The sequence below is a fragment of the Mus musculus genome, chromosome 9 (assembly GCF_000001635.26).
Source record: "Mus musculus strain C57BL/6J chromosome 9, GRCm38.p6 C57BL/6J".
Classification (NCBI taxonomy): Eukaryota; Metazoa; Chordata; class Mammalia; order Rodentia; family Muridae; genus Mus; species Mus musculus.
Window position 1 is genome coordinate 78,288,734 of NC_000075.6, and position 69,726 is coordinate 78,358,459.

Consider the following 69,726-nt stretch of genomic DNA (forward strand, 5'->3'; position numbering starts at 1 on the left):
ATTGATGACTTACAGTCGGCAGCCGAATTCCCAACAATTGTTCAGTCGCAGCTGTGAATGGAAGTCCAAGGATCTAGCAGTTACTCAGTCTCACGCAGCAAGCAGGCAAAGGAGCAAGAGCAAGAGCTAGACTCCCTTCTTCCAATGTCCTTATATTGTCTCCAGCAAAAGGTGTAGCCCAGATTAAAGGTGTGTTCCACCACACCTTTAATCCCAGATGAAAGGCATAGCCCAGATTTAAGGTGTGTTCCTTAACTCGGAGATTCAATCTTCTGGAATCCATAGCCACTATGGCTCAAGATCTTCAAACCAGGATCCAGATAAGGATCTCCAAGCCTCCAGATAAGGGTCACTGGTGAGCCTTCCAATTCCGAATTGTAGTTCATTCCAAATATTGTCAAGTTGACAACCAGGAATAGCCACTACAGTGGATAAGAGCCATGTCTGAACTTGGCAGGAAGGATCAGTAATTCTCATTAGCTTGGAAATGACATTGCTAATGGTGACAAAGCAACTTTCCCACAGGAGTAACTGCAGGGACTCACAGGCTGCACTGAGACCTAGAGCAGGCTGGACAGAATGTGACTGGTCATCCAGATAAAGTTAAGTGTGAGCTGTGTCCCTCCTTTCTGCCCTCTGGCTCTTGAGTTTTTTAATCAAAGCAGGACAAAGATTAAGATAGATATCATGCTATGGCAGGATTTTAATATTAACATGCTTCACCAGAGAAAACAAGGAGGGAGCAGTGTGACCTGTTGTGTCCAACTTAGCCTTGAATTTGAGACAATGCGTTAATTCTGCAATTTAGGGCTACTTAACAAGCCATCCCTGAAACCCAATAGTTCAATGTCACATTGCTACATAGCAGAGGGTTCCCAGGGTTCACTCTGTGGTATTATTTCTGCTCCTAGTGCAGTTTTTCCTCCTTCTTTTCCTCCCTTCTTAATCAAGATGTCTCTTTCAGGTTACTCACAGGATCATGGAGAGGAGAGGTGACTTAGAGGCCCATAAACATGACACCAAGAACTTCATGAATGGAGCCAGATCTTCAGGGAAAGGTGGTGGCTTGTCAGCCCCTCCCGATGATTTGGCACCTTTCTAGTCTATCACGAAACTCTGGAATCTTGGACTCTGTGTGTGTCTGTGGGAGGGGCTGTTCCCTATTTGTCCCCACACCCTGGGTAAGAATTTACCTTACTAAAGTATCGTGCACACTCCTCTGGAGCTGGACTGGGAGCTGAGTGGAGAAGAAGCCAGGACTCTCACTAGGTCAGTGTTCTCTCTTATAACCTGTGGAACCTGTTCCCAGGTCTGCAACACTGCAAACTAGTTTTTCAGTGTTTTATTTAGTTAGCATGCACTGATTGCATAAGATAATTGGATTTATTATGTAATCCTCACCCATGTATATAATAGGCTCTGCTCATATTCAATGTCCATTACGATTGATTTACCTGCATTTGGTTCTGGTTCATATGCATTTCTTTGAGACTGAACATCCAGTACCCACCTATTGCTCCTCCACTATTCCTTCTTTTGGTTCTCCCTCCCTCCCGGTCCCTTCCTCCCTCCATCTCTCCCTCCTCCAGTCTCCCGTCCTCCTCTTCTGTCCTTTCTTTTTTCCTTCTGTTCCTTCCTCCTCTCCTTCTCCTCTTTTTTCCCCCTCTACTTCTGTCTGTCCCCTCCTTCCTGCCCCTCCTTCAGTGTCACTGAGCCAAAGGGTGGGGTTTAATGGATTTGCAGGGGAATCTAAGGGCATGGGATTTAGGATAGTGAGGAGTGGGTCTGTCCTGCCCTCTCGGGCAAAATGAAGATCAACAATGTTCTTCTCCTGAACTGCATCCCCAAACCCACAGAGAACTTGCAGATTCCTCTCTCTTAAGAAGTGAACTGATAAGAAGGACACATGCTCCACTATGTTCATAGCAGCCTTATTTATAATAGCCAGAAGCTGGAAAGAACCTAGATGCCCCTCAACAGAGGAATGGATACAGAAAATGTGGTACATCTACACAATGGAGTACTACTCAGCTATTAAAAAGAATGAATTTATGAAATTCCTAGCCAAATGGATGGACCTGGAGGGCATCATCCTGAGTGAGGTAACACGTTCACAAAGAAACTCACACAATATGTACTCACTGATAAGTGGATATTAGCCCCAAACCTAGGATACCCAAGATATAAGATATAATTTGCTAAACACATGAAACTCAAGAAGAATGAAGACTGAAGTGTGGACACTATGCCCCTCCTTAGATTTGGGAACAAAACACCCATGGAAGGAGTTACAGAGACAAAAGTTTGGAGCTGAGATGAAAGGATGGACCATATAGAGACTGCCATATCCAGGGATCCACCCCATAATCAGCATCCAAACGCTGACACCATTGCATACACTAGCAAGATTTTATTGAAAGGACCCAGATGTAGCTGTCTCTTGTGAGACTATGCCGGGGCCTAGCAAACACAGAAGTGGATGCTCACAGTCAGCTAATGGATGGATCATAGGGCTCCCAATGGAGGAGCTAGAGAAAGTAGCCAAGGAGCTAAAGGGATCTGCAACCCTATAGGTGGAACAACATTATGAACTAACCAGTACCCCGGAGCTCTTGACTCTAGCTGCATATATATCAAAAGATGGCCTAGTCGGCCATCACTGGAAAGAGAGGCCCATTGGACTTGCAAACTTTATATGCCCCAGTACAGGGGAACCCCAGGGCCAAAAAGGGGGAGTGGGTGGGCAGGGGAGTGGGGGTGGGTGGATATGGGGGACTTTTGGTATAGCATTGGAAATGTAAATGAGCTAAATACCTAATAAAAAATGGAAAAAAAAAAAAAGAAGTGAAATTAACCACAGACTGTCCCGGGTCCCCTCTGAAACCACGTTCCCAGCTCGGTTTTCTAGGTCATTTGTGTCTGTCATGCGGATTCCCATTGACTTGATCATTCTGTTGAACAGAGTAGCAGGTTTTATACTTAGGATTTCTACTCAGCAGTTACGTGGCCAATCCTGTGCTGAGGTTCAAGGCAGTCACAAACATGGAGAAGGCTCTAGGACTCTTGGGTAGCATGCAGCTCTAACTCTGGGATGTTAGAGAGAGCCACACAGCTCAGCATGGATGTCATGTATAAGGCACTCATCACCAAGAAGGTTGCAAGGCAGTAGCCTGACCAATGTTGTGCACTGACTGCAGTGTGGGGAGGATGGAGCAAAGGACTTCCCTGAGAGCCTCAGCGTCTCAGAGTCCCTGGGATGTCCTCCAGACTGAGCTGTCCAGGGCAAACTAGCACTTGCTCATGGGGAAAAACAAAGAAAACCAGAAAGACAAAAAGAACAGAGCTTCATAATGTGCTGCAGGCAGCTGTTAGGCGACCATGAGGAGCAGCTGCAATCTGAGGGTAGGAAGGCTGACATCTGTGCTGAGGCTGGGTGATGCTGGCCCAGGAGGCAGAGGCCACATGAGCAGAGCAGTCAGGGACTTCTCAGTCTGGAAGGCTTCTCCCTCCAGCCCGGGCTTTAACGGCTGCAGAGATGATGGTGCTCAGCTTGAATTCCAAGAGCAGAGCTTGCTGTTCAGTTAGGAGTCTGTAGGTCTGGGGTCTGGATAGGGTTCTAGCCCATGCAGAGCAAAGCCCAAACGAAGTCATTACCCTGTTCCCTTCCAGCCTTTATCATCCTCTGGCCTTGTAAACTGCTCAGTGCAGGCGATTATAAAGCTCCTACTGCACTCCTTCAAAATAGAAATAAACATTTGTATATAAACCAGAAAGAGGGCATAAAAAGGAGGGAGAACATCGTAAGTTTATCTGAGCTGGCACAGTTAACTCTTTTATGTATAAAGAATCCAGCCACACAGGCGTTGGCACATAAATAGAGTGAGAGGAAAAATACACTCAGGCTAAAACTGTCACCAGACAGAGCCTGCACAGCGCGCGCTGGTCCTGGGCATCAGCCTGCATTGACCATTCCCAAGCTACAGGCGAGGAGCTGATGGTGGGTCAGGCACTGACACGTCGTGGCTCCTGGTGGAACTTTCCCTCTGACTTCTTGTTTTTGCATCTCAAAGAGTTTAGATACTTTATTGCCTAAAAATGTTAAATGTTGTGACCAAAAGGTAGTTTTATGTCACAACTCTTTTTTTTTTTTTTTTTTTTTTTTTTTTTTTTTTTTTTGCGAGACAGGGTTTCTCTGTGTAGCCCTGGCTGTCTTAGAACTCACTCTGTAGACCAGGCTGGCCTCGAACTCAGAAATCCACCTGCCTCTGCCTCCTAAGTGCTGGGATTAAAGGCATGCACCACCACTGCCTGGCTAAGTCACAACTATTTTAAAAACAACAACAACAAAACAACCAAAAAAAAAAAAATAGAATCCTTTTTAAAAGACAGACCCTGAAGTTTTCTATCCTGTGACAAGGTAAAGACTCTACCCCTGGCCTGTGATGTTGACTTATAGTCACTGAGCAGCAGGGACCCAGCATGTCTGCCCACTGTGCAGGATATCAGATGTATCCACCAGGGTTTCCTCCTCAGGGGGCTGGATGACATTATCCCCTCTTCTTGCAAGAGTGACAGCACCGCACCAATGAACTTTGTGATTCACCGAGGTTCAATGAGCGCCTGCCCTTGACGTGGTGCACACCGAAGGTGGTTACTTCCCCTGGGATGTGAAGCTGACACATCAGCTACTCTCCTCGAAACACGGTCCAGCCACACAGTGGGAAACAGAAGCAGCAGGAGATGACCCTTCTCCTGCAGTGAGAATTGGGCATTGGCACAGCCAGGGTGACATAGAGCCAACGGAAGCTTCTGAACCAAGTGGTCCAGGAGCCAAAGAACCAGGGAGTTTCTGTGCCTCATCCCCTCCGGGATGGCTCTGCATCCAAGGCTCAACAGGCTCCCAGGTTTGGTTTGGTTTCTTTCTTTTTTTTAAAGATTTATTTACTTATTATATATAAGTAGTACACTGTAGCTGTTCTCAGACACAGACAAGAGAGCATCAGATGTCATTATGGATGGTTGTGAGCCACCATGTGTTTGCTGGGATTTGAATTCAGGACCTCAGGAAGAGCAGTCAGTACTCTTAACCGCTGAGCCATCTCCTCCAGCCTGGCTCCCAGCTTTTTAGTCACTGTAGGCTCCAGGCAACTCTGCTTCTGACCTCAAGGTGAAGGCCTATGGGCAGCTGAGACTGGTTTGGTGCAGCTGCAGGTTGATGGTTACCAATGGGTGAAAGATTAAGTTACAAAGCTCTCCTGTCTTTGTCAGGGTTTCTATTCCTGCACAAACCAAGAAGCAAGTTGGGGAGGAAAGGATTTACTCAGCTTACACTTCCACATTGCCTTTCATCACCAAAAAAAGTCCGGACCGGAACTCAAACAGGTCAGGAAGCAGGAGCTGATGCAGAGGCCATGGAGGGATGTTGCTTACTGGCTTGCTTCCCCAGGCTTGCTCAGCTTTCTTTCTTTTTCTTTTTCTTTTTCTTTTTCTTTTTCTTTTTCTTTTTCTTTTTCTTTTTCTTTTTCTTTTTCTTTTTCTTTTTCTTTTTCTTTTTCTTTTTCTTTTTCTTTTTCTTTTTCTTCTTCTCTTCCTTTCTTTCTGTCTGTCTGTCTTTCTTTCTTTCTTTCTTTCTTTCTTTCTTTTGTGCTTTTGTGTGTGTGCTTCAAGACTGGGTTTCTCTGTGTAGCCCTGGCTGTCCTGGAACTCACCCTGTAGACCAGGCTGGCCTTGAACTCAGAAATCTGCCCGCCTTTCTTATAGAACCCAAGAATACCAGCCCAGGGATGGCAGTGCTCACAATGGGCCCTTCCACCTTGATCACTGAAAAAATGCTGCACAGCTGGATCTCATGGAGTCATTTCCTCAAGGGAGGCCCTTTCTCTGATAACTCCAGCTTGTGTCAAGTTGACATACAAAACCAGCCAGTACATCTCCCTCAGCTCCCTGCAAGCCAGCCATGGAGGAGGCAGACTGCCCTTCTCCAGTGTGCCTTACTAAACACATCCACCCCACAGGCTCCTGGGCTGACCTCTCTGCCTTTTCACCCCTAGACCGTGAACCACAGTTGCTGCAATGGCCGGGAAGCCCGTGCTTCACCACTTCAATGCCCGGGGCAGAATGGAGTGCATCAGGTGGCTCCTGGCTGCAGCAGGGGTGGAGGTAGGTTGTGCAGGGTTCTGCAGCTGGACCTCAGAGCCAGTTTAAAAAACTTCTCTAAGCTGAGAGACTCCATGCCAGGAGAAGCTCGGGAAGTTTGCCTTTAATGGTTAACTGTCTAGTACTAAAAAGGGGATGGATCGACTGGACATAGTGAAATTTTACTGTGCTTTCTAGGAAAAAGTCATTCACAATTAAAAGACATTTTCAGGAGAAAAAAATCAAATAATGAATCGCTTACTTGAGATTAATCAAATTACATAATAAAATATGGAAACAGAAACTTGAATACTGGTTATTAGGTGACACTAATTGATTATTACAGATTTATGGTATGACCTTGTGACTTTAGGAAAGCCACTGTTCATTCAAAAAGACTCCATATGTTTGGAGTATATAAGTTATGTGAGGTGTTTGTGCTGCCGACCTGTGACAGCACAGGACTGTGTGACATTACAGTCGGTATCAGAGAAGATGGGCACAGAGATGAGCAGGGTGGCCTGCAGCTGGGGTATTGGAGCTGGGGACTGACAGATGGACATTCTTGTATCTTGTAGTTTTACAGTAGAGAACCTGAAGTTTCCATGATAAAGATGGTTTAAAGGGGCCGGGACTGAAGTGATGGGGGTTAAAATCCCACACTGTTCTTGCAGAGGACGGGTACAGGCTGCTCACAAACACCTGTCACTCTAACCCCAGAGGGTTCCATGCCTTTGACCATCATGGGCAATTGAGCAGACATGTGCATGCACACACACACAAACACACACACAAACACACACACACACACCTTTCCACATATAGTATAAAAACATTAAAAGGGATAAACAGGGATAAACTATATCAGAAAACTAAATAGAGGTTTTTTGTTTTTGTTTTTGTTTTTTTGGGTTTTTTTTTGTTGTTGTTTTGTTTTGTTTTGTTTTTGTTTTTGTTTTTGTTTTTGAGACAGGGTTTCTCTGTGTAGCCCTGGCTGTCCAGGAACTCACTTTGTAGACCAGGCTGGCCTTGAACTCAGAAATCTGCCTGCCTCTGCCTCCTGAGTGCTGGGAATAAAGGCGTGTGCCACCACACCCGGCTTCTACAGTTAAATTTAAAACCCCCAGCACAAATGAGAGGTCCAACAGAAAGGTTGTAACAAACGACCTGTTGAAACTGAGCAACACTCAGTAATCAGTTTCCCATGACTATCAAATAGCAGGCACAGGGCTGTCGGGAGAGTATAAGTGGTGAATAAGAGAGAGCTCACATCCTCAGGCAGCCTCCACGTCTGTGAGCTTCAGCTTTCAGTGTGAGTGGCCCAGGTGAGGAGAGGGCAGCAGCATTCAGCAGCTACATGCTTTCCTTTCAAGCTTTTGAGCAGAAAATGCAGGTAGGCTTTAGTGCTTCCCTCTAGCGGCGACTCTGGGGAAAACACCTCCCAGGTCACACCAGGGAGGCTCAGCAGATAGGGATGCCTGGGGATAAAGTGGTGGACACTGCTGGCTGGAGATCAGGTCCTCAGATAGCAGCAGAATGGGAGGCTTAAAGGATGAAGTGGCATCCCAGAAAGGCCGCTGGTGTCCTCCCGCAGAATCATAGCCAAGTGTTTACCTCAGCTGTGGAATCGCACCTTCTCCATTCCTAAAAGATAAGGGCTTCCTTTGGATCCTTTCTGAATGAAGGAGAACATAGGACAGAGACACTTCAGAGCTGTCCCCGGGGTGAATGCTTTAAATAAACACATAATGGGCTCCAGAGTCCATATGACAGCATTGTGGCTGGGGGATATGTGCTAAGCCACTGGGGTGCTGAGTTCAGCACAAGAGGAAGGCAGGGATGGGGCCATCTGCACAGAAGCCTTCCTCTTCTGAGTCCCATAGTGACTGGGAAGGCAGTGGGTGGGGCTGTTAGAGAGCAGGCTCAAACCTTGCAGATGCCATGTGCCTGAAGGACAGCCATTGGCATCACTCTCACCGTCGACCTCACCCCCACCAGCCCATCACAATTCAGCCCCCATCTGTGATGACTGCTGTGTGATCCCTGTACTTCTCTGAAGGCTGTGCAAATTGCTGATGCTTCTATTTACGTTGCCTATCAACCCGATCCTGTCAGGTTGTGGAACCATCAGCAATCTCACTAGGCAAGTTTGAAGCTGATTTTCAACCTTGAAAAGCTAAAAAATTCTTTACAGTCTGAAGGAAAATGAGTGGTTTAGTTTACTTAAGAAGGCTGGAGATTAAACATGGCTTCAGGTCCCATTAACATATATAACGGCCATGGTGGGTTGTCACTGGGTATGTGCACACAAAAGCATTTAATACTCATACATAAAACACATACATATATGAAAAACACAACAATGGCCCGGAGAAATAAGCAACTTTACCAAAGGGCTGGTGTAGTGGCTTAGCAGTTTACATTTCTTTTTTTTTTTGAGAGAGGGTTTCTCTGTATAGCCCTGGCTGTCCTGGAACTCACTTTGTAGACCAGGCTGGCCTCAAACTCAGAAATCTGCCTGCCTCTGCCTCCCAAGTCCTAGGATTAAAGGCGTGTGCCACCACACAGAGCTTAGAGTTCTTACTGAACATGCAGGAAATCTTCTGTGGTTTTCAGCACCCAGATAAGACAGCTAATAACTGCCTGTTACTCCAGCCTCAAGGGACTCTCTACACCTGGCCTCCATGATCTTGACCTCCAGGAGGAATGTATTCATATGTACAAAACACACACACAAACACACACACACACAAACACACACACAAACACACACACACACACACACACGTTTGAATGCATGTACAATTAAAATTAGTAAAACTAAATCCTAAAGAAACAAAACCCAAGTGGTCCATGCCAAACACCATGATGGAGATCTGGAAATTTCTATCCTCTTCTCAGGGGAATTAGCAGGCTTTCCTGAGTGCCAAAACCTTAACAAAGTCTCAGTGCTTGCCTGCCAGGGAGATCTCTCTCTTCTTAGGACCTAAGCATGGCCATCATGAGTTCTAGAGGAAGAACGAGCCAAGAATGAGCAGCTTGATTGTGCTCAATGCCCATCTGCTGAACAATCTATTCTGAATTTCCAAGTGGCCATGAATAGACTCCTTTGTATCTCCTGGAGGTTTTCAGTTCTGCAGATGAAGTACCCAACAGGGACCACTGAAGTTCAAAGGTCTACAGTAACACAGAAGGAGCTAATGAGCATGCTTTTATTTTCCTACTTTCAGTTTGAAGAGAAGTTTATACAGAGTCCGGAAGATTTGGAAAAGCTAAAAAAAGGTAACACAGAGTATCTGTGTGATATCAGTGAGGTGCCTCGGTAAAGGCCTGTCTGAAGGTGATGTTGGTGGGTGGTGGGTGGGAGTAGTTAGAATGGCAGAGTGGTCTGATGTACCTGGTGGGGCTCCCTGAGTGACGTGGAACAGTGGGAATAGGGGCATGGTCAAGTGTCTCCAAGGATTTGTCTGGTGACTTGGGAATGTTTTCTCATGATTTCCTCATCAGCTAGTTCACTCAGGTTCACTCATTTATTCTGTGTTTTACACACTCTGCCCACCAACCACAAACATGTGACCAGAGATTAAATCATGGGTGGAGAAACAGCTGGGAGGGTTTTTTTCTCAAACATTTTTATTATAGCCTCTGATGGGTTACTATCCTCTGGCAGATGCTGGCTAGAGGACCAGAAGGTGACTCACTACATAAGAAATACCCTAATGCCATGAACATAATGAGACTTTCAGACTCCCTACTTAGCTGTGTTTGCATGGTATCCTTTGGCTGTCCCTCCTCACCTCCTTAATTCACCCAAGGATGTGAACATACAATCATGCATGAGAGATATAATATATACGTGGATAGGAAATTAAGGTGAGTGAGAGATGCTCAAAAAAGGATGAGATGGGTGAGAGAGAGAGGAAGCAGGGGCTAAAATAAACGAGATTCCACTTGAAAGACAGCTGCTCCTTACCTATCCTCTGCATGTTGAGAAACTTCAATACTTTTCTGCTCCCAAGAAGTGAGTCTGGGACACTCCACAGATGTTTTCCCTTTTTCTTTTCACAGATGGGAATTTGATGTTTGACCAAGTGCCCATGGTGGAGATTGATGGGATGAAGCTGGTGCAGACCAGAGCCATTCTCAACTACATCGCCACCAAATATGACCTCTATGGGAAGGACATGAAGGAGAGAGCCCTGTATGACGTATTTCTTGTTATTACCCCATGGGAAACAAGGGAAGCATTTGGGTTCCTCCTTAAGTGAGCAAGAGAGTGGCAGGGTTTGTGTCTATGGTGGTTCTGGGCATAAACACTTAGGCCAAGTATGGCAGAGGGTGGAGGGGAGGGAAGAGCAGATGGGGTGGGATCAGCAGAGTGAGACTACAGCAGGGGATGATGCTCAAAGCACAGCCCAGGGACTCAGCTGCAAACATGGGGGTTGGCACAGCTCCTGAGCTTGGTGGAATCATGACTCAGGCACTCAAGCTTCAGGGACTGCACCTCAGCCAACAGCTCAGGACAAAGGACATGGGAATGGAGATTAGAGGAGGGCCCTCGGAAAGGAGGGGCAGAAGGAACTGCTACCTACATCCAGGAAGGAATACTGCAGAGCAAGAACCTGAATGCCAGCCAGTTCTGTGGATTGGTCAACTCACTGAGCCTTAGAGAGGCTGGTTCCTGAAAACCAGGGTCACCTGAAGCTTTTAACTCAGGACGAAAGCAGCCAGGCTGGTGGCAGCATCCACACTGGGACCCACTCTACTGTGGCAGAATCCTTCACTCATAAACCACGTGTGGGAGTGTCTCAGTTGCTCCCAGAACTAGAAGTGATATTAGCCAGCAACACTAATGGGGAAGACATGTCCATGGGAAATAGAGACTTGGCTTTAACAGTGCATGTATAGAAATATTCATAGCAGCACTATTTGAAATTTTCTACTAGAGAATCAGTCAAGACATTCAGTAATGGATGAAGGAGGAGCCCAGGTTCCAATTTAGCCATGAAAATAGATGGTGCAGTGAGGGAAGCAGGAAAGGATAAAGAGCAAGCATTGTATTCTGTAAAGGAAGCAGATACTAGGGCCACATGTTCTATGGTTGATTTCATGGGCAGTGCTCCTGTACTCAGCATGGATAAGAAGGAAGTGGAGGGGAAAGGGGATCAACCTCTTCTAACATTGCAGTATGCTGACGTTGTTAGACTGCCACAGACGTACTGAAATGCAGAATAACATCTTTCAAGGAGCCAAAAATGCTATAGTGTGAAAATGTGATGCCTCACCTCTCCAAAAAGAACTGTACAACATACAGTTTAGAACAAGGGAAAACATATGTCTGGTGATATGCTCTGGATTGACAGAATAAAGAAATAGACAAATTGCCACGTGGCCGTGGAGTGCCCACTTTAATCCAAGCCAAGCACTCAGGAGGCAGAGGCAGGCAGAGCTCTATGAGTTCAAGGCCAGCCTGATCTCTAGAGTGAGTTCCCGTACAGCCAGGGCTACAGAGTAAAACCGTGCTGAAACAAAACAAAACAAAACAAACAACCAAAAAAACAAACAAATCTAAAACCAAAAGAAAACCACGAAAACTTTGATAAGCATATTTATTTGGGGTTGGCTTATAGCTTCAGAGGTTAGTCCATTATCATCAAGGCAGAAACATGGAGGCATCCAGGCAGGCATGGTGCAGAAGAAGCTGAGAGTTCTACATCTTCATCTGAAGGCTGCTAGTCAAAGACTGGCTTCTAGGCAGCTAGAAAGAGAGTTTGAAAGCCCATGACACACCTACTCCAACCAAGGCAACACTTCCTAATTGCCACTCCCTGGACCAAGCATATACAAACCATCACATTCCACTCGGCCCCATAAATACATGAGTCTTTGGGGGAACATAACCTACACATAACATAATAAAATGGACATTTAGTCTAACTTCTATAGTGTATAGCTGTCTCAAAAATGTTAAAAGTCCAAAGTTCAAAGTCGCTTCTGAGATTCATCCCACTGTAATCCCCAAAGAAAGACAGGAAACTCTGCATCTCCAAGGTGGTCTTTAGATCTCCAATTCCTTTTTCATCTTTGTTGTCTGCAACAAACTTCTTTCTCCTGTGCTGATTCCAGTCCCTGTTAGCAGCTTTCCTCAGCAGATATCCCATGGCTCTGGCATCTCAAACATCTTGGGGTCTCTAAGGCAACTTAAACTTCACATGTTTGTGTTTCATAATCTGGGATCTACACTTGATCTTCTGGGCTCCTCCAAAGGGCTTGGGTCACTTCTCCAGCTCTGCCCTCTGTAGCACTCTAGGCTCTGGTTGACACCACTGTTGCTGCTCTTGGTGATCATCCCATGGTACTGGCATCTCCAATACGCTGGAGTCTTCCATCGCAACTAGGCTTCAACAGTAGTCTCTTGTCGGCTCTCTTCAAGGTGCCAGGACCCCTTCAGTTCTGGGCTTTCAACTGATATCTAGGCTGCACCTTCACCGGTGGCCTTCTAAGGCCTCTCACAGTGCCATGCTTCAGCTGCCTTCAAAACCAGTACCACCTACACATTATGAAGTCCAACTGCAGCATGAGGTACAACGCCGGCTAGCTCTAGAACACAGCTTCTTTGTGCTGTCAGAAAACACTTGCTAGAGGCTCTCACCTCAGTAATGCTGGTCTCTTCTTTTTTTGTTTTCTTTTTTTTTATACCACTCTCCCTTGTGTGTGTGTTTTAAGATTTGTTTTATTTATTATATGTAAGTACAGTGTAGCTGTCTTCAGACACTCCAGAATAGGACAACAGATCTCGTTACGGATGGTTGTGAGCCACCATGTGGTTGCTGGGAATTGAACTCAGGACCTTTGGAAGAGCAGTCAGTGCTCTTAACCGCTGAGCCATCTCTCTAGCCCAGCTGGTCTCTTCTTAATCAGCACTAATTAATTACCTCCAGCTAACCAGCATCAACTGGTCAAGTAGTCTCTTCCTCTTGACTACAAAGCCAGATACATGTAGTTGAAGCTGTGAAAGTTCTGCTGTTTGCTGGGGCTGGAACATGGCCCCTTGTTCAATGACATCATCACCAGCTTTCTGTTTCCTAATATTCACTGCCTAGCTTGGCTGTTCAGGAACTTGCTCTGGAGATTGACGAAGATAAGTCTTGACAAATGTTAACAAGCCTAGGATCTGTCAGCAGCATGTGGAGGTCATACAGATGTGCTTCCTGAGAAATGGATGGACAACTTCTAACACTGACCAAAAATGACTCCAGGCTGTGCAGCACAATGGGAGATGAACAGAGACGCTTGTGTTGAGCTTACAGGGAATGCAGCTTGTTAGTTCTGAGAATCTCAGCATGCTTGTTGAACAAACAATGTCAGGGAGAGGCGGGTACATAGGTAGGCAGACAGACAGACAGACGGGGCTAGCACAAGCCTGTTGTAGAGTTGATGGTTATCTTCTAAGATGCCATCAATTATGACTGCATCTCTAGCTGGGCCTGGGATTGATTATTTTTTGTGCTTGTGTTAGGACATATGTGTATAACAAAATTTAAACAAAACAAAACAACACTGGGAGGAGTGCAGGGAGGAGGGGTAACAGTGGTCTGGATATAATGTATAAGAGAAGAATATTTTAAAATTCTAAAAGTGTATCAGAACCAGCAGGATGTTCACGGGGGAAGTTAATATATCTGTCCAATGGAAGAGATAATGACCCACTACAGACAAATAGTTTTGCAAGCACCCTTTGTGGTAAATTTTTCAGCTTTTCACATTCAAATGTAAAATAGGAGATTCTTGACAATTTGGAAACTTTTGTCTTTTAGGATTGACATGTATTCAGAAGGTATTTTAGATCTGACTGAAATGATTGGGCAATTGTTAATATGTCCCCCAGACCAAAAAGAAGCCAAGACTGCCTTGGCAAAAGACAGGACCAAAAACCGTTACTTGCCTGCCTTTGAAAAGGTAAGTAGGCTCTTTGAAGTCTGGGGACACTGAGTTTCAGGGACAAGAGAAAGGCAGAGGCTGGGAGACAAAGGCTACTGCTACACTGGCCTTCACTTCCTTGAGCCTGCTGTGTAGTTCTTACCCCACAGGTCACTGTGCAAAAATGGCCTGGAAGGAGCAATGGATGCTCATGCCAGTCTAGCATCCATCATTCAACAGGCTTCTTGGCCACAACAATCACTGGGCCTGTGGAAGGATGAGCCACCACAGAGAAGGACCTGGGTCCTACAGAACACACTGGGCTTCCCTTCCACAGAGAACTGCAGTGAACAACAGATGGGAAAACATTCTGTTGATTTACAAAGGGAGGCCTGAGAGCAGCTGCCTGTCAGGAGGATATGATAGCATGACAAAGACAGAGGGGAAATATCTGAGCAGGGAGAGAGATGGAGGGTGGAGAGGAGGAGGCTGCTGAAGAGATGTTAAGGAAAACTGGCCTATGGGACTTGGGGTCTCATCTTAAGATAAATGCCACACCCACTCAGTAAATGAAGGTCAATGCCCATGTAGTACCTCTCATGGTTAGGGCTTCTCTTTGGAGACAAACCAAGAATACTTCAGAAGGTGTTAAACTTCTGCCAAGTAAAAGATAAAAGCTAAAACTATGGTCCTAGAAGAGGGCATCTTACAAATTCCTTAGGGTCCTGGTTTTCTGCTCTAGCGGAGGTGGGACCTGGGAGAATGGCGTCCATGAAGGAGGTGAACTAAAGTCTCATGCAATAGACAACTTTATTCAGAGCATCAGACTGATGAGTCCCATGAGCAACATGTACACTCACAAGAGCAAACTGCATGTGCTGGCCAAGTTGCAAGTGACAAAAACATGTTTTTCCATATAGACGTATAAATACATAAAAATAGCCAGTTGTAATGAAAAATCTGAGCTGAACTCACTCCCATTCACTACAGCTGGGAGGGGCAGAGAAGCTTAATCCAAGATTACTTCCATGTTTGGAAGGAACTGAGGTCACAGGACTCCTGTCTTGGTTTCTTAGAGTTTTTCACACAAGCACTCAGAAATCTCCTCCCATGATTTTGTCTGAGTTCCAACAGAACCTGACTTGAAAACCCATTTTATAAAGAATCGCCTTATTTTTCATTCATCACTGAAGGTTCGCTCACTGCTGCCTCTGCTCTGTGGAAGCAGGGAGGGCTTTAGGTGCCATCGGGTCCTCACAGTTCCCTGAAGCCTGTGGTGCTGACAGTCAAGGGTCTGTCTCATAGGACACACTATCCAGTCATCACAGCTGAAATCATCTCTGTGAGATTCATGACCTCCATGTACACCGTGAGCCATGTTCTGATGGACACTTGATGCTTGCTTTTGGTTTTGAATGGGGTAATTATAATTATTTTCTCTGTATATATGCACAATGTAAAAGCATTTCAATGGATCTTTATTTGAAGCTGAGTAGAGGCAGGGTAGCTTTGAAAGTCTTGGGGAGAGTGAGGGCCCCAGCCCAACTCTTTGCGTTCATAACCAGTCTCCTTTCATTTTGCAGGTGTTGAAGGGCCATGGACAAGACTACCTTGTGGGCAACAGGCTGACCAGGGTGGACGTCCACCTGCTGGAACTTCTCCTCTATGTTGAAGAGTTTGATGCCAGCCTTCTGACTCCTTTCCCTCTGCTGAAGGTGAGACTACCTCAGAGAGGCAGCCACACATGTCACCTCTGACAATATAACAGTGGGCGTGGCGGCTGAAGTCCTACCCTCGGGCCTCCAAACTGAGCTACTAGACCCTTGGGTTGAGTCTTAAAAATAATCTTTTTATGTGTGGAGATTTGAGGATGGTATCCCAGGAAAAATATGTTGCCCTTTGTAATGAAAAATGGGCATAGCCGGAAGCTCTCTCCTTGGACTCCTGTTCCTGGCAGAAGGCTTCTGGCCTCTCTTTTATCTACAATCCTGTGTTTTTTATCTTTGCTCACTCAAATCTGAGCAGGCCTCTGTCATGTGATCCCCTTCCCTCAGCTCTGTCTCCTGCTCTCTGTAGCCTGCTTTCTTCTCCAGTCCCCCTCAAGCTGTCCCCAGCCCCACCTCCATCACCCCATCTCTGTCTCCCAATGTGAAAACTGGCTGAGTTGCTTCTGGTTAGACTTGGACATTCCTGTCTCCATTTGCAAATCAGTTTTTCATGTCTTCCTTTCTCTTTCCTTCTCTCTCATTCCCACCTGAGAGACAGTGCCACGGAGGCAAATCTACAGGGCGAGTCTAGAGGAGATGGTAACTGGATGTCAAAGGAGCTCTGAAGACATATGATGCTGAGCTCTGCTTCAGGCTCATGGTTTTTTCATGCATCTCATGCTGACACTGGAGCTGTTGCAAGGATGCAGTTGATGGTGTTCTGGTTGGGGGGGGGCTCAAATCCCTGGGTTGTGCACATGCCTACTACCAATGGTCAAGTTGTGGTTTCTGAATCACAGGCCTTCAAGAGCAGAATCAGCAGCCTCCCCAATGTGAAGAAGTTCCTACATCCTGGCAGCCAGAGAAAGCCTCCCTTGGATGCAAAACAAATTGAAGAAGCAAGGAAGATTTTCAAGTTTTAGTGTGGCTACATTGATGGAGCCACAGATACTGGCCTCTAATGGTTTGCAATTATAAAATACAATTGTTGATTTGGCTATTGTGCAATAATAAAAAATTAACAAATGGTATATGCTCCTCATAAGTTCTAAGTATGAGCTCAGATTGCTAGCATCGCATACAAAGAGGAAGGCAAACAAGAATCACTTCACAGGAAACAAAGCTTATAAAGCATGAGGAGAAAGTAAAAAATAACACACACACACACACACATACACACACACATATACACACATACACACACATACACACATATACACACATACACACACACATACACACATATACACACACATACACACATGCACACACACATACATACACACATACACATACACACACACATGCACAAACACACACACACATGCACACACATACACACATACACACACACACGCACACACACACACACACACACACACACACGGAAAAGATATGGTGTAACGAACATCAATGTAGAATAAACCAAAAAGTTTAAACCAAAATTAATTTACAAGATGAGGAAAAGAAAGGAAAAAGGGGAAAAAATAAAATGGGAAAAACTTTAAGATAAAAGGGGCTAAGTTGGAGGAAGCAGGCATTAAGCAGCTGGTGAAAGAAGTTTTAAAAAAGGAAAAACAATGAGGCAACGAGGAAACAAAATTAAATATTTAAAGGGAAGGAGGATCTGGAGGCCTGGCCCAGATGGAAAGAGCATTGGTTGCTCTTGCAGAGGACCCAGGTTAGTTCCCTAGCATCTACAGAACTGTATGTATCACACCTATCACTTACTCACCTTTGTGGGACTGAATGTCCTTGTCTGACCTCTACAGTCACTAGATACCTATTATACAAGCGCGCGCGCACACACACACGCGCGCGCACACACACACACACACACACACACACACACACACTTAGGTAAAACCTCTCAACACAAAGTAAAAAAAAATTAAATATTGAATGCAAAAAGTAAAATATACAGGAAAATATACATCCAGGCAAAATAACAATAATAGAAAATGTCTTTGAAATGATCTCTCTGCAGCTACATATGAGCACATGCTATTAATTCCAGCACTTGGGAGAGAGAGCTACATGGATCTCTGTGAATTTGAGGCTAGCCTGGTCTATGTAATGAGTTTCTGAACAACCAGAGCTACAGAATAAATAGATTTGCCCTGTCTCAAATCAAGGAAAGAAAAGGAAAAAAAAAAAAAACCAAGAAAATCAAAATTCTGTCCTTGTCCCAGTGGAATCCTCTGACTTTGTCCTGTGCAACATCAAACTTCTGGACCCAGGCCTGCCCTGCATATCTTTTTGTTTTTGTTTCTTTTTGGTTTTTGGTTTTGTTTGTTTGTTTGTTTGTTTGTTTGTTTGTTTGTTTGTTTGAGACAGGGTTTCTCTGTGTAGCCCTGGCTGTCCTGGAACTCACTTTGTAGACCAGGCTGGCCTTGAACTCAGAAATCCACCTGCCTCTGCCTCCAGAGTGCTGGGATTAAAGGCGTGTGCCACCACGCCCAGCTTACCCTGCATATCTTATGTTGAGGTCTAGCCTAGTGAGAATTCCTAATCCTACTCTCTAATACCCTGTGCCCCTTCCTCAGGTCTAGCCTGGGCTCAACATCCTTGCCCTGGTATATTCTGACGAGTTCAACTTACATAGTTATCAACCTCCAGCTCAGAGCAGGGCCCATATCTTACACAGAAGTCCAGCCCCTCCCCCACCTGGGGGAGGCAGAGAGGTCCTTGTGCTCACAGAAGGCACAAGGAATCAGGAAGGCTGTTCCTTCACAAAGAGGGATGTGTCACCTGTTTTCAAACTAGAAGGCTAATGGTGAACATAGTTAATAGCCTGGAGATTTTGAGCTATCTGTGTAGCCAAGACCACACTGGATGTTCCACCAGACCCTAAGTAGGAGCCTATCAGTCTATGGAAAGTTCACAATGGAAAGACCTTACAAAGAGTTTGGGTGTCTTATTTTTTCAATGTCTTTTTTTGTTTTTTTTTTTTTGGAGACAGGGTTTCTCTGTATAGCCCTGGCTGTCCTGGAACTCACTTTGTAGATCAGGCTGGCCTCAAACTCAGAAATCCACCTGCCTCTGCCTCCCAAGTGCTGGGATTAAAGGCATGTGCCACCAGTAATGTCTTTTTCTTTTCTTTTTTTTTTTAGAAAAAGATTTATTTGTTATTTATATGAGTACATAGTAGCTGTCTTCAGACACTCCAAAAGAGGGCATCAGATCCCATTACAGATGGCTGTGAGCCACCATGTGGTTGCTGAGAATTGAACACAGGATCTCTGGAAGAGCAGTCAGTATTCTTAACTGATGAGCCATCTATTTCTCCACCCCCTTGTTTCCAAGTCTTTTTTGGTTTTTTTTGTTTTGTTTTGTTTTTTGTTTTTAAGACAGGGTTTCTCTGTATAGCCCTGGCTGTCCTGGAACTCATTTTGTAGACCAAGCTGGCCTCAAACTCAGAAATCTGCCTCCCTCTGCATCCTGTTTCCAAGTCTTAAGCTTTATTGTGCACATGGGACTGAGCTAATGATCACCAGGAAAAATTTCACCAAATTCTGCTGTGCTCAAATATGACTAAAGTAAACTACTTAGGCTCAGACGACTTTTCTGCCTTTATGTTTGTTTGTTTCTATGTCTTGTAATAATGGTTAAAGAAAGGAGGCTGTGAATTTGGGAGAGATGTCAGGGGGGATGGACATTGACAGGTTAGGAGGGAGGAAGCAGAGTAGAGAATGGTGTAATTATATTTTAATTCAATTTTTAAGGAAAAAAGTCACACCAAATATCAATGAAGATGTCACAGATGACTCAGTGGGTAAAGGCACCGTCTGCCATGACTAAGCAACAAAATTTAACTCCCTGACTCCACACAGTGAAAGCAGAAACTAAAGTAAGTTGTCCTGTGACCTTTATACATGCACTGTGACACACATACATATGTACACATTTATATTTAAATAAGTATAAAATACGGCCTGTGACGATGTGAGGGAAGAGGAACACTTAGTGACTGCTGGTGGTGTGTAAACTTGAACACTTGACACTGTGAAAAGCAGTGTAGCTGTTCCTCCAAACACAGAAAATAATAGGACCACGGAACCCAGCTCAACCATACCTGGGCGTCTACCCAAGGACTCCAGGTCCACAACCACAGAGATAGCTGCATCTCCGTGATTCACAGTGGCAGGGATGGAACCAGCCTGGATAACGATCTACGGTGTGCACGCACAGAGGGATTTTATGCAATAATAAAGAAAACAGGAAATTATGGCACCTTTGTGAAAATAGAAGGAACTGGAAATCGTTGCATTAGGTGAAATAAGCCAGACTCAGGGTGCCTTCGCTTTCCTCTCACATAAAGAAACTGTGCCCATGTGTGTATCAGTGTGTGTATAGGTGTGTGTATGCATGTGAGTGTATATGTGAGTGTAAGTGTGTATGAGTGTGTGTGTGTGTGTGTGCCCATTCCTGCTTATGAGAGTGTGTGTTGTGTGTGTGCATGCATGTGTGTATGTGAGTCTGAGTGTATGTGAGCGTGTGAATGTAAGTGTGAGAGTATGTGAGTGTGTGTGTTCTTTTGTTCATGTTTGTAGATGATAGGGCAGGATTCTGAGAACAGTAAGAGATTGGGGGACAGAGAGGGACTATGTAATGTAATGTAATGTAATGTATGTATGTATGTAAAGGCAGGGCTTCCCATAGCTGAAGAGGAGAGAGTGATGGGTGACAGGGTGCATGTATAATGTATGCATGCTACACACTTGTGCTTGAAGTCATCCTGATGAAACCCACTACCTTCCTGTGATAACCTAAAGACTTGTAATAGGTTGCATGTGTGATTTAAAACGTAATAAAGAAATACTAAATTGTGACATTAAAAGTTTGCACCTGACTTTAATAAAAATTATCACCTATTTTGTGTTCACTATGGTAAAAGCAAGATTGAAAGAGTGAGCTTCGTTTTGCCACTCCGTGATAGCTGGCAACGGAGAAGGGAGAAGGCATATAGTATCTGCTACATCTGAAGACCAAGGAAATGGTCAGAGAACCAGTGGCATGGCGGTTGTTTAGAATGTTGAAAATCAGAAAGGCAAGCTCCCAAATGCTACCAAAACCACTCTGAAAACTTCTAGCTACTTAACTTTTTATTTTTGAGATTATAACATAATTATACCATTTCTCCCTTCCTGCTCATCACTCCAAATTCTCCAGTACACACCTGCTTGTTCTCTATCTCTCTCTTTTATAAGATAGACTTATTTATTTATTTAATGTATATGAGTACACTGTTGATATCTTCAGATACACCAGAAGAGGAGGGCATCAGATCCCATTACAGATGGCTGTGAGCCAACATGCGGTTGCTTGGATTTGAACTCAGGACCTCTGAAAGAGCAGTCAGTGCTCTTAACTGCTGATCATCTCTCCAGCCCCTTATCTTTCTAATTCTTAGACTTTTCTCACAAACCTGTGGCAGCATATGTGTATGAGTAAACAGGTCTATATCTAGCTACTGTTCACAACTACTTTATCATTTTGGCTTGTATTTGAAAGCAGGATCCTCCAATGTAGCCCAGGCTGGCTGAGAGTTCAAGGTCTTCTTGCCTTTTCCCTCTACGTGTGGGGATTGTAGCCATGAGATAAGATTTTACCCTTTAAGAGAGTGTAATCTCTTCATGATATAAATTTTACTTGAAGTGAAATTAGTAAGCCTTTGTCTCAGACATAAAAATCCAGTCATTGGCCAGAGATTTGTGGAGCACACCTTTAACCCCAGCACTCGGGAGGCAGGGGCAGAAGGATCTCTGAGTATGAGGCCAGCCTGGTCTACAGAGCAAGGTCTAGGAGAGCCAATGCTACCCAGAGAAAGCCTGTCTGGAAAAACCAAAGAAAAAGAAAGTGAACAAGGCAGCCACTGTGGTGCCTACACATAGTGCCACCTGGAGAGCCTAGAGACAAAAGTGTAAACTCCATGCCAGGGTGCTTTGCACTCAGAAGCCTATACCAACCTAGTACCAAATATGTGTGTGTGTGTGTGTATGTGTTCATGTGTGTGTGTGTTCGTGTGTGTGTGTGTGTGTATGTGTGTGTTCATGTGTGTGTGTGTGTTCGTGTGTGTGTGTGTGTGTATGTGTTCATGTGTGTGTGTGTGTGTGTATGTGTTCATGTGTGTGTGTGTGTTCGTGTGTGTGTGTGTGTATGTGTGTGTTCATGTGTGTGTGTGTGTGTGTTCGTGTGTGTGTGTGTGTTCGTGTGTGTGTGTGTGTATGTGTTCATGTGTGTGTGTGTGTGTATGTGTGTGTTCGCGTGAGTGTGTGTGTTCGCGTGTGTGTGTTCGTGTGTGTGTGTGTGTGTGTTTGTGTGTGTGTGTGTGTGCGTGTGTGTGTGTATATATATATATATATATATATATATATATATATATGTATGAAACTAGATGAGATCTATAATTACTAGGCACGATTTACTCTTGAATTGCTGATTTCCACACTAAGTACCTCCAGACCACCTAGGGATGGCAGAGGATATTTGAACACATTCACTCGCTACCTTCAGTCATTTGTCCTCTGGCCTCAGCACCTGCCAAGACCGCTTGCTCCACCTGGGCTCAGGATGTCACCCACCCTGATGTCACTGGGGCTTGAGGGCATCAGTTCTATCCATTTGCACCTGGTCTGTCAGAGTTCACATCCCACTGCCGCTCTCTCAGAAGCATTATTCCCTCAGCCCTCTCAGCCTCCCACCCTCTCTTTCCAGCCCCAGCCCCAACTCAAACAACAACAACAAAAAAACAAACAAACAGAACAAACAAAAAAAACCAAACATGCCTAGGTCTTTCTACCCAGGACAAGTAGTTCTACTTAGTGATGGGGAAAATACAGACGAGTTCCACAAGTATCTTCATCTAAATTCTTCCCTCACTCACCCAGCTGCTAAAAGGCTCAGGCTGAAACTTCACCACTCCTGCCAGAGCCAGCAGTGAGCCTTATGACACACACCCCACATGTGGTTGTTCTCAAGGTTACCCTGCTGCCAGTGGCTCCTTTCCCCTCCCCCAGCTACCTCCATGACCCTCTGCTCTGACACAGGCCCAGGTAAGGGCCTGGTCTCCCACAGTGGGCACGAGGGACTGACTCCTCCAGAAAACACTCACATATACCCCTGAACTCCATGAGGAGCCCAAGGACTCTATGAAGATCTGTTTTATCTCATCATCTTACCTGATAAAGAATATTTGGGGGCTGGAGAGATGGACAGCGATTAAGAGCACTGACTGCTCTTCTGAAGGTCCTGAGTTCAAATCCCAGCAACCATATGGTGGCTCACAACCATCCGTAACAAGATCTGGCACCCTCTTCTGGAGTGTCTGAAGACAGCTACAGTGTACTTAAAGCATACAATAAATAAATAAATCTTTAAAAACAAAAACAAACAAAAAAAGAATATTTGTGTTCTTACAAAGGCAAAACTAAAAATTGATTTGAGAAACCAAACAAATAAGCCAACAGACCAGATTCTCCTTGTGTAAGTCAAACACATGGTCCTTTCTTCTGCCTGAAACTTTTATTTATTATAAAACCGTTAAAACCCCACTTAAAAGCTGGACATGGCAATAATAAAAATCACAGTATAGTTAAGAACACTGGTAAAACCCCCCTCCCCACCTGTCCTGGCACAAAAAGATCTGGAACTTGGCATCATGGTCAAGCCGGCTTCTCCACAGGCAAGGCTGTTCCAAGGTTAACATTATGGCAAAGGACATCTGAACAACGGGTCCTGGACAGGCGTCCTCTTAAATGAAGTACCTCCGGTTCCACCACACAGGGCTTTGCAGGCCTCTGGCCCAGGCTCTGGCTAAAGAGAAAGCGGCTGGTCAGGTACATGCTTGCAGAGGTGAGTTTCCAGGAATGATTCTGGACTTGGGCCTGTATCAGAGTTTTCTGGAGGGCTTATTTAAACACTGGCTGCTATGCCTTGCCTCTCCAGTTTCTGCTTGTGGTAATGGGGAGGGTACCTGGGTAGGTAAACATTTTTAACCAGTTCCCGGTTGACCTTGAGGCTTCTGGCCCTCAGGCTCACAGCTGAAATGCACAATCGGTGAGCCCAAGTGATGGACCAGGGATCCATTGGATAGAATCCGTTCCTCTAGAGAGGCGCTACCTAGGCACTCAACGCCACACCTGGAAAGCAGAAGCAGACTAGATCCTCGCCATCTGAGTCAACCACACAGTCAGCTTTCCCAGCTGCATCGTGCTGGTCTTCCTCGGAAGCCAGAACCCACACCTTGGAGTAGTTAGATCGGGTGGTAGTTTTCAGAACTCTCTGCCCTGGGCCTTAGGCAGTGCAACTAACTAGGGGGAACACAAGTGGTAGGAAAAGCCACTTTTTCAGATCCACCCCCCAACAAGGGAATAAAATACCCTGTACCAAGGTACATGAAGCCGTTTACCTCGATTTCGCTTGGTCCGGAGATTGCAAGCTAGCGACACAATCACAAACATTGCAAACATTGCAAAAAATTTGAATCCAATAATGTACACGACTGTGTCATTTAAACCCTCATCAAATTCAATACAAAGGTAGTGATGCAAATTTTCCTTCAATAGTTCAAGAATCGAATCTGGGAATGGAAAAGGATGTTTAGTCAGCAGCAGCAGCAGCAGCAATAATCCCCAGGAAGAGAACAATTAAGATACTAGAGACAATCTTAAGACTTAAAGAAAAAAGGGGACTTGTGTGGGATCCACCTAGACAGAGCTGATGGCTCCTCTATCTTTCTAAGAGATGCTGCATTAAGGAAATTCTGGGACTTTGGTAGCAATTGCCAGACCATGTTTGGCCAGCTTACTCTCAAAGGGTCTAAGTTCTCACCATGCTGACCACGCAATCCTTTGTAGACCCACGATTCCAGGTGCACTTTCGTAAATACCAGAGTGTCCATGAAAGATGAAAGGTGAGTGTAGATCTCAAATAAGGGCCCATAACATTTGAAGTTAAGACATCACCACCCTTCCCTGCAAAAGATCTTCAGATTGGCTACACCTTCTTCTAAATGCTGCCTTCTGTCTGCTTTCCTGTCTCTCCACCCCCAAGCCCCACCCCCAAGGCACACTATGGTTCCAGGCTCACTGGCCTATTGGTCAGGGCTCCATTTCTTCTTTCAAACATTTGCACACATTCCTGCCGGCTCAGATCTGTACAATTACTCAAGGCTCCAAAGCTTGCACATTGGCAGGGATTTTCTGCCAACGAACTAGCCAAATATGGCTCTCTCTGACCAAGGGCAGCACAAGTAGGAGTCAGGGGAGGCTGCTAGCTATGAGGCCCACACAACCTCTGAGGATTTTCTTATCCGCAAAGAGCCCATAGCTTCATAACTGCCCATCTCCTCTTCCAATATGCCCTGTCTTGCAGCCTCAACACTACCTAACCTCCAGGGTCTAGCATTGTAGACTCCAGGTACAGACTTCAGGTTCACTCAAGGCATTTAGCTACTTAGTGGCTGAAATCAAGACTGCCTACGAGGAACCCAATGCCCCAAACCCTGAGGTAAAGGAATCTGAACTTGGGGCCAAAGTCTGAGTAGAGATGAGAATGCAGGATTCTCTCTACTTGGGGATTCTAAATTCCCTAAAACAGCAGACACCTGGAGGGAGCCAGCCTGCTTGCTCACAGGTGGATATTCCCGTGGCCTCTTTCTCTTAGCCCAGAACATTCAGTCAGACCTCTTTCTGTTCCCAGCTTGTTCCTGTCTTGTGTCTTCCTACTCATTGCTACCCTAGTCTCTCTTGTGTCACTGACCACACCTGCTTATGGTTGGTAGACTTTCAGAGCAGGATAGGGTCTACAAGGGATGGAAAGGCATACAGAAACCTGATGCTTTCAAATCACCCTACCTTGTAGGCTGTTCTGGGCTTTTCAACCTCACTAGCATGCCTAAGGGAGTAAATACATTGGAATCCATGTCTGTATTATGCTCCAGAGCCTGAGATATAAATGCTGTGGGATATTGCAGTCCCTAACACAGGACTGTGGATTGTGACACCATCAGGAAAGACTGAGTTGAGTTCTGCCAGGATTCTTCAGAGCTGGAAGCAATCAGGGAGGTAGTTCACAGAATCCTGTCTTGGGCACAGTCCTGGCTTGACCAATTACAAGTGTGATCTTGGGTATTTATTTTAATAAACGTGTCTTTGAGATAAGAAATGAAAATAAGAATTAGGATGAGCAAGGAAACTCACATGTTGGAGGGTTGCAGGGCATGAGTACGCCTGGATTCATTTGCCTGTAGGTATCTGAGCAGTCAAGGCTTCCTCTTTGCCCCAGGCAAACTCTATCCAGTAAGGATGGAGACAGGTGGCTACAGCCCCTCTCTAGTCTTAATGCTTTGCTTTTATTGTAATTGTTAATTAGTTAATAGGGGGCGTAAGTGTGTGTGTGTGTGTGTGTGTGTGTGTGTATGTGTGTGTGTGTGGTGTCCATGCTTGTGCATTGCAACCTAGTGAGCAGCATTCCTTCATGGTCACTACTTCAATTCCTGACTCAAGTGTCCTGAGTTGGCTTTTCTTAGAGATGGGCTGTGATTGGGACATGTAATTCATATAATCCCTTCTTCCATAACTTGTCATGATGTTCCTCCACAGCAATAAAAAAACAAACAGAGACAGAAGTCTCTGTCACACTGTCTAAACACACTGGCCCTTGCATCCTTGAAGAATCTGCTGCTCAAAGCCCATGCTTGTGAGTTGGCACAAGCAACTCACACACATGCAGAAGCCCCTAACATGGGGCAGACATCCTCTAGTGAGGCCTCGAGAGCAGGAGACTGCAGCAGTTTACCTGGATGCAGTTAACAGGTGGCCTGGATGGACATATTGATGGATGAAGTCAGGCCGAGGAGCCAGTGTCACCATTCCTGTCCTCCTTTCCATCAATCTCAATCCAGAACCTGCCTACTGATACTGCCATCCCCACAAAGGAGGCTGCCTGGGCCACACGCAGTCACTACTGTGGTGGCCAGCACCCCTCAGAGTCTGTGGGTAAAGATCTGTGTAGAACACAGAAAGCCACAGGTAAGCCTTGGAGACTGAGCAGGGAGTGGCAGCCACATGGCCAGGGTCCAGGGTCAGTTACTGTCCCACTGAGAATTATTCCAGAGTCCTAGAGCAGCTCGTGGACCTCATAAATACCATTAAACCACAGCCACCAAACCTTGATTTTCCACAGAAGAGCCAGTTGAGGGAGCAACACTGCTCTTTCCACACTGCCAAAAGTTCCCCCAGGTGGAAATTTTTTACTGTTGTCCTACCCAGCCTCAGCAAAGGCAAAGGTTGGGACTGGAACCTGGGTATGACAATATCTATTGGCCTGTAAGAAGTGACAACTTGTAGGACAAGCACTCCCCCACTCTTTTTTCATTCCTGATGGGCCACATGACCAACCTCCTAGGATTAGTGACAAGCCTGTCACCAGAGGTGAAGGCCAGTGTCTCAGGTTGAGGTGGAAGAGGACAGAACTTGTGGTAGGACACAGGAAGACATCTGGAGGCTATGAGAGTATGCCAGACCCTACCCCTCACATACTGATGGGAAACTTTGGAAGTCACATTGCTTGGTACCAGGTGGACACTCTCTGTCCTCACTTGTTGTAGAGGCCCAGTGATCACACAGTTGGGCTGTAAGCCCTTGTTAGCTCACAGGGTCCCTTGTAGAGCATTCTCTTCCTCTTTGGCTATTTAAACCACATGCCTAGAAACATAGTTCCCTGCCAGGAAGAGGTACAGATACTTCCGTTGTGTTCCAAACTAAGTATTTGTGGCTTAACACTGGGCCTCTTGTTGTCCCCAAACCCAAATCCCTCGGGGGGTCCAACAACCCTGGGAAAGCACCTCTTAGGCTGAGGTGTCATGGTAAGCTCATATGGTCTCCTTGAAGGATCTCCCATCTAACTCCCCACTGCCTGGATACCAAGGCCTTCAAAGTTGGCATTTCACCCTGAAAACAAATTTGTACTAGGCAAGGCCTCTACCACTGAGTTATGCCTCCTGTCCTACAACTGTACTTTAAAAGACATATTGTTGGGTAACAATGTGTTTGCTTGAATATGGTTGGAGATAGGGAATGGCTTTATTGGGAGGTGTGGCCTTGTTAGAGGAAGTGTGTTACTGAGGAGGTGGGCTTTGAGGTCCTATGTTTAAGCTGCACCCAGTCCTCTTCTGTCTGCCTCTGGATCATGACCCTGAACTCTCAGCTCTTCCAGCACCATGCCTGCCTGGACACTGCCATGCTTCCTACTATGATGATAATGGACTGAACCTCTGAACCTGCAAGCCAACCCCAATTAAATGTACTTTGTAAGAGTTGTCTTGGTCATGATGTCCCTTCCCAACAGTGGAAACCCTAAGACAATTTCCTCAGTATTGAAACATCTCTTCTGTATTAGTCAGGATGTTATGATTGATTATGTGTGTGTGTGTGTGTGTTTGTGAGTGTGTGTGTGTGTTCAAAGATATTTAAGAGACTGGCTCACAGGATGTGGTCTGGGTATTCCAGCAGTGATTGACTTATGCTCAGAGGCAAGAATCCAGTACAAGTTCAGTCCCTAAATCTGAGTATCTTAACAATACCAGTCTGTCACTGGGAGCCTTGAGAATTCCTAGGAAGCTATTTGTCTCAGTTTGTGTTGAAATCCCACAATTATTAAGTTGGTATTAATAACAGTGAAGGGATGCCACAGCAACAGAGCAGGTGAACTTGCCAACATGAGTGAGGTAAAGCAGGCAAAGAAGCAAAGTTTCCTTCTTCAGTGTCCTTCTGTCCAGGCTGATACCAACAGGTGTCACCGACATCTAGGGTGGGCCTTCCCTCACAGAATCTTATCAAGAAGGGGCTGGAGAGATGGCTTTCCTGTTAAGATCGAGGGATACTTTCACAAAGGATGCAGATTTGATTCCCAGCACCCATGTCGGCTCACAATCTGTGGGTCCAGTTCCAAGGGATCCGACACCCTATTCTGGCCTTTATAGGTACCAGACACACACATGAAAGGCACACATATGAATGCAGAACACTCATACATGTACAAGTAAATATTAAGAAGAAAAGAGAAAGCCCCTGACAGAGTGCCCAGCAGTTGTGTTTTAGTTGACCCCAGGTGCAGCCAAGCTGACAGCCAAGACTAAGCATGGAGGCCACCTGGAGGAGGGAGGGGCTCCCTACTCAGGGAGCTGAGGAATTTCACAAGGCTCCTCAGTTTCTCAAGGGGTCTTGGGTTTGGTTTGTTCAAACTGCAGTTGCTGGGGAGGAGGGGTCCATGGTGGCTCTGAGTGCCAGTCAGAGTAGAGAGCTCTGCAGATGCAGTTCCCCAGCCTGCTGGTGGGTCTTTCTAGTAGCTGAGACCCTGCTTAGGAGCTGTCATGTCATGCTTCCATTAGAAACTCCCACAAACACAAACATCAGTTCAACAACTAGTTACAGGGATTTATTTATTTATTTATTTATTTATTTATTTATTTTCGTCCTCAATGCCCAAGCTGGGGTGAGAGTCAAGTGGCAAGCACATTTCATAAAAATTTAAATATATGATTACTAGCTATGCATGAACTGTTCTCCCTCCACGTCCCTGCTGATTTTTACTGGAATACTTTGGCTCTTTCATGAATGAAAGCATATTGTTTTCTGCTTTCCCCTTGCAAGTATTTGTTTATATTTTTAAATTAGTACCAAATATGACGTGATGACATTTCTACAGCTCTACATCCTGGACTTCATTCTTCCTGTTCATCGTGGCTTATGAAGACCCCGGAAGAGGCTGACATGCAGCCTCCCTCCATTCCTCAGGAGATAAGGCTTTGTCAGACTTGCTGGCAGGACTCCCTGTGGGTTCTCCAGCCCCTAACTCAGCACTCCCACATCTGTGTGGCCCTCCTGAGGGCTGCCTTCAAAAGGCAGAAGGGAAGGGTACAAGTGGTTTAGTCCAGATACCAATGACAGGCAGTATGCAGAGGTCCACACTGCAGTGGTTTCATCAGCCAAGCTGGGTTGTCCTCTTCTATCTGAAACTGTTCCGGGATTCTCTGTAAGCCTGGTTTGATGGACATGAACTCTTTTTTTTTTTTTTTGGTTTTTCGAGACAGGGTTTCTCTGTGTAGCCCTGGCTGTCCTGGAACTCACTCTGTAGACCAGGCTGGCCTTGAACTCAGAAATCCGCCTGCCTCTGCCTCCCGAGTGTTGGGATTAAAGGCGTGCACCACCACGCCCGGCTTGAACTCTATTTTTAAAAAACATTTATTGTATTATTCTTTGAGAACTTCATACATGAGTACTGTATTTATGTTATCTTCTCTCATTCTCTCCCCTCCCCCAACTCCTTCCATGCCCCACAGCTCTCTCTCAAATTCATGACCTCTTCCTGTTTAATTGCACACAAATCCCTTTAAGCCTCTTTATATTATGGAAATTTTTTCTTTCTCTTTAAACTATGGCAGATAATTTAGCTGGGTAAAGTATTATTCTGGGTAGGTATCTTCTGTCTTTTAGGAGTTGGAGGACACCGTTTCAAGCTCATTCAGTTTTCAAGGTTCCCGCTGGGAAGTCAGTGCTACTCTGCTGGGTTTGCCCTGAAATGTGCATTGATGACTTTTTTCTTGCAGCTTTCAATACCCTCTGTTCTCATCTGTTTGGTGGTTAACTGTAATATTCAATCAGGGTTTCCTTTCTGTTTCTGTCTATTTGGTGTTCTGCATACCTCTTGCACCTGCATTGGCATGTTGTTCCTTTGCTTGGGGAAATTTTCTTCTATGACCTTGTTTGAAGATCTGGTCTAAGCCATTGACCTTGGATGATTCTTCTTCTTCTTCTTTTCTATGCCTATAATTTAAAGATTTGACCTTTTCATGGTATCCCAAAGTTCCTGGGTTGTGTGTGTGTTTATCAGTTTCTTTCACTGAATTGTCAAATTCCTCTACTTCATCTTCAGGTCCTCATATTCTATTTTCTTCTTGGACCATTCTTCTGTTAACACTTTCTCCTGAGTTTTTTAATTTTTCTATGTCTTGGAATTTTTCAATCCCATTTCCATTTCAGTTTAGTTATCTTCTGTATTTCTATCTCCTTATTAATTTCAATTTTTAAGTCCTGAATTACCTTCAAATTTTGACTCAGTCATTTAAATGTATTTTGTTGGAGTCTACTTTTTAAAAAGGATTGAGTGGTTGTGTTCTGCCTGCATATATGCCTGCAAGCCAGAAGAGGGCACCAGATCCCTTTACAGATGGTTGTGAGCCACCATGTGGTTTCTGGGAATTGAACTCAGGACTTCTGGAAGAGCACCCCGTGCTCTTAACCACTGAGCCATTTCTCCAGACCTGTTGGAATCTACTTTAAGAGTTTATTTCTGTCTCTTTATGTTCATTTGGATGTTGACTTATGTCCTCTCTGAACTTCTTAAATTCTTTGAACATATTTCTAATTTCTCTTTGAAATTCTGTTTCCTAAACTTCATCGAAATAATTCCCATTGGGGAACATCTCTACAAACCTGGTGGTCTTTACTACAACAGTACTAGTGTTGCTTAATTTTTTGTGGCTTTTTGATGGGACCTGGGCATATGGGTTTACTTTGTTGGTTGTGTTTTGGCTATGAGATTCAAGCCTGACTATATATGGATTGGAAGTATGGTTCTGCTTTTGCTGTTGCCCAGGTTTATTTAATTTCGGGTGAAGTGGAGGTAAACAGGTCATTTCTTTACATAGTCGGTGTTGGTTACTGAAGAGACTGGTGGATCTCAATTCAGTGGTAACCAGTGTGACATGGGAATCTTGGTAGTAATGTGAGATTGCATGAGTTGGCCACACAGAAAAGAGGATAAAACAGCCTTGTTGAAAAAGCAGCAAATTGGGCTCTCAGTGATGCCTGCGCAGGGAAGGAGGAGCAGCATGGAAGAAAGAGACTGAGTCAAACTCACCAAGAGAGCCCAGGAATGTATCTTTCATGAAGGAGATAAATGGAGGGCACAGGGAGGTGGTTCAGGGTCCTTAACGCTGATCATAATAGCAAGATGCTGCTGCTCTGCCCTGGGCCTGAAGGGGCAGAGATAGATGAGGGTCCCAGGTTGGAGTGAGCTGATGCTACTCATGCCTGGGCATGGACCACAGGGGTGTTGTGGGATGAAGAAACTGAACCACACACACCAAAGGAGATCATGAATCAGGCTTCAGCCTGGGCTGAAGGGGCAGCATGGAGAGGCAACTCAGGTAAGGGTCTTTCTTGGATCAGACTGGGCAAGACAATTCAAGCATATAGCTCCCACCTGGGCCTGAACATTACACTAGAGGAATAGCCCAGCCGGGTGCAAAGGGTGAGATTCTGGGTCAGAATCTGAAGGAAAGTGTGAAGAATTAATTCCTGCTTGAGCCTGGTCTACCTAGAGGAGCTATTGAAGGAGGGAGGGAACTTACTGTGAGTTACCAAGACAGCCCTTAGATAATGGACCTTCAAAGATGGACAGGCAGTGCTGCTTAGAATCCAAGATTGGATTATCAGGATAACGACAGACTGAGAGGCTTCCTCCTGGGCCCGAGCCTGGAGGAGCAACCTTGTTGGATGCCTTGGGGTGGGTGGGGTTACTGTTCAGGCTAGTTGCTTTGTTGCTTTTCCTTGAAGGGATTTTAGTTTGCCCTCCTCTTTAGATGCAACACCAGGAATCCCAGATCACACTTCACATACGAGTTACATATAGTATTTTTTCATGTTTATTATTTCACAATCCCCAGGATCAACACTTGCTTCTCATTTTTGCAAAGCATCAGAGAATGCAATACTAGGAGCTGGTCAATGCAGCTTCACTAAACCTTGAAAGCCTTCCTTGCTTCTTTGATTTGTTTAGCATCCATGGGAGGCTTTCTCTGGCTTCCAGGCTGTAGGAACTTCTTCACATTTAGAAGGCTGCTGATTCTGCTCTTGAAGGCCTGTGATCCAGAAAACACAATTTGACCATTAGTGGTACTCATGTGCACAACCCAGGGATTTGAGCCCCTCACCCTCCCCCCCCAGAACACCATCAACTGCATCCTTGCAACAGCTCCAGTGTACGCAGGAGAAGCATGAAAAACCATGAGCCAGAGGCAGAGCTCAGCATCATATGTCTTCAGAGCTCCTTTGACATCCAGTTACCATCTCCTCTAGACACGCCCTGTAGATCTGCCTCTGTGGCGATGTCTCTCAGGTGTGAATGAGAGAGAAGAAAAGAAAAAGGAAGACATGAAAAACTGATGTGCAAATGGAGACAGGAATGTCCAAGGCTAACCAGAAGCATCTCAGCCAGTTTTCACACTGGGAGACAGAGATGGGGTGATGGGGGTGGGACTGGGGACAGCATGAGGGGGACTGGAGAAAAAAGCAGGCTACAGAGAGCAGGAGACAGAGCTGAGGGAAGGGGATCACATGACAGAGGCCTGCTTAGACACTGAGTGAGCAAAGACAGGACACAAAAACAAACAATTGTAGATTAGAGGCCAGAAGCCTCCTGCCAGGAACAGTGGTCCAAGGAGAGAGCTTTGGGGCCATGCATCTTTCTCATTACAAAGGGCAACATATTCTTCCTGGGATACCATCCTCAAATCTCCACATGTAAAAAGATTATTTTTAAGCCTCAATCTGAGGGTCTAATAGCTCAGTTTGGAGGCCAGAGGGTAGGGACCTCGGACACACGGGCCCACCGTTGTATTGTCAGAGGCATGTGTGTGGTTGCCTCTCTGAGGTGGTCTCACCTTCAGCAGAGGGAAAGGGGTCAGAAGGCTGGCATCAAGCTCTTCAACATAGAGGAGAAGTTCCAGCAGGTGGACGTCCACCCTGGTCAGCCTGTTGCCCACAAGGTAGTCTTGTCCTTGGCTCTTCAACACCTGCAAAATGAAAGTAGCCCCCAGGAGGGCCACACAGATGTGGGAGTGCTGAGTTAGGGGCTGGAGAACCCACAAGGAGTCCTGCCAGCAAGTCTGACAAAGCCTTATCTCCTAAGGAATGGAGGGAGGCTGCATGTCAGTCTCTCCCGGGGTCTTCATAAGCCACGATGAACAGGAAGAATGAAGTCCAGGATGTAGAGCTGTAGAAATGTCATCACGTCATATTTGGTACTAATTTAAAAATATAAATTAATGCTTGCAAGGGGAAAGCAGAAAACAATATGCTTTCATTCATGAAAGAGCCAAAGTATTCCAGTAAAAATCAGCAGGGACGTGGAGGGAGAACAGTTCATGCATAGCTAGTAATCATATATTTAAATTTTTATGGAATGTGCTTGCCACTTGACTCTCACCCCAGCTTGGGCATTGAGGACGAAAATAAATAAATAAATAAATAAATAAATCCCTGTAACTAGTTGTTGAACTGATGTTTGTGTTTGTGGGAGTTTCTAATGGAAGCATGACATGACAGCTCCTAAGCAGGGTCTCAGCTACTAGAAAGACCCACCAGCAGGCTGGGGAACTGCAATCTGCAGAGCTCTCTACTCTGACTGGCACTCAGAGCCACCATGGACCCCTCCTCCCCAGCAACTGCAGCTTGAACAAACCAAACCCAAGACCCCTTGAGAAACTGAGGAGCCTTGTGAAATTCCTCAGCTCCCTGAGTAGGGAGCCCCTCCCTCCTCCAGGTGGCCTCCATGCTTAGTCTTGGCTGTCAGCTTGGCTGCACCTGGGGTCAACTAAAACACAACTGCTGGGCACTCTGTCAGGGGCTTTCTCTTTTCTTCTTAATATTTACTTGTACATGTGTGAGTGTTCTGCATTCATATGTGTGCCTTTCATGTGTGTGTCTGGTACCTATAGAGGCCAGAATAGGGTGTCGGATCCCTTGGAACTGGACCCACAGATTGTGAGCCGACATGGGTGCTGGGAATCAAATCTGCATCCTTTGTGAAAGTATCCCTCGATCTTAACAGGAAAGCCATCTTTCCAGCCCCTTCTTGATAAGATTCTGTGAGGGAAGGCCCACCCTAGATGTAGGTGACACCTGTTGGTATCAGCCTGGACAGAAGGACACTGAAGAAGGAAACTTTGCTTCTTTGCCTGCTTTACCTCACTCATGTTGGCAAGTTCACCTGCTCTGTTGCTGTGGCATCCCTTCACTGTTATTAATACCAACTTAATAATTGTGGGATTTCGGGGCTGGAGAGATGGCTCAGAGGGTAAGAGCACTGACTGCTCTTCCAAAGGTCATGAGTTCAAATCCCAGCAACCACATGGTGGCTCACAACCATCCTTAATAAGATCTGATGCCCTCTTCTGGTGTGTCTGAAGACAGCTACAGTGTACTTAGATATAATAATAAAATAAATCTTTAAAAAAAAAAAATAATTGTGGGATTTCAACACAAACTGAGACAAATAGCTTCCTAGGAATTCTCAAGGCTCCCAGTGACAGACTGGTATTGTTAAGATACTCAGATTTAGGGACTGAACTTGTACTGGATTCTTGCCTCTGAGCATGAGTCAATCACTGCTGGAATACCCAGACCACATCCTGTGAGCCAGTCTCTTAAATATCTTTGAACACACACTCACAAACACACACACACACACACACACACACACAATCAATCAGTCAATCAATCAATCAATCATAACATCCTGACTAATACAGAAGAGATGTTTCAATACTGAGGAAATTGTCTTAGGATTTCCACTGTTGGGAAGGGACATCATGACCAAGACAACTCTTACAAAGTACATTTAATTGGGGTTGGCTTGCAGGTTCAGAGGTTCAGTCCATTATCATCATAGTAGGAAGCATGGCAGTGTCCAGGCAGGCATGGTGCTGGAAGAGCTGAGAGTTCAGGGTCATGATCCAAAGGCAGCAAGAGGATTGGGAACAGCTTAAACATTTGAACATCCTGATTAATACTGAAGAGATGTTTCAATACTGAGAAAATTGTCTTAGGGTTTCCACTGCTGGGAAGAGACACCATGACCAAGACAACTCTTTTTTTTTTTTTTTTTTTTTTTAGATTTATTTCATTTTATGTATATGAGTACACCGTAGCTGTCTTCAGACACCAGAAGAGGGCATCAGGTCCCATTACAGATGGTTGTGAGCCACCATGTGGTTGCTGGGAATTGAACTAAGGACCTGTGGAAGAGCAGTCAGTGCTCTTAACTGCTGAGCCATCTTTCCAGAACAGAAAACTCTTACAAAGGGCATTTAATTGGGGTTGGCTTACTGGTTCAGAGTTCAGTCCATTATCATCATATTAGGAAGCATGGCAGTGTCCAGGCAGGCATGGTGCTGGAAGAGCTGAGAGTTCTGATCCAAAGGCAGCCTTGAGAGGACTGAGTGGAGCTTAAACTTAGGACCTCAAAGCCCACTTCCACAGTAACACACTTCCTCTAACAAGGCCATACCTCCCAATAATGCCATTCCCTATGGCCAAGCATATTCAAACTATTATAATACAGCAGTATGTCTTTTAAAGTACTGTTGTAGGACAGGCTCAGTGGTAGAGGCCTTGCTTGGCACAAATTTGTATTCATGGTGAAATGCCAACTTTTAAAGGCCTTGGTAGCCAGGCAGTGGGCAGTTAGATGGGAGATCCTTCAAAGAGGACTTATAAGCCTACCATGACACCTCAGCCTAAGAGGTGCTTTCCCAGGGTTGTTGGACTCCCGAGGGATTTGGGACTGGGGAAAACAAGAGGTCCAGGGTCAAGCCACAAATACTTAGTTTGGAACACAATGGTAGTATCTGTACCTCTTCCTGGCAGGGAACTGTGTTGCTAGGTATGTGGTTTAAATAGCCAAAGAGGAAGAGAATGCTCTACAAGGGTCCCTGTGAGATAACAAGTGTTTACAGCTCAACTGTGTGATCGCTGGACCTCTACAACAAGTGAGGACAGAGTGTGCTACACGGCACCAAGCAATGTGACTTCCAAAGTTTCCCACCAGTATGTGAGGGGTAGGGTCTGGCATACTCTCATAGCCTCCAGATGTCTTCCTGTGTCCTTACCACCAGCTCTGTCCTCTTACACTACAACCTGGGATATTGGCCTTCACCTCTGGTGACAGGCTTGTCACTAATCCTAGGAGGCTGGTCATGTGGCCCATCAGGAATGAAAAAGAGTGGGGGAGTGCTTGTCCTACAGGTTGACACTTGTTACAGGCCAATAGATATTGTCATACCCAGGTTCCAATCCCAACCTTTGCCTTTGCTGAGGCTGGGTAGGACAACATGAGATGAAAGGATGGACCTCGTAGAGACTGCCATATCCAGGGATCCACCCCATAATCAGCATCCAAACGCTGACACCATTGCATACACTAGCAAGATTTTATTGAAAGGACCCAGATGTAGCTGTCTCTTGTGAGACTATGCCGGGGCCTAGCAAACACAGAAGTGGATGCTCACAGTCAGCTAATGGATGGATCATAGGGCTCCCAATGGAGGAGCTAGAGAAAGTAGCCAAGGAGCTAAAGGGATCTGCAACCCTATAGGTGGAACAACATTATGAAATAACCAGTACCCCGGAGCTCTTGACTCTAGCTGCATATATATCAAAAGATGGCCTAGTCGGCCATCACTGGAAAGAGAGGCCCATTGGACTTGCAAACTTTATATGCCCCAGTACAGGGGAACACCAGGGCCAAAAAGGGGGAGTGGGTGGGCAGGGGAGTGGGGGTGGGTGGATATGGGGGACTTTTGGTATAGCATTGGAAATGTAAATGAGCTAAATACCTAATAAAAAATGGAAAAAAATGTAAATGAAATAAATACCTAATAAAAAAGGAAAAAATGGAAAAAAAAATAATTTCTACCTGGGGGAACTCTTGGCAGTGTGGAAAGAGCAGTGTTGCTCCCTCAACTGGCTCTGCTGTGGAACCTCAAGGTTTGGTGGCTGTGGTATAGTGGCATTTATGAGGTCCACAACCTGCTTTAGGACTCTGGAATAATCCTCAGTGGGACAATAACTGACGCTGGACCCTGGCCATGTGGCTGCCCCATCCTTGCTCAGTGTCCAAGGCTTACCTGTGGCTTTCTGTGCTCTACAATGATCTTTACCCTCAGACTCTGAGGGGTACTGGCCACCCCAGTAATGAAAGTTATGGAAGAAAGGATCATGAATTATATGTCCTGCTCACAGTCCATCTTTAAGGACAGCCAAGGCAGGATACTTGAGGCAGGAATTAAAGCAGAGATCATAAAGGATTTCTGCTTACTAGGTTGCAATGCACACCACACACACACACACACACACACACACACACACACCTATTAACTCATTAACAATTACAACAAAAGCAAAGCATTAAGACAGAGTGACTGTAGCCACCTGTCTCCATCCTTACTGGCTAGAGTTTGCCTGGGCCAAAGAGGAAGCTTGTCTGCTGAGACACCTACAAGCAAAAGAATCCAGGAGCACACATGCCTCGCAACCCTCCAACACTTGAGCTTCCTTGCTCTCCCTAAATCTTATTTTCATTTTCTATCTCAAAAACCCATGTTTATTAAGGCAAGTGTCTAAGATCACACATGTAATTAGTCAAACTAGACCTGTGCCCAAGAGAGGATTCTGCCAACTACCTCCCTGATTGCTTCCAGCTCTGAAGAATCCTGTCAGAACTCAACTCAGTCTTTCCTGATGGTGTCAGGATCCACAGTCCTGTGTCAGGGACTGCAATATCCCCCAGTGTTTGTATCTCAGATTCTTGAGCACAATACAGACAGTCACAGGCATGCCAATGTATTTACTCCCTTAGGCATGCTAGTGAGGTTGGGAAGCCCAGAACAGCCTATAAGGTAAGGTGATTTGAAAGCATCAGGTTTCTGTCTGGCTTCCCATCCCTTGTAGACCCTATCTTGCTCTGAAAGTCTACCAACCATAAGCAGGTGTGGTCAGTGACACAAGAGAGACTAGGGTAGCAATGAGTAGGAAGACACAAGACAGGAACAAGCTGGGAACAGAAAGAGGTCTGACTGAGTGTTCTGGGCTAAGAGAAAGAGGCCACGGGAATATCCACCTGTGAGCAAGCAGGCTGGCTCCCTCCAGGTGTCTGCTGTTTTAGGGAATTTAGAATCCCCAAGTAGAGAGAATCCTGCATTCTCATCTCTACTCAGACTTTGGCCCCAAGTTCAGGCTCCTTTACCTCAGGGTTTGGGGCATTGGGTTCCTCCTAGGCAGTCTTGATTTCAGCCACTAAGTAGCTAAATGCCTGGAGTGAACCTGAAGTCTGTACCTGGAGTCTACAATGCTAGACCCTGGAGGTTAGGTAGTGTTGAGGCTGCAAGACAGGGCATATTGGAAGAGGAGATGGGCAGTTATTAAGCTATGGGCTCTTTGCGGATAAGAAAATCCTCAGAGGTTGTGTGGGCCTCATAGCTAGCAGCCTCCCCTGACTCCTTGGCAAGTGCTGCCCTTGGTGAAAGAGAGCCATAGATGTAGCACTAGTTTATTGGCAGAAAATCCCTGCCAATGTGCAAGCTTTGGAGCCTTGAGTAATTGTACAGATCTGAGCTGGCAGGAATGTGTGCAAATGTTTGAAAGAGAAGAAATGGAGCCCTGGCCAATAGGCCAGTGAGCCTGGAACCATAGTGTGCCTTGGGGGTGGGGCTTGGGGGTGGAGAGACAGGAAAGCAGACAGAAGGCAGCATTTAGAAGAAGGTGTAGCCAATCTGAAGATCTTTTGCAGGGAAGGGTGATGATGTCTCAACTTCACATATGTTATGGCCCTGTTTGTGAGATGCAACATCACCTTCCATCTTTCCTGGACCCCCTGGAGTTTGTGATTGTGTACCTAGAGACCTGGGTCTACAAAGGATTGTTTGGTGAGCATGGTGGGAACTTAGACCCTTTGAGAGTAAGCTGGCCAAACACGGTCTGGCAATTGCTACCAAAGTCCCAGAATTTCCTTAATGCAGCATCTCTTAGAAAGATAGAGGAGCCATCAGCTCTGTCTAGGTGGACCCCACACAAGTCCCCTTTTTTCTTCAAGTCTTAAGATTGCCTCTCGTATCTTAACTGTTCTCTTCTTGGGGATTATTGCTGCTGCTACTGCTGGCTAAGCATCCTTTTCCCTTCCCAGATTTGAGGCCGGAACTATTGCTATACTTTTTGAATATGCACGTTCTTATTACATCTGATGGTGATTTAAGTGAAACAGTCCTGTACATTTATGGATCCAAAGGGATTAGGATCTTTGCAATGTTTGTGATTGTGTCGCTAGCTTGCAATCTCCGGACCAAGCGAAATCGAGGTAAACGGCTTCATGTACCTTGGTACAGGATATTTTATTCCTTTGTGGGGGTGGGAGGGGGCCTGAAAAGTTGGCTTTTCCTACCACTTGTGTTCCCCCTAGTTAGTTGCACTGCCTAAGGCCCAGGGCAGAGAGTTCTGAAAACTACCACCCGATCTAACTACTCCAAGGTGTGGGTTCTGGCTTCCGAGGAAGACCAGCACGATGCAGCTGGGAAAGTTGACTGTGTGGTTGACTCAGATGGCGAGGATCTAGTCTGCTTCTGCTTTCCAGGTGTGGCGTTGAGTGCCTAGGTAGCGCCTCTCTAGAGGAACGGATTCTATCCAATGGATCCCTGGTCCATCACTTGGGCTCACCGATTGTGCATTTCAGCTGTGAGCCTGAGGGCCAGAAGCCTCAAGGTCAACCGGGAACTGGTTAAAAATGTTTACCTACCCAGGTACCCTCCCCATTACCACAAGCAGAAACTGGAGAGGCAAGGCATAGCAGCCAGTGTTTAAATAAGCCCTCCAGAAAACTCTGATACAGGCCCAAGTCCAGAATCATTCCTGGAAACTCACCTCTGCAAGCATGTACCTGACCAGCCGCTTTCTCTTTAGCCAGAGCCTGGGCCAGAGGCCTGCAAAGCCCTGTGTGGTGGAACCGGAGGTACTTCATTTAAGAGGACGCCTGTCCAGGACCCGTTGTTCAGATGTCCTTTGCCATAATGTTAACCTTGGAACAGCCTTGCCTGTGGAGAAGCCGGCTTGACCATGATGCCAAGTTCCAGATCTTTTTGTGCCAGGACAGGTGGGGAGGGGGTTTTACCAGTGTTCTTAACTATACTGTGATTTTTATTATTGCCATGTCCAGCTTTTAAGTGGGGTTTTAACGGTTTTATAATAAATAAAAGTTTCAGGCAGAAGAAAGGACCATGTGTTTGACTTACACAAGGAGAATCTGGTCTGTTGGCTTATTTGTTTGGTTTCTCAAATCAATTTTTAGTTTTGCCTTTGTAAAACACAAATATTCTTTGTCAGGTAAGATGATGAGATAAAACAGATCTTCATAGAGTCCTTGGGCTCCTCATGGAGTTCAGGGGTATATGTGAGTGTTTTCTGGAGGAGTCAGTCCCTCGTGCCCACTGTGGGAGACCAGGCCCTTACCTGGGCCTGTGTCAGAGCAGAGGGTCATGGAGGTAGCTGGGGGAGGGGAAAGGAGCCACTGGCAGCAGGGTAACCTTGAGAACAACCACATGTGGGGTGTGTGTCATAAGGCTCACTGCTGGCTCTGGCAGGAGTGGTGAAGTTTCAGCCTGAGCCTTTTAGCAGCTGGGTTAGAGTGAGGGGAAGAATTTAGATGAAGATACTTGTGGAACTCGTCCGTATTTTCCCCATCACTAAGTAGAACTGCTTGTCTTGGGTAGAAACACCTAGGCATGTTTGGTTTTTTTGTTTGTTTTGTTTGTTCGTTTGTTTGTTTGTTGTTTGAGTTGGGGCTGGGGCTGGAAAGAGAGGGTGGGAGGCTGAGAGGGCTGAGGGAATAATGCTTCTGAGAGAGCGGCAGTGGGATGTGAACTCTGACACTAAGGGGAAGAGCAGATGCAGTCCTTTGTTCATCCTAGCTTGATGTCTGGCTTGGTGGGCAAAGCTGTATCTTGCCTAGGACACATCAAAATCAAATCAAATCAAATCAAATCCAGGCAACAATGTATGGGAGGAGGAGGAGAGACAGAGATTTGCATTCTGCTGTGCTACACGGTGCATGCTAGGAAAGATGCCCATAGACCGCTCTCCATCCCATGGCACAGGCAGGCCATGGACACACTGCCTATGACTACCATGTGGAGCACAGGAGGAAGAAGATAGAGACCTGTGAATCACCATGCCACCCACAGACCTGCCCTGCAGTTGGGTCCACCACAATGTGCAGGTATGTGGTAGTCAGATGGGAGAGGAAGAGAAGTGGAGCAGTTTGAGCACTATGAAGAGAGATGGAGTCTAGTCTGTTGTGAGCGGCCAGCCCTGCCACCTGTGGTCATGGTGAGGTCCCAGCCTGAGCTGTCACTGAGGGCCACGTCTGATCCTTGGCTGTGTGTGTGTGTGTGTGTGTGTGTTTGTGTGTGTGTATGTGTGTATGTGTGTGTGTATGTGTGTGTATGTGTGTGTGTATGTGTGTGTATATGTGTGTATGTGTGTATATGTGTGTATGTGTGTGTGTGTGTTATTTTTTACTTTCTCCTCATGCTTTATAAGCTTTGTTTCCTGTGAAGTGATTCTTCTTTGCCTCCTCTTTGTATGCTATGCTAGCAATCTGAGCTCATACTTAGAACTTATGAGGAGCATATACCAGTTGTTAATTTTTTATTATTGCACAATAGCCAGAATCAACAATTGTATTTTATAATTGCAAACAATTAGAGGCCAGTATCTGTGGCTCCATCAATGCAGCCACACTAAAACTTGAAAACCTTCCTTGCTTCTTCAATTTGTTTTGCATCCAAGGGAGGCTTTCTCTGGCTGCCAGGATGTAGGAACTTCTTCACATTGGGGAGGCTGCTGATTCTGCTCTTGAAGGCCTGTGAACCAGAAACCACAACTTGACCATTGGTAGTAGGCATGTGCACGACCCAGGGATTTGAGCCCCTCCCAGAACATCATCAACTGCATCCTTGCAATAGCTCCAGTGTCAGCATGAGATGCATGAAAAACCATGAGCCTGAAGCAGAGCTCAGCATCATATGTCTTCAGAGCTCCTTTGACATCCAGTTACCATCTCCTCTAGACATGCCCTGTAGATCTGCCTCTGTGGCGATGTCTCTCAGGTGTGAATGAGATAGAAGGAAAGAGAAAGGAAGACATGAAAAACTGATGTGCTAATGGAGACAGGAATGTCCAAGGCTAACCAGAAGCAACTCAGCCAGTTTTCACATTGGGAGACAGAGATGGGGTGATGGAGGTGGAGCTGGGGACAGCATGAGGAAGACTGGAGAAGAAAGCAGGCTACAGAGAGCAGGAGACAGAGCTGAGGGAAGGGCCTGCACAGACAGAGCATGACAGAGGCCTGCTCAGACATTGAGTGAGCAAACATAAAAACACATGACAAAGGCCTGCTCAGACATTGAGTGATAAAAAACACATGATTGTAGATAAAAGAGAGGCCAGAAGCCTCCTGCCAGGATCAGGGGTCCAAGGAGAGGGCTTCAGGATATGCCCGTTTTTCATTACAAAGGGCAACATATTTTTCCTGGGATACCATCCTCAAATCTCCACACATAAAAAGATTATTTTTAAGACTCAACCCAAGGGTCTAGTAGCTCAGTTTGGAGGCCCGAGGGTAGGACTTCAGCCGCCATGCCCACCGTTATATTGTCAGAGGTGACATGTGTGTGGCTGCCTCTCTGAGGTAGTCTCACCTTCAGCAGAGGGAAAGGGGTCAGAAGGCTGGCATCAAGCTCTTCAACATAGAGAAGAAGTTCCAGCAGGTGGACGTCCACCCTGGTCAGCCTGTTGCCCACAAGGTAGTCTTGTCCATGGCTCTTCAACACCTGCAAAATGAAAGGAGTCCGATTATGAACACAAAGAGTTGGGCTGGGGCCCTCACTCTCCCCAAGACTTTCAAAGCTACCCTGCCTCTACTCAGCTTCAAATAAAGATCCATTGAAATGCTTTTATATTGTGCATATATACAGAGAAAATAATTATAATTACCCCATTCAAAACCAAAAGCAAGCATCAAGTGTCCATCAGAACATGGCTCACGGTGTACATGGAGGTCATGAATCTCACAGAGATGATTTCAGCCGTGATGACTGGACAGTGTGTCCTATGAGACAGACCCTTGACTGTCAGCACCACAGGCTTCAGGGAACTGTGAGGACCCGATGGCACCTAAAGCCCTCCCTGCTTCCACAGAGCAGAGGCAGCAGTGAGCGAACCTTCAGTGATGAATGAAAAATAAGGCGATTCTTTATAAAATGGGTTTTCAAGTCAGGTTCTGTTGGAACTCGGACAAAATCATGGGAGGAGATTTCTGAGTGCTTGTGTGAAAAACTCTAAGAAACCAAGACAGGAGTCCTGTGACCTCAGTTCCTTCCAAACATGGAAGTAATTTTGGATTAAGCTTCTCTGCCCATCCCAGCTGTAGTGAATGGGAGTGAGTTCAGCTCAGATTTTTCATTACAACTGGCTATTGTTATGTATTTATATGTCTATATGGAAAAACATGTTTTTGTCACTTGCAACTTGGCCAGCACATGCAGTTTGCTCTTGTGAGTGTACATGTTGCTCATGGGACTCATCAGTTTGATGCTCTGAATAAAGTTGTCTATTGCATGAGACTTTAGTTCACCTCCTTCATGGACGCCATTCTCCCAGGTCCCACCTCCTCTAGAGCAGAAAACCAGGACCCTAACAAATTTGTAAGAAGCCCTCGTCCTCTAGGACCATAATTTTAGCTCTTATCTTTTACTTGGCAGAAGTTTAACACCTTCTGAAGTGTTCCTGGTTTGCCTCCAAAGAGAAGCCCTGACCATGAGAGGTACTGCATGGGCATTGACCTTCATTTACTGAGTGGGCGTGGCTTTTCTCTTAAGATGGGACCCCAAGTCCTGCAGGCCAGTTTTCCTTAACATCTCTTCAGCAGCCTCCTCCTCTCCACCCTCCATCATTCTCCTTGTTCAGATATTTCCCCTCTGTCTTTGTTACCCTATCATAACCTCCTGATGGGCAGCTGCTCTCAGGCCTCCCTGTGTAACAGAATGTTTTCCCATCTGTTGTTCACTGCAGTTCTCTGTGGAAGGGAAGCCCATTGTGTTCTGTAGGACCCAGGTCCTTCTCTGGTGTGGCTCAGCCTTCCACAGGCCCAGTGCTGGTTGTGGCCAAGAAGCCTGTTGAATTCTGGATACTAGACTGGCATGAGCATCCATTGCTCCTTCCAGGCCATTTTTACACAGTGCCCTGGGGGGCAAGAGCTACACAGCAGGCTCATGGAAGTGAAGGCCAGTGTAGCAGTAGCCTTTGTCTCCCAGCCTCTGCCTTTCTCTTGTCCCTGAAACTCAGTGTCCCCAGACTTCAAAGAGCCTACTTACCTTTTCAAAGGCAGGCAAGTAACGGTTTTTGGTCCTGTCTTTTGCCAAGGCAGTCTTGGCTTCTCTTTGGTCTGGGGGACATAATACCAATTGCCCAATCATTTCAGTCAGATCTAAAATACCTTCTGTATACATGTCAATCCTAAAAGACAAAAGTTTCCAAATTGTCAAGAATCTCCTATTGTACATTTGAATGTGAAAAGCTGAGAAATTTACCGTGAACTTTGCTGGCAAAGTTATTTGTCTGTAGTGGGTCATTATCTCTTCCATTGAACAGATATATTAACTTCACCCTTGAACATCCTGCTGGTTCTGATACACTTTGAGAATTTTTAAAATATTCTTCTCTTATACATTAAATCCAGACCACTCTTACCCCTCCTCCCTACAATCCTCCCAGTATTGTTTTGTTTTGTTTTGTTTAAATTTTGTTATACACATATGCCCTAACACACGCACAAAAAATAATCACAGGACCATCTAAAGATGCAGTCATAATTGATGGAATCTCAGAAGATAACCATCAACTCTACAACAGGCTAGTTCTATCCCTGCCTGTCTGTCTACCTATGTACCTGCCTCTCCCTGACATTGTTTGTACAACAAGCATGCTGAGATTCTCAGAACTAACAAGCTGTGTGTAAGCTCAACACAAGCGTCTCTGTTCATCTCCCATTGTGCTGCACAGCCTGGAGTCATTTTTGGTCAGTGTTAGAAGTTGTCCATCCATTTCTCACGAAGCACATCTGTATGACCTCCACATGCTGCTGACAGATCCTAGGCTTGTTAACATTTGTCAAGACTTATCTTCGTCAATCTCCAGAGCAAGTTCCTGAACAGCCAAGCTAGACAGTGAATATTAGGAAACAGAAAGCTGGTGATGAGGTATAGAACAAGGGGCCATGTTCCAGCCCCAGCAAACAGCAGAACTTTGGCAGCTTCGGCTATATGTATCTGGCTTTGTAGTCAATAGAAAGAGATTACTGGGCCAATTGATGCTGGTTAGCTGGAGCTAAGAAATCAGTGGTGATTAAGAAGGGACAGCATCGGGCTGGTGAGATGGCTCAGTGGGTAAGAACACCCGACTGCTCTTCCAAAGGTCCGGAGTTCAAATCCCAGCAACCACATGGTGGCTCACAACCATCTGTAACAAGATCTGATGCCCTCTTCTGGAATGTCTGAAGACAGCTACAGTGTACTTACATATAATAAATAAGTAAATCTTTTTTTAAAAAAAAAAAAAAAGAAGAGACCAGCATCACTGAGGTGAGAGCTTCTGGGAAGTGTTTTCTGAGAGCACAAAGAAGCTGTGTTCTAGAGCTAGCCAGGGTTGTACCTCATGCTGCAGCTGGACTTCCTAATGTGTAAGAGTCACCCAGGTGGTACTGGTTTTGAAGGCATAAAGAGGTCATGAAGAGCAGCTGAAGCTTGGCACTGTGAGAGGCCTTGGAAGGCCACTGGTGAAGGTGCAACCTAGATATCAGTTGACAGCCCAGAAATGAAGGGGTTATGCCACCTGGAAGAGAGCCAACGAGAAACTACTGGTAAAGCCTAGTTGCAGTGGAAGACTCCAGCGTATTGGAGATGCCAGTACCATGGGATGATAACCAAGGGCAGCAGCAGCAGTGAAGTGGATCAACCAGAGCCTAGAGTGCTACAGAGGGCAGAGCTGGAGAAGTGACCCAAGCCCTTTGGAGGAGCCCAGAAGATCAAGTGTAGATCCCAGATTATGAAACACGAACATGTGAAGTTTATGTTGCCTTAGAGACCCCAAAATGTTTGAGATGCCAGAGCCATGGGATATCTGCTGAGGAAAGCTGCTAACAGGGAGTGGAATCGGCACAGGAGAAAAAAGTTTGTTGCAAACAACAAAGATGAAAAAAAGTTGGAAATCTAAAGACCACATTGACATCAGCCTTGGAGATGCAGAGTTTGGAGTTTGCCCAGCAGCTTTCCTGTCTTGCTTTTGGGGTACAGTTAAGTGATTGGATCAATGTTAGAAGAGACTTTGGACTTTTAACATTGTTGAGACAGCTATACACTATAGATGTTAGGCTAAATGTCTGTTTTATTATGTTATGTGTAGGTTATGTTCCCCCCAAAACTCATGTGTTTATGGGGCCGAGTGGAATGTGATGGTTTGTATATGCTTGGTCCAGGGAGTGGCAATTAGGAAGTGTTGCCTTGGTTGGAGTACGTGTGCTATGGGCTTTCAAACTCTATTTCTAGGTGCCTAGAAGCCAGTCTTTGACTAGCAGCCTTCAGATGAAGATGTAGAACTCTCAGCTCCTCCTGCACCATGCCTGCCTGGATGTCTCCATGTTCCTGCCTTGATGATAATGGACTAACCTCTGAACCTGTAAGCCAGCCCCAGATAAATATCCTTATCAAAGTTTTTGTTGTTTTCTTTTGTTTTTTTTTTGTTTGTTTGTTTTTTTGGTTGTTTTGTTTTGGTTTGGTTTGGTTTGTTTCGGCAGGGTTTTACTCTGTAGCCCTGGCTGTAGGGAACTCACTCTAGAGATCTGGCTGGCCTTGAACTCATAGAGCTCTGCCTGCCTCTACCTCCTGAGTGCTTGGCTTGGATTAAAGTGGGCACTCCGTGGCCACGTGGCAATTTGTCTATTTCTTTATTCTGTCAATCCAGAGCATATCACCAGACATATGTTTTCCCTTGTTCTAAACTGTATTTTATACAGTTCTTTTTGGAAAGGTGAGGCATCACATTTTCACACTATAGCATTTTTGGCTCCTTGAAAGATGGTATTCTGCATTTCAGTATGTCTGTGGCAGTCTAACAACGTCAGCATACTGCAATGTTAGAAGAGGTTGATCCCCTCTCCCCTCCACTTCCTTCTTATCCATGCTGAGTACAGGAGCACTTCCCATGAAATCAACCATAGAACATGTGGCCCTGGTCTCTGCTTCCTTTACAGAATACAATGCTTATTCTTTATCCTTTCCTGCTTCCCTAAACACACAATCTATTTTCATGGCTAAATTGGAACCTGGGCTCCTCCTTCATCTATTACTGAATGTCTTGACTGATTCTCTAGTAGAAAATTTCAAATAGTGCTGCTATGAATATTTCTATACATGCACTGTTAAAGCCAAGTCTCTATTTCCCGTGGACATGTCTTCCCCATTAGTCTTGCTGGCTAATATCACTTTTAGTTCTGGGAGCAACTGTGACACTCCCACACGTGGTTTATGAGTGAAGGATTCTTCCACAGTAGAGTTGGTCCCAGTGTGGGTGCTGCCACCAGCCTGGCTGCTTTCATCCTGAGTTAAAAGCTTCAGGTGACCCTGGTTTTCAGGAACCAGCCTCTCTAAGGCTCAGTGAGTTGACCAATCCACAGAACTGGCTGGCATTCAGGTTCTTGCTCTGCAGTATTCCTTCCTGGATGAAGGAAGCAGTTCCTTTGGCCCCTCCTTCCCTAGGACCCTCCTCTAATCTCCATTCCCATGTCCTTTGTCCTGAGCTGTTGGCTGAGATCCAGTCCCTGAAGCTTGAGTGCCTGAGTCATGATTCCACCAAGCTCAGAAGCTGTGCCCCCCCTCCCCCATGTTTGCAGCTGAGTCCCTGGGCTGTGCTTTGAGCATCATCCTCTGCTGTAGTCTCACTCTGCTGATCCTACCCCATCTGCTCTTCCCTCCCCTCCACCCTCTGCCATACTTGACCTAAGTGTTTATGCCCAGAACCACCATAGACACAAACCCTACCACTCTCTTGCTCACTTAAGGAGGAACCCAAATGCTTCCCTTGTTTCCCATGGGGTAATAACAAGAAATACGTCATACAGGGCTCTCTCCTTCATGTCCTTCCCATAGAGGTCATATTTGGTGGCGATGTAGTTGAGAATGGCTCTGGTCTGCACCAGCTTCATCCCATCAATCTCCACCATGGGCACTTGGTCAAACATCAAATTCCCATCTGTGAAAGGATAAAGGGAAAACGTGTGTAGATTGTCTCAGACTCACTTCTTGAGAGCAGAAAAGTATTGAAGTTTCTCAACATGCAGAGGAAAGGAAAGGAGCAGCTGTCTGTCTTTCAAGTGGAATCTCGTTTATTTTAGCCCCTGTTTCCTCTCTGTCTCACCCATCTCATCATCTTTTGAGCATCTCTCAATCACCTTAATTTCCTATCCATGTATATATTATATCTCTCATGCATGGTTGTATGTTCCCATCCTTGGGTGAATTAAGGAGGTGAGGAGGGACAGCCAACGACCACCATGCAAACAGAGCTAAGTAGAGAGTCTGAAAGTCTCATTATGTTCATGGCATTAGGGTGTTTCTTATGTATTGAGCCTCCTTGTTATCCTCCAGCCTGTATCTGTCAGGGGATAGTAACTCATCAGAGGCTATAATAAAAATGCTTGAAGCCGGGCGTGGTGGTACACGCCTTTAATCTCAGCACTCTGGAGGCAAAGGCAGGCAGATTTCTGAGTTCGAGGCCAGCCTGGTCTACAAAGTGAGTTCCAGGACAGCCAAAGCTATACAGAGAAACCCTGTCTCGAAAAACAAAAAAAATAAAAATGTTTGAGAAAAAAACCCTTCCAGCTGTTTCTCCACCCATGATTTAATCCCTGGACACATGTTTGTGGTTGATGGGCAGTGTGGGTAAAACACAGAGGAAGTGAGTGAACCTGAGTGAACTAGCTGATGGGGAAATCATGAGAAAACATTCACAAGTCACCAGACAAATCTTTGGAGACACTTGACCACACCCCTATTCCCACTGTTCCAGGTCACTCAGGGAGCCCCACCACCTACATCAGACCACTCTGCCATTCTAACTACTCCCACCCACCACCCACTAACATCACCTTCAGACAGGCCTTTATCGAGGCTCCTCCCTGATGTCACACAAACACTCTGTGTTACCTTTTTTTAGCTTTTCCAAATCTTCCGGACTCTGTATAAACTTCTCTTCAAACTGAAAGCAGGAAAATAAAAGCATGCTCATTAGCTCCTTCTGTGTTACTGTAGACCTTTGAACTTCAGTGGTCCCTGTTGGGTACTTCATCTGCAGAACTGAAAACCTCCAGGAGACACAAAGGAGTCTATTCATGGCCACTTGGAAATTCAGAATAGATTGTTCAGCAAATGGGCATTGAGCACAACCAAGCTGCTCATTCTTGGCTCGTTCCTTCTCTAGAACTCATGATGGCCATGCTTAGGTCCTAAGAAGAGCGTGATCTCCCTGGCAGGCAAGCACTGGGACTTTGTTAAAGTTTTGGACTCTCAGGAAATCCTGCTAATTCCAGTGAGAACAGGATAGATCTTCCCAGATCTCCATCCTGGTATATAGCATAGACCTATGACCACTTGGGTTTTGTTTCTTCAGGATTTAGTTTTACTAATTTTAATTGTACATGCATGCAGACGTGTGTGTGTTTGTGTGTGTGTGTGTGTATGTTTAGTACATATGAATTTATTCCTCTTGGAGGTCAAGATCATGGAGGCCAGCCGGGCGTGGTGGTGCAGGGCTTTAATCCCAGCACTAGGGAGGCAGAGACAGGCAAATTTCTGAGTTGGAGGACAGCCTGGTATAAAAAGTGAGTTCCAGGACAGCCAGGGCTATACAGAGAAACTCGGTCTCAAACAAACAAACAAACAAAAAAAGATCATGGAGGCCAGGTGTAGAGATGCCTTTGGGGCTGGAGTAACAGGTAGTTATTACCTGTCTTATCTGGGTGCTGCAAACCACAGAAGATTGCCTGCATGTTCAGTAAGAACTCTAAACAACTAAGCCATTACACCAGCCACTTGGTAAAGTTGCTTACATCTCAGGGCCATTGTTGTGGTTTTCATATATTTATGAGTTTTATGTATGAGTATTAAATATTTTTGTGTGCACACACCCAATGACAATCCACTATGTTACTGGGACCTGAAGCCATGTTTAATCTTTAGGCCCAGCCATCTCTCCAGCCCTCTAAAGTAATCTAAACCACTCTTTTTCCTTCAGATTGTAAAGAATTTTTTAGCTTTTCAAGGTTGAAAATCAGCTTCAAACTTGCCTAGTGAGATTGTTTGCTGATGGTTCCATAACCTGACAAGATCAGGATGATAGGCAACATAAATAGAAGCATCAGCAACTTGCACAGCCTTCAGAGAGGTACAGGGATCACACAGCAGTCATCACAGATGGGGGCTGAATTGTGATGGGCTGGTGGGGGTGAGTTCGATGGTGAGAGTGATGCCAATGGCCATCCTTCAGGCACATGGCATCTGCAAGGTTTGAGCCTGCTCTCTAACAGCCCCACCCACTGCCTTCCCAGTCACTATGGGACTCAGAAGAGGAAGGCTTCTGTGCAGATGGCCCCATCCCTGCCTTCCTCTTGTGCTGAACTCAGCACCCCAGTGGCTTAGCACATATCCCCCAGCCACAACGCTGTCATATGGACTCTGAAGCCAATTATGTGTTTATTTAAAGCATTCACTTGGGGAACCGCTCTAAAGTGTCTCTGTCCTATGTTCTCCTTCATTCAGAAAGGATCCAAAGGAAGCCCTTATCTTTTAGGAATGGAGAAGGTGCGATTCCACAGCTGAGGTAAACACGTGGCCATGACACTTCGGGAGAACACCAGCGGCCCTCCCGGGATGCCACTTCATCCTTTAAGCCTCCCATTCTGCTGCTATCTGAGGACCTGATCTCCAGCCAGCAGTGTCCACCACTTCATCCCCAGGCATCTTTAACTGCTGAGCCCCCCTGTGTGACCTGGGAGGTGTTTCCCCAGAGTCGCCGCTAGAGGGCAGCACTAAAGCCTACCTGCATTTTCTGCTCAAAAGCTTGAAAGGAAAGCATTTAGCTGCTGAATGCTGCTGTCCCCTCCTCACCTGGGCCACTCACACTGAAAGCTGAAGCTCACAGACATGGAGGCTGCCTGAGGATGTGAGCTCTCTCTTATTCACCACTTATACTCTCCCGACAGCCCTGTGCCTGCCGTTTGATAGTCATGGGAAACTCATTTGATTACTGAGTGTTGTTCCGTTTCAACAGGTCTTTTGTTACAACCTTTTGTGTCAGGCCTCTCATTTGTGGTGGGTGTTTTAAATTTAACTGTAGAGCCTGGCGTGGTGGCACACGCCTTTATTCCCAGCACTCGGGAGGCAGAGGCAGGTGGATTTCTGAGTTCGAGGCCAGCCTGGTCTACAAAGTGAATTCCAGGACAGCCAGGGCTACACAGAGAAACCCTGTCTCGAAAAAAAAAAATAAAATAACTCTATTTAGTTTTCTGATATAGTTTATCCCTTTTAGTGTTTTTATACTATATGTAGAAAAGTGTGTGTGTGTGTGTGTGTGTGTGTGTGCATGCACATGTCTGCTCAATTGCCCATGATGGTCAAAGGCATGGAACCCTCTGGGGTTAGAGTGACAGGTGTTTCTGAGCAGCCTGTACCCGTCCTCTGCAAGAACAGTGTGGGATTTTAGCCACTGAGCTGTCACTTCAGTCCCTGCCCCTTTAAACCACCTTTATCATAGAAACTTCAGGTTCTCTACTGTAAAACTACAAGATACAAGAATGTCTATCTGTCAGTCCCCAGCTCCAATACCCCAGCTGCAGGCCACCCTGCTCATCTCTGTGCCCATCTTCTCTGAGATCGATTGTAATGTCACACAGTCCTGTGCTGTCACAGGTCGGCAGCACAAACACCTCACATAACATATATACTTCAAACATATAGAGTCATTTTGAATGAACAGTGGCTTTCCTAAAGTCACAAGATCATACCATAAATCTGTAATAATCAATTAGTGCCACCTAATAACCAGTATTCAAGTTTCTGTTTCCAGGTTTCATTATGTAATTTGATTAATATCAAGTAAGCGATTCATTATTTGATTTTTTTTCTCCTGTAAATGTCTTTTAATTGTGAATGACTTTTTCCTAGAAAGCACAGTAAAATTTCACTATGTCCAGTCGATCCATCCCCTTTTTAGTACTAGACAGTTAACCATTAAAGGCAAACTTCCTGAGCTTCTCCTGGCATGGAGTCTCTCAGCTTAGAGAAGTTTTTAAAACTGGCTCTGAGGTCCAGCTGTGGAACCCTGCACAACCTACCTCCACCCCTGCTGCAGCCAGGAGCCACCTGATGCACTCCATTCTGCCCCGGGCATTGAAGTAGTGAAGCACGGGCTTCCCGGCCATTGCAGCAACTGTGGTTCACGGTCTAGGGGTGAAAAGGCAGAGAGGTCAGCCCAGGAGCCTGTGGGGTGAATGTGTTTAGTAACACACACTGGAGAGGGCAGTCTGCCTCCTCCATGGCTGGCTTGCAGGGAGCCGAGAGAGATGTACTGGCTGGTTTTGTGTGTCAACTTGACACAAGCTGGAGTTATCAGAGAAAGGGTCTCCCTTGAGGAAATGCCTCCATGAGATCCAGCTGTGCAGCATTTTTTCAGTGATCAAGGTGGAAGGGCCCATTGTGAGCACTGCCATCCCTGGGCTGGTATTCTTGGGTTCTATAAGAAAGGCAGGCAGATTTCTGAGTTCAAGGCCAGCCTGGTCTACAGGGTGAGTTCCAGGACAGCCAGGGCTACACAGAGAAACCCAGTCTTGAAACACCAAAAAAAGAAAAGAAAAAGAAAGAAAGAAGAGAAAAAAGAAAAGGAAAAAGAAAAGAAATGAAAAGAGAAAAGAAAGCAAGCTGAGCAAGCCTGGGGAAGCAAGACAGTAAGTAACATCCCTCCATGGCCTCTGCATCAGCTCCTGCTTCCTGACCTGCTTGAGTTCCGGTCCGGACTTTCTTTGGTGATGAACGGCAATGTGGAAGTATAAGCTGAATAAATCCTTTTTTCCTCCAACTTGCTCAAGAAGCAAGGAATAGAAACCCTGATGAAGACAGGAGAGCTTTGTAACTTAATCTTTCACCCATTGGTAACCATCAACCTGCAGCTGCACCAAACCAGTCTCAGCTGCCCATAGGCCTTCACCTTGAGGTCAGAAGCAGAGTTGCCTGGAGCCTACAGTGACTAAAAAGCTGGGAGCCAGGCTAGAGGAGATGGCTCAGCGGTTAAGAGTACTGACTGCTCTTCCTGAGGTCCTGAATTCAAATCCCAGCAAACACATGGTGGCTCACAACCATCCATAATGACATCTGATGCTCTCTTGTCTGTGTCTGAGAACAGCTACAGTGTACTACTTATATACAATAAGTAAATAAATCTTTAAAAAAAAGAAAGAAACCAAACCAAACCTGGGAGCCTGTTGAGCCTTGGATGCAGAGCCATCCCGGAGGGGATGAGGCACAGAAACTCCCTGGTTCTTTGGCTCCTGGACCACTTGGTTCAGAAGCTTCCGTTGGCTCTATGTCACCCTGGCTGTGCCAATGCCCAATTCTTGCTGCAGGAGAAGGGTCATCTCCTGCTGCTTCTGTTTCCCACTGTGTGGCTGGACCGTGTTTCGAGGAGAGTAGCTGATTTGTCAGCCTCACATCCCAGGGGAAGTAACCACCTTCGGTGTGCACCACGTCAAGGGCAGGCGCTCATTGAACCTTGGTGAATCACAAAGTTCATTGGTGCGGTGCTGTCACTCTTGCAAGAAGACGGGATGATGTCATCCAGCCCCCTGAGGAGGAAACCCTGGTGGATACACCTGATATCCTGCACAGTGGGCAGACACGCTGGGTCCCTGCTGCTCAGTGACTGTAAGTCAACATCACAGGCCAGGGGTAGAGTCTTTACCTTGTCACATGATAGAAAATTTCAGGGTCTGTCTATTCTAAAAAATTCTTTCTTTCTTTTTTTTTGTTTTTTTGTTTTTGTTTTTGTTTTTTTGTTATGGTTGGTTTTGGGTTTTTGTTTTTTTGTTTTGTTTTGTTTTTTGTTTTTTTGAGACAGAGTTTCTCTGTGTAGCCCTGGCTGTCCCGGAACTCACTCTGTAGACCAGGCTGGCCTCGAACTCAGAAACCCGCCTGCCTCTGCCTCCCAAGTGCTGGGATTAAAGGCGTGTGCCACCATGAGCAGCTAGGATTCTATTTGTGTGTGTGTGTGTGTGTGTGTGTGTGTATGTGTGTGTGTGTGTGTGTGTGAGAATGTGTGTGCATGGAAGTATGGACATGCATGTGAGCATGGGTGCCATGGCTATAAAGGCTAGAAGACATTATAGCCTCTAGAGCTGGAGTTATACTGTTGAAAGCCACCTGATATGGGGGTTGGGAACTGAACTCTGTCCTTTAGAAGAGCAATGTATGCTCCTAACCACTGAATCAACACTACAGTTCTCTATGTGGGTTTCTTGTGTGGAAACTGAGTAATTCTGAGTAAGACCTTACTATTAGTTATACTTTCTTGTGCGTGTGCACATGACCGCACTCCGGGCCGACATAGATGTAAGAAGTAGGTATTGCTGTAAAGTCAGAGAGTTCTCAGTTGCTGTTTCAAGGATATTTGGCACTGGTGGTTTTGGCCAGATGATGGTTCTTTGGCTCTGTGACACTGTGGGCAATGTAGTTTAATGTAGTTCATTAACTGAGCCGACAGCCTATTTATCCCCCAGTCAGTTCAAACCACCTCTAGGCCTGGTCAAATGTCTCTTAGGGGGCAGGCACATTGCTCTCTGCTGAGAACTACTGCTCTAGTTCATACTACTAGGGAGGGACAACACCACAACAAAGAAAACCTCACACAATCACCAGGCAAGCTCAGCAGTCGAGTCGGGCAGGGCATATCAGGGGTGTGGTTGTAAACACCTATAGGCTACACTAAAGAGCCAGGAGGAGTCCAATCACTCAGACTTGGGAACAATTTCAGTTATATTTTTATAAGTGGTTGGGTTTTTTATCGTTTATTTATTATTGATTGGTGTGTCTGTGAATGAATGTGGGCATACACTAACCACTGGGCACATGGAGAGGTCAGAGAGCAGCTAACTAGAGTCAGTTCTCTCTTCTCACTCTAAGTACTCCAGATTTACCTCAGGTCATCAGCCTTGGCGGCAAGCACCTTTACCCTGAGCTATCTTGCTGACCTTTTAAAAAAATTTTTTTAAGAGTTGTGACTTAGCTAGGCAGTGGTGGCACATGCCTTTAATCCCAGCACTTGGGAGCAGAGGCAGGTGGATTTCTGAGTTCGAGGCCAGCCTGGTCTACAGAGTGAGTTCTAAGACAGCCAGGGCTACACAGAGAAACCCTGTCTCGCAAAAAAAAAAAAAAAAAAAAAAAAAGAGTCGTGACATAAAACTACCTTTTGGTCACAACATTTAACATTTTTAGGCAATAAAGTATCTAAACTCTTTGAGATGCAAAAACAAGAAGTCAGAGGGAAAGTTCCACCAGGAGCCACGACGTGTCAGTGCCTGACCCACCATCAGCTCCTCGCCTGTAGCTCGGGAATGGTCAATGCAGGCTGATGCCCAGGACCAGCGCGCGCTGTGCAGGCTCTGTCTGGTGACAGTTTTAGCCTGAGTGTATTTTTCCTCTCACTCTATTTATGTGCCAACGCCTGTGTGGCTGGATTCTTTATACATAAAAGAGTTAACTGTGCCAGCTCAGATAAACTTACGATGTTCTCCCCTCCTTTTTATGCCCTCTTTCTGGTTTATATACAAATGTTTATTTCTATTTTGAAGGAGTGCAGTAGGAGCTTTATAATCGCCTGCACTGAGCAGTTTACAAGGCCAGAGGATGATAAAGGCTGGAAGGGAACAGGGTAATGACTTCGTTTGGGCTTTGCTCTGCATGGGCTAGAACCCTATGCAGACCCCAGACTTACAGACTCCTAACTGAGCAAGAGCAAGCTCTGCTCTTGGAATTCAAGCTGAGCACCATCATCTCTGCAGCCATTAAAGCCCGGGCTGGAGGGAGAAGCCTTCCAGACTGAGAAGTCCCTGACTGCTCTGCTCATGTGGCCTCTGCCTCCTGGGCCAGCATCACCCAGCCTCAGCACAGATGTCAGCCTTCCTACCCTCAGATTGCAGCTGCTCCTCATGGTCGCCTAACAGCTGCCTGCAGCACATTATGAAGCTCTGTTCTTTTTGTCTTTCTGGTTTTCTTTGTTTTTCCCCATGAGCAAGTGCTAGTTTGCCCTGGACAGCTCAGTCTGGAGGACATCCCAGGGACTCTGAGACGCTGAGGCTCTCAGGGAAGTCCTTTGCTCCATCCTCCCCACACTGCAGTCAGTGCACAACATTGGTCAGGCTACTGCCTTGCAGCCTTCTTGGTGACGAGTGCCTTATACATGACATCCATGCTGAGCTGTGTGGCTCTCTCTAACCTCCCAGAGTTAGAGCTGCATGCTACCCAAGAGTCCTAGAGCCTTCTCCATGTTTGTGACTGCCTTGAATCTCAGTACAGGACTGGCCACATAACTGCTGAGTGTCGGAGCTTGCATTCAGCCTCGTTCTACAGAAGGACTTTATTCCTGCTGTATCTTCTTACATACTCTTTAGTTTCTAAAGGAAATAAGTAGACGGCCTCTTTCCTGGTATTGGATGGAAACCCTGGTATAGCCAGGGTCCTCAGATGGTTCAAGATTCACACTTTCTTTTTCCTACTTCCTTGCTCTGGCTCACCATTTAAAAATACAAATTGTGTTGGGTATTTAGATAATAAACTAGTAATAAAGTAGAAATCCTAAGTATGAAACCTGCTACTCTGTTCAACAGAATGATCAAGGCAATGGGAACACATGACAGACACAAATGACCTAGAAAACCGAGCTGGGAACCTGGTTTCGGAGGGGACCCGGGACGGTCTGTGGTGAATTTCACTTCTTAAGAGAGAGGAATCTGCAAGTTCTCTGTGGGTTTGGGGATGCAGTTCAGGAGAAGAACATTGTTGATCTTCATTTTTCCTGAGAGGGCAGGACAGACCCACTCCTCGATATCCTAAATCCCATGCCCTTAGATTCCCCTGCAAATCTGTTAAACCCCACCCTTTGGCTCAGTGACACTGAAGGAGGGGCAGGAAGGAGGGGACAGACAGAAGTAGAAGGGGAAAAAAGAGGAGAAGGAGAGGAGGAAGGAACAGAAGGGAAGAAGAAAGGATAGAAGAGGAGGACGGGAGACTGGAGGAGGGAGAGATGGAGGGAGGAAGGGACCTGGAGGGAGGGAGAACCGAAGAAGGAATAGAGGGGGAGCAATAGGTGGCTACTGGATGTTCAGTCTCAAAGCAATGCATATGAACCAGAACCAAATGCAGGTAAATCAATCGTAATGGACATTGAATATGAGCAGAGCCTATTATATACATGGGTGAGGATTACATAATAAATCCAATTATCTTATGCAATCAGTGCATGCTAACTAAATAAAACGCTGAAAAACTAGTTTGCAGTGCTGCAGACCTGGGAACAGGTTCCACAGGTTATAAGAGAGAACACTGACCTAGTGAGAGTCCTGGCTTCTTCTCCACTCAGCTCCCAATCCAGCTCCAGAGGAGTGTGCACGCTACTTTAGTAAGGCAACAATTCTTACCCAGTATAGGGACCAATAGGGATCAGCCCCTCCCATAGACACACATAGAGTCCAAGATACCAGAGTTTCATGATAGACTAGAAAGGTGACAAATCAGGAAGAGGGACTAATGAATCCCCACCCCTTCCTGAAAATTTAGAGTCCTCTAATATAGCCAGTTCCTGATAAGGTTCCTCTGAGCCTGTAAATGATCCTCATACATGCGTCTATAAAGAACTCTATAGGAACTCTTCTCCTTCTCCTTCTCCTTCTCCTTCTCCTTCTCCTTCTCCTTCTCCTTCTCCTTCTCCTTCTCCTTCTCCTTCTCCTTCTCTTCTCCTTCTCCTTCTCCTTCTCCTTCTCCTTCTCCTTCTCCTTCTCCTGCTCCTGCTCCTTCTCCTTCTCCTTCTCCTTCTCCTTCTTCTTCCCTTTCTTCCTTTTCTTCTTCTTCTTCTTCTTCTTCTTCTTCTTCTTCTTCTTCTTCTTCTTCTTCTTCTTCTTCTTCTTCATCATCATCTTCTTCTTCTTCTTTTCTTCTTCTCCTCCTCCTTCTTTTCTTTCTCTTCCTTTCTTTCCTTCTTTCTTTCTTTCTTTCTTTCTTTCTTCCTTTCTTTCTTTCTTGTCTCTCTCTCTTACACACACACACACACACACACACACACGTGGAATCGAGGGATAGGAAGGAAAGAAGGGAAAACCACTTGAGAGTCTCAAACAGTATGACCATCCTTACCTGAGTCACCCCACAGAACTCTCAGCTCTCATAACAAAGTTTGACTTTAAACTGCTGAATTAGGGAGATGGTTTTTTAAGGAGCCTTAAATTGCAGAATTAATGCATTGTCTCAAATTCAAGGCTAAGTTAAACACAACAGGTCACACTGCTCCCTGCTTGTTTTATCTGATGAAGCATGTTAATATTAAAATCCTGCAAATAGCATGATATCTGTCTTAATCTTTGCCCTGTTTTGATTTAAAAAACTCAAGAGCCAGAGGGCAGAGAAGACGGACACAGCTCACACTTAACTTTATCTGGTGACCAGTCACATTCTGTCCAGCCTGCTCTAGGTCTCAGTGCAGCCTGTGAGTCCCTGCAGTTACTCCTGTGGGAAAGTTGCTTTGTCACCATTAGCAATGTCATTTCCAAGCTAGTGAGAATTACTGATCCTTCCTGCCAAGTTCAGACAGGGCTCTTATCCACAACAAGGTCATTCTCGCTGACCTCACTCACACACCCACAAGCTGATTCATGATTTTAGTTAATCCATGGTTCATGGGTCTTGGTTATTAATCATTACCTGATGATCTGGCTGGCCTCCGAGATGCCTGTCACATGCCTAAGGCTGTATACCCTACCAGAAAGGAGGGCTGGCCTCTTTTTATCTTGGTGTCCACTGCTAATTTCTCTTCAGCTATAGAATTTCGTTCTTCAAGGACCCTTCACTTTGCTAAAAACAGATGACAACCTAGCCATTCCGCATTTCATGGTACACATATGTGCACACAGGGTCTCAGCCACAGGGATGAGTTGTGTTTGAACACTGCTCATGAAAGAGTCCCTGTCACAGCCTGACAGCCTATGGCAGAGGAGGGAAGGAAACTCGTGGTGAAAGGAGATGTCCCAGGAGAGCAATGCCAGTAGAGACAACTGGGAGATCTACAGTGCACAGCAAGGGCTGAGTCAGGAGTCCTGCTGAGGACTGCCTTTGCCTTAGAGCTGAGTGCATTGTCCTAGCCTGGAAAGGAAGCGCTCAGCTGCCTGCCTGTTCTGTGCCATTTTCCTATGGTCATGTGGAGGCCCTGTTCTTCAAGCCTGCCTGCACTTTAGCCTTTCTCTGCAGTCCAGGCTCCACACTCATGTTTCTTCAGCTGGCCCTCCTTCTCTCCAGCCTTTTCCTCTCCATCCTCTCCATCCTTCTCCTCTCCATCCTCTGGGCATGCTGCACTGCCTCCACCAGGTCCCTTTACAGATGGAGTGAAGCACTGAGTGCAGCACTCTGGAGGCAGAGGCAGGTGGATTTCTGAGTTCCAGGCCAGCCTGGTCTACAAAGTGAGTTCCAGGACAGCCAGGGCTACACAGAGAAACCCTGTCTCGAAAAACCAAAAAAAAAAAAAACCCTGAGTGAAGAATTCTCCAGGGCTTAGTTCCAAGTTTTAGTTCCAAGTTCCCATGGCTGGCCAGGTGTGCGGCAGAAAGGCCACGATGGGCATGTGACCAACTTCCCTTGAGTGTTGGAGATGTGTCCCTTTGTGCAGGTGTAGAAAGGACAGTTGAGTGATTTATCATGTGCTACTCCACCAGACTAACAAATGTCCAAGCTCTTTGTTGCAATTCCTGGACTTTATCTGAAATAAAAATTTGATGTGTCCTTCAAATGTGTTCTTTAAAATTACTTGGGCTTCAGAAAAGTTTCACGGGGCTGAGAGTGCAGCTTGGTGGTATAGCCTGCTCTGCCATGCTCCCAAGAGCCTGGGGCAGAGTTCTTACATGGAAAAGACAAGCTCAAAGGTATAGACCCCCAAATACTGTTCCCCAGTGTGAAGGTTAATGTAGACACCAAGACCCCTTTGTCACACCACTCTGAGGCTGTTTCTCTTTGTCCCTTAAAAGTTTTTTTTTTTTTTCTTTTTTTTTTTTTTTTTTGAGACAGGGTTTCTCTTTATAGCCCTGGCTGTCCTGGAACTCACTCTGTAGACCAGGCTGGCCTCGAACTCAGAAATTCGCCTGCCTCTGCCTCCCGAGTGCTGGGATTAAAGGCGTGCGCCACCACGCCCGGCAGTCCCTTAAAAGTTAATGGGGGGAAAAAAAGGTGTGCTCGTGAAGAATGCTAGCCATGATTTGGAATGTGTCTTGGGCCTTATTGAGAGTAGACCAATTTTAGGCTTCATCAGAGGCCTCAGTAAAAGGACAAAAAAGACCCTAGTTCTGTGTCTTTGCTAAGGAGTAGACTTGTCAAGGCCAGTTTGGGGATGAAGTCCTGGCCTTGAAGGATTGAGAGTTTTGGTTCCTGGGAACTTGGCTTTTCTCATGAAGAGACTCAATTATCAGTCCCAAGGCCACAGTGTGCTCCATCTGAAATGTTCAAGTCACCCCATCTGTTTCCTTTGTTCAACATTGTGTGATTAGCCTCCTGCTGACTTTGTCCCTGTGTAAGATAGCTTCCTTCCACTGTCCTTGCCCACTTTCTCTCCTCAACATAATAAATAACATGGATGTACTTCTTGTCTCTTAATTAGTTTTCTTTTATTATTTACATCACAAATGTTGCCCCCAATCACCCCTCCCCTTTGCTTCTGAGAGGTTCCCCTCCAACACAATGGCTGCACTTCTTTTTTTTTTTTTTTTTTTAACTCTTTTTTTTTTTTTTTAAAGATTTATTTATTTATTAATTATATGTAAGTACACTGTAGCTGTCTTCAGACACTCCAGAAGAAGGAGTCAGATCTCGTTACGGATGGTTGTGAGCCACCATGTGGTTGCTGGGATTTGAACTCCGGACCTTTGGAAGAACAGTCGGGTGCTCTTACCCACTGAGCCATCTCACCAGCCCCGGCTGCACTTCTTTAGTAAGCTTTTTTGGCATAAGAAACAGCTTGTGTAAGACTTCCCCATTTCAAACATATGTATCTCCTTACCTTATGATTTCCTTAACGCTCTCAAATGACCCTGTGACCTAACACTGAAGAATGACCAACTGGGCCAACTCAGGCCCTCCTTGTTATTTTCAGATAACTTGATTGAAGATGTGTGTGTGTGTTATATGTATATATATTATATATATGTTACATATGTGTATATATATGCAAAATAAGGTAAATTAATGCGGTTTCTCCCTCACCATGTGATTTCTCAGGATCATATGCAATAAGAAATATTTGGGGCTGGTGAGATGGCTCAGTGGGCTAGAGCACTGACTGCTCTTCTGAAGGTCCTGAGTTCAAATCCCAGCAACCACATGGTGGCTCATAACCACCTGTAATGAGATCTGATGCCCTCTTCTGGTGTGTCTGAAGACAGATACAGTGTACTTAATTATAATAATAAATAAGTCTTTTTTTAAAAAAAGAAATATTTGGAGTCTTCCTATACTTCCTTTACTATAATAGTAAAGCCATTCTGGGTTTATATTTATTTCTTATTCTGGATCCAAGACTTCTGCCTTTCTTTCTTTTCCTTCCTTCCTCCCTCCCTCCCTTCCTTTCTTCCTTCCTTTCTTTCTTTCTTTCTCTTCATTTCTTTCTTTCTTTGTTTTTTTTTAAGATTTATTTATTATTATACATAAATACACTGTAGCTGTCTTCAGACACTCCAGAAGAGGGTGTCAGATCTTATTACAGATGTTTGTGAGCCACCATGTGGTTGCTGGGAATTGAACTCAGAACCTCTGGAAGAGCAGTCAGTGCTCTTAACCTCTGAGCCATCTCTCCAGCCCTCTTTCTTTGTTTTAATTCATATAGAACTACTTCAAGATGTCTCCGAATGTTTTGCCTGTTGTTTGGGTGTGTGGATCACGAGGTTGTCGGGTGTGGGCAGAGTCCGGAAGAGAGCTTTGCCAATCCAGTGATAACTGTCAAATGCCCATCCTGCTGAGAACCACATTTGCTGATTAAACATGCATAAAGACCAAATTGCCAGAAGAGGACTCCAATCCAAACATCTTTAGATTTCATTCTTTGAATTGGGACCTTTTGTTTGTTTTCCCTTGGTTTTTTGTTTGTTTGTTTGTTTTTCTGAGGCATGGTATTTGTAAGTAGTTGTTCTTGAACTGGCCTTGTAGACCAAGCTGACCTTGAATTCTGAGATCAGTCTGCCTCTGCTTTCTGAGTGTTGCCTGCAAGAATCTGGTTTGGGGAGGGGCTAAACTATCACAGTGAGAGCTGCTATCATTCATGTCACCAGGAGTTAGTCATTTGGAAGAGGTGCCAGCAGCCTCTAGTTCTATCTGTGCCTTCAAATTCTATGCAAGGCCGGACTAAGCTGAAGGAGTAAACGGGAGTCTCAGGGGGCACACAGTGGCCATGGAATACTTTCACCAAAGATAGATTCCCTGACAATCTAAAAGGCTTCTCAGACTGCCCTTTGAGAATCAAATGGGAGGCCAGAACCAAATGTTTTTTTTTTTTAAGATTTATTTTATTATTATATGTAAGTACACTGTAGCTGTCTTCAGACACTCCAGAAGAGGGAGTCAGATCTTGTTACAGATGGTTGTGAGCCACCATGTGGTTGCTGGGATTTGAACTCTGGACCTTCGGAAGAGCAGTCGGGTGCTCTTACCCACTGAGCCGTCTCACCAGCCCCCAAATCTTTTCCATAAAGCACCTCGATTGACTACACACTAACCCGTTTGGACCGACTGGCTGCCTTCCTTCCCAAGGCACAGATCATCCCAGCATGGGAAGATGCCACCCCCCTCCCTTTTCACCCTTCCACCATACACTCAATAAAATAAAATAAATGAAAAAAAAAACTACTTCAAACTAGTGGCTTGCCTGCATGTACCCATGTACACCAGTGTGTCCCAGGTGCACACAGAGGACAGAAGAGGGCTTCAGATACCTGGAACTGGAGTTACACCATGTAGGTGCTGGAAAATGGACTTGAGTCCTCTGCTAGGACAAGTGCCCTTCACTGCTGAGCCCTCTCTCCAGATGGAAGGCGACTGCTGCACAACAGTGGCACAAGCTTGCAATCTCGGCCCTGGGGAAGCAGAAGCAGGAGGGGCCCATTCAAGGCCAACTGATCCACATAAGGAGTTCCAGGACACCTACAAACACACAGCAAAACCCTGTCCCTGGGCTGGAGAGATGGCTCAGTGATTAAGAGCCATAAGGACAAGACTGTTCTTCTAAAGACAGCTACAGTGTACTTACCTATAATAGTAAATAAATCTTTAGAAAAGAAAAAACCCTGTCCCCGAGTTAAAAACATAAGTAAATAGTTTTAAAATGATGGCCAGAGAGATTGCTGCTATAGAGGAGGAAGGGAGGTTTGTTTCCAGGAGGCTCACAACTGTCACAATTCCAGCTCCAGGAGATCTAATGCCCTCTTCTGCCTCTATGAAAATATGAGAACCTGCATATACAAGCAACATAAAAGCACACACACACTAATAATAGTAATAGTAATAATAATAATAAGCTAAGGTTGAAACAGAGGGCTGGGGATACAGCCTAGTGATAAAGCTGTGTGAGGCTTTAAGTTCATCTTCTTGTATCACAAAATCAAATGAAAAGAATAGCCAGTGTAGCGCAGGATTAGCTTTGCCGTGCGTGCATCAATTCAACCGGCTCGGTGTCTCCTGCTGCTAGAGTTCCTAACTGCACAGGAAGAACCTGGGACTCTGAGCTCGCTGTCTCAAGTGCGCACCAGCTCTTGATCACTCCCTCATCTCTGAGCCCAGAGCTTCAGGGGTAAAGTAGAGCTCAGAACGCTGCCAGTGTGAGATGTGAGTGTGTGCAACATGGCACACAAGTCCCCAGGCAGCTAGGCACAGGATACTTTGTGTGTATGACAGACATGGGCAGAGGAGTTGGGCGTGTCCACAGACTGCAGGAATCTCAGCCTCTGGGCCCCTAGAGTGGGAGTCAACAGGTCATGGGGCCAAGGGAGTGCTTAGAGTTCTGGAAGAGTCTCTCTTCCAGAGAGAGACAGAACTTCACCAAAAAGAAATAGTTGCGTCTAGATAAATATTTATTAGTCAGAAATGAAATGCAATCAAAAGCAAATAGTACCAGGCGTGGTGGTGAAAGACTCCGAGAGGAGCCCCTCGCTCAGGCCTCAGAACAATAGCGGACACCCAAGAACTCATGATAGACCGAGCTTGATGTAAACCACATGAGGCTTTATTCGGGGAAAGCCAGAGCTCTAGGGATGACTCATATCCCACGCAGGGGTAGAGGAGTCAACCTCGAGGGGAAAGAGGTCCCAGTTTTTATAGGCCCTCAGGGGGGAAAGGAGAAGGAGGGAGTAGGGGATTTCCAGATCTAAACAATGTCTATTCCCAAGAAATGGGTATGGGAGGGGTACAAGGAAAGAGTCTGGTGCAGGTGTAGCAACTCAAGATTGACCGGGCTGTAATTGCTGGGGAGATTTTCTGACTCTCTCAGCAACCAATATCACAAACACCTGGCAATGGGCTTCATCAGTGTGCACACACATGGGTCAAGGAACAGTCAAAACATTGGCAGACACACAGGTTCAAGGAGTGGCCAGAGCATTGTGCACCTCTATTTTTCTAAATCAGTGAAGCTAGTTCTGCTAACAGTGACATCTTTCTTGCCAATTTCAGGGATTCTGTGACCTTTTACATTCTGTCAGGATCTTTCAGTGGCACAGTCCTTTAATCCCAGAACTTGGGAGGCAGAGGCAGGCGGTTTTCTGAGTTTGAGGCCAGCCTGATCTACAAAGTGAGTTCCAGGACAGTCAGGGCTACAGAGAAACCCTGTCTTGAAAAACCATAAATAAATAAATAAATAAATAAATAAATAAATAAATAAATAAATAGATAGATAGATAGATAGATGATAATGATAATAATAATAATAATAATAATAAAAAGCAACTAGTGTGTCAAATTTAAAAAGTTATTGAAAGTCAAAGTCCGGGTGATTAGTATCTGGGGTCCTTCAATAACTAAACCAAGTGAAGAGTGGTTAGTTCCATGAAGCAAGAGCTCAAAGTTCAAAGTCAATGTGGGGCCTTACAGGGACAGGCTGAAGCCAGGCTTGGAAAACACCAGATGTTCGCTGGAATGTGGCCTTAGAAACTTGGCTGTTTCATAGCATGTTTAACAAACTAGAGAATCTTTGCACATTTGTGACTTTTATTTTCGAGATAGGGTCTTACTATGTAGCCCTGGTTGTGTGACTTTTATTCTTTATCAAGAACCGAGTGTCACTGCATGTCACCAAAAGACAGATGCAGTGGCTATAACTGTGCCAAGCAGCCTGTGGACAGTGTGTTTTTAAAAGAATAACAGGGCACACAGATCTCAGAGTTAAAAGAGTAAATTCTGGGCTTGTTGTAAAATTGGCAGAGGCAAAGGCTAGTGGAAGTTTGGGGTTATTCTCATTACAGCCTCTTCAGCGGCCTCCTGTGATCATAGCTATGTCTGTCCTCCTCCCAAAGGATTGTCACAGGTCCCTGCATGTAGGAAAAACAGGTCAAGGAACCATTCCTGAAGCTACAGGTCAATGATTTCAAGCCTGAAATAGTTCATGGACCATGGACGCTATGTTAAAATGGCACAGGCTTACCTCTGCCTGGTGAGCATGCGCCTCAGAAGGCGTTTGCGATCCTAGAGCGACCAGCAGGGCTTGTAATTCTTTCACTGCTGCCTCCCGTCTTTGTCCTTCAGACACTGTGTGAATGTCTCCACCTCTAACCCATCTCCCAGCAGTTTTAAAGGCCAGTCTTTGTAGTTTTCAAAAGAATTAGAGTCTAAAAGTAAGAAAACTGATTCCAGAGGAGTGTCTCCGCCCACCACCCACCTCCTCTACCTGAAGACGCCAGCCTGTGGCTCTGGTCACACCTCATGTCTAGCCAGCTTCTGCGGATGCTCAGGTAGACATGGCTCTGCTGCAGTCTACGAATAGAACCACCTCTGCACAAGGTGGAGGGTTCATCTGTACAGGGCACTTGGATCTCAACTGCAGATGTGACGCAAGAACGTGCACACGTGGGTACACACACTTATAAACACAGTCTAGGAAGACTGCATGAGTAGATCTTATCGGAAATCCAGTTGTAGGTCCCCAACCCAACTGAACTACTTTAACATGACACCTAGGTCATTTTTTGTTGGGATTAGAGTTTGAGACTGCTTCTATACTGTCCAATTTCCCAAATAAGGACAGAATTTTAGCATCCCAAGGGCAGTATCAACATCTCCAAATGTGCAAATGTTCTATCACCTCTGTATTCTATCTGACCAGGATAGAATAAAGCTGATATCAACAGTAATAGAAACTGAGCTAAGTACACAAACCAAACTTAGGGAGACTGAAGAACACTGTCTCAGGGGGGAAAAAGTAAAGGTTTGTTGTGTTTTGGTTTCCTTTGGTTTGGTTGAGACAGGGTTTCTCTGTGTAACAGCCCTGGCTGTCCTGAAACTTATTTTGTAGAACAGGCTGACCTCGAACACAGAGATCCACCTGCCTGTGCCTCCCTGGTGCTGGGGTTAAAGGCACCTACCATCACTGCCAGGTGAAATTAAGCATTTAAACTGATCCATCACCAAGGTGGTAGTTTGAATAGGCTTGGCCCAGGGAGTGGCACTGTTAGGAGGTTTGGCCTTGTTGGAGGAAGTGTGTCACTGTGAAGGTGGCCTTTGAGATCCTCCTCTTAGCTGCCTAGAACACAGTCTGCTCCTGGCCTCCTTCAGATGAAGATGTAGAACTCTCAGCCCCTCCAGTGCCACGTCTGCCTGATAATGGACTGACCTTCAGAACCTGTAAATTGACGCCAATTAAATGTTGTCTTTTATAAGAATTGCCTTGGATATGGTGTCTCTTTGCAGCATTGGAAACTTTAACTAGCAACCAGCAACAAGACTGAAGCAGTAATAATAACAATAGCTAGAGAGATCGCCCAGTGGTTAAGACAATTGGCTGTTCTTCCAAAGGACCCTGGTTCAATTCCCAGCACTCAATGGCGGCTCACAACTGGGTGTGACTCTGGTTTCTGGGGATCTGACACCCTCACACACACATCTAAGTAGAACACCAATGCACATAAAATGAAAATAAAAAATTTAAGGAAATAAAATTCTTGGACTGGAGAGATGGCTCAATGGTTGGGAGCACTGACTAATCTTCCAGAGGTCCTGAGTTCAATTCCCAGCAACCACATGGTGGCTCACAACCATCTGTAATGGGATCCAATGCCCTCTTCTGGCGTATATGAAGACAGACTGCTACAGTGTACTCATATACATAAAATAAATAAATCAAAAAAAAAAAAAAGTCTCGCTGGGCCATGGTGGCGCATGCCTTTAATCCCAGCACTTGGGAGGTAGAGGCAGGCGGATTTCTGAGTTCGAGGCCAGCCTGGTCTACAGAGTGAGTTCCAGGATAGCCAGAGAAAACCTGTCTCGAAAAACCTAAAAAAAAAAAAAAAAAAGAAAAAAGAAAAGTCTCATAAGTGAGCTATGCCCAGAACCAAAGATATTCACTGCAGAATTCCACCAGAACTTCAAAGATTCGACATCTGTACTATCCAAACTGTTCCATGAAATAGGAAGGAAAGGTTCTCAAACGTATTTTACGATGCAGTATTACCCTGGCATAAAAACCCAGATAAAGAGGCTGGAGAGATGGCTCAGCAGTTAAGGGCGCTAGCTGTTCTTCCGGAGGTCCTGAGTTCGAGTCCCAGCAACCACATGATGGCTCACACCATTATAATGTGATCTCACACCCTCTTCTGGCATGCAGGTGTACATGCAGAATATTCGTAGATATAACAGTAAATCTTTTTTAAAAATTAAAAATATATTTAAAAAAAAAAAACTACCAGGACAGCCAGGACTACACAGAGAAACCCTCTCTCTCGAAAAAAAAGTATTTTTATTTATTTATCAAACAATTTATTGTTTTTTAATTTCTCCATGTAAATAGCGTCCTGTACTCTTGTCTGAAAACGTTCTTTCAAATTCCCAACATGTTTTTAAGTAACATTACTTTTATTTTCTACCCACAATGCAGGTCCTGCAGAGATGGCAAAGCACACACTCAAATCTAGCTCAGTGGTACACTGGGTGCCTAACATGTGGGAGGCCCTAGATTCTGTGCTCCGTAAAACAACAACAACAACAAAAAAAATTGGATTAGCAGGAAATCAATCCGTAAAAATAGTGGAGGGGTAGGAAAGAGGGCCACGAAGTATCGGGATCCAGATTGAGAGCTCAGCTGGAAGGCAAGGATAAAACGAAACGGCTTGGTTGATTCTGGACAGCTAGCAAATCACCTTCTGTCCCAAACTCATAGCTTCTTCCACCTCTTTGGAAGGTGCGGGGATCCCACACACCTGTATACCCCTCCCTGTCCCATCCCGTCACACTGCGCTCCCAGTATCTACTAGGTCTCCGGTAGGTGGCGCTCTGCTTCCTCTCTTAAGGTTCATACAGAGGAAAAGTCCAGGGTCGAATCCCAGGAGTTTCATGTGCTGAGTACCAACCATCAGACTGTTGGTGAGCTGGCTCAGTGTTAAGAGCACCGACTGCTCTTCCAAAGGTCCTGAGTTCAAATCCCAGCAACCACATGGTGGCTCACAAACATCCATAACAAAATCTGATGATTTCTTC

At 45.5% G+C, this 69,726-nt stretch overlaps 4 protein-coding genes across 6 annotated transcripts; 2 read left to right on the plus strand and 2 right to left on the minus strand.

Moving 5' to 3' along the window:
• Positions 1-1,194: 1,194 nt before the first annotated feature.
• Gm10639 (predicted gene 10639) lies at positions 1,195-16,792 on the plus strand. Its single transcript, NM_001122660.1, has 7 exons — positions 1,195-1,269; positions 6,051-6,159; positions 9,366-9,417; positions 10,204-10,336; positions 13,953-14,094; positions 15,639-15,770; positions 16,562-16,792. The coding sequence occupies exons 2-7, from the start codon at positions 6,073-6,075 to the stop codon at positions 16,682-16,684; spliced, it is 669 nt and encodes a 222-aa protein (NP_001116132.1). The 5' UTR covers positions 1,195-1,269; positions 6,051-6,072; the 3' UTR covers positions 16,685-16,792.
• Positions 16,793-23,238: 6,446 nt separating this feature from the next.
• Omt2a (oocyte maturation, alpha) lies at positions 23,239-26,064 on the minus strand. 2 transcript variants are annotated; one of them, NM_001164523.1, is made up of 3 exons: positions 25,964-26,064; positions 24,172-24,342; positions 23,239-23,576 (listed from the first exon to the last, which is right to left on the minus strand). In NM_001164523.1, exons 1-3 carry the CDS (start codon positions 26,001-26,003, stop codon positions 23,515-23,517), a joined length of 273 nt encoding a protein of 90 aa, NP_001157995.1. In that variant the 5' UTR covers positions 26,004-26,064; the 3' UTR covers positions 23,239-23,514. The 2 variants fall into 2 exon arrangements, with proteins under 2 accessions (NP_001157995.1, NP_001104756.1); NM_001111286.2 differs by lacking the exon at positions 25,964-26,064 and adding an exon at positions 24,594-25,315.
• A 13,232-nt stretch (positions 26,065-39,296) lies between these two features.
• Omt2b (oocyte maturation, beta) lies at positions 39,297-40,887 on the plus strand. Its single transcript, NM_205822.2, has 3 exons — positions 39,297-39,531; positions 39,789-39,959; positions 40,559-40,887. Exons 1-3 carry the CDS (start codon positions 39,405-39,407, stop codon positions 40,618-40,620), a joined length of 360 nt encoding a protein of 119 aa, NP_991391.2. The 5' UTR covers positions 39,297-39,404; the 3' UTR covers positions 40,621-40,887.
• A 1,397-nt stretch (positions 40,888-42,284) lies between these two features.
• Gsta2 (glutathione S-transferase, alpha 2 (Yc2)) lies at positions 42,285-58,459 on the minus strand. 2 transcript variants are annotated; one of them, XM_006510814.2, is made up of 8 exons: positions 58,356-58,459; positions 53,754-53,864; positions 53,097-53,205; positions 49,912-49,963; positions 48,826-48,958; positions 45,028-45,169; positions 43,354-43,485; positions 42,285-42,516 (listed from the first exon to the last, which is right to left on the minus strand). In XM_006510814.2, the coding sequence occupies exons 3-8, from the start codon at positions 53,181-53,183 to the stop codon at positions 42,394-42,396; spliced, it is 669 nt and encodes a 222-aa protein (XP_006510877.1). In that variant the 5' UTR covers positions 53,184-53,205; positions 53,754-53,864; positions 58,356-58,459; the 3' UTR covers positions 42,285-42,393. The 2 variants fall into 2 exon arrangements, with proteins under 2 accessions (XP_006510877.1, NP_032208.2); NM_008182.3 differs by lacking the exon at positions 53,754-53,864 and having other exon boundaries at positions 42,287-42,516; positions 58,356-58,412.
• Positions 58,460-69,726: the final 11,267 nt, after the last annotated feature.

Coding starts and splice junctions, on each gene's coding strand:
- Gm10639 (NM_001122660.1), top strand. CDS start 6,073: ATGGCCGGGAAGCCCGTGCTTCACCACTTCAATGCCCGGGGCAGAATG. Junction 6,160..9,365: donor TGGCTGCAGCAGGGGTGGAG/GTAGGTTGTGCA, acceptor TCCTACTTTCAG/TTTGAAGAGAAGTTTATACA. Junction 10,337..13,952: donor GACATGAAGGAGAGAGCCCT/GTATGACGTATT, acceptor TTTGTCTTTTAG/GATTGACATGTATTCAGAAG.
- Omt2a (NM_001111286.2), bottom strand. CDS start 24,663: ATGGACACTCTGGTATTTACGAAAGTGCACCTGGAATCGTGGGTCTAC. Junction 24,343..24,593: donor AGGATTGCGTGGTCAGCATG/GTGAGAACTTAG, acceptor TTCCATTCCCAG/ATTCGATTCTTGAACTATTG. Junction 23,577..24,171: donor CCGGACCAAGCGAAATCGAG/GTAAACGGCTTC, acceptor CTTTCTCTTTAG/CCAGAGCCTGGGCCAGAGGC.
- Omt2b (NM_205822.2), top strand. CDS start 39,405: ATGATGTCTCAACTTCACATATGTTATGGCCCTGTTTGTGAGATGCAA. Junction 39,532..39,788: donor GGTCTACAAAGGATTGTTTG/GTGAGCATGGTG, acceptor TTCCCTTCCCAG/ATTTGAGGCCGGAACTATTG. Junction 39,960..40,558: donor CCGGACCAAGCGAAATCGAG/GTAAACGGCTTC, acceptor CTTTCTCTTTAG/CCAGAGCCTGGGCCAGAGGC.
- Gsta2 (XM_006510814.2), bottom strand. CDS start 53,183: ATGGCCGGGAAGCCCGTGCTTCACTACTTCAATGCCCGGGGCAGAATG. Junction 49,964..53,096: donor TGGCTGCAGCAGGGGTGGAG/GTAGGTTGTGCA, acceptor TCCTGCTTTCAG/TTTGAAGAGAAGTTTATACA. Junction 48,959..49,911: donor TTTGGAAAAGCTAAAAAAAG/GTAACACAGAGT, acceptor ATCCTTTCACAG/ATGGGAATTTGATGTTTGAC.